General features: G+C 43.8%; 3 protein-coding genes across 6 annotated transcripts; 1 reads left to right on the top strand and 2 right to left on the bottom strand.

Moving 5' to 3' along the window:
- The first annotated feature begins 17,766 nt into the window (after positions 1-17,766).
- On the top strand, positions 17,767-32,317 carry csf1b (colony stimulating factor 1b (macrophage)). 4 transcript variants are annotated; one of them, XM_034207611.1, is made up of 9 exons: positions 17,767-17,986; positions 20,389-20,502; positions 20,606-20,668; positions 20,795-20,965; positions 21,136-21,337; positions 21,415-21,551; positions 31,826-31,869; positions 31,961-31,995; positions 32,154-32,317. In XM_034207611.1, the coding sequence occupies exons 1-8, from the start codon at positions 17,945-17,947 to the stop codon at positions 31,992-31,994; spliced, it is 807 nt and encodes a 268-aa protein (XP_034063502.1). In that variant the 5' UTR covers positions 17,767-17,944; the 3' UTR covers position 31,995; positions 32,154-32,317. The 4 variants fall into 4 exon arrangements, with proteins under 4 accessions (XP_034063502.1, XP_034063501.1, XP_034063500.1 ...); XM_034207610.1 differs by having other exon boundaries at positions 32,150-32,317; XM_034207609.1 differs by having other exon boundaries at positions 31,958-31,995.
- Positions 32,318-35,083: 2,766 nt separating this feature from the next.
- On the bottom strand, positions 35,084-37,622 carry fmodb (fibromodulin b). The gene is made up of 2 exons (XM_034207606.1): positions 36,728-37,622; positions 35,084-35,696 (listed from the first exon to the last, which is right to left on the bottom strand). Exons 1-2 carry the CDS (start codon positions 37,614-37,616, stop codon positions 35,545-35,547), a joined length of 1,041 nt encoding a protein of 346 aa, XP_034063497.1. The 5' UTR covers positions 37,617-37,622; the 3' UTR covers positions 35,084-35,544.
- A 4,419-nt stretch (positions 37,623-42,041) lies between these two features.
- On the bottom strand, positions 42,042-49,359 carry LOC117540774 (MAP kinase-activated protein kinase 2-like). The gene is made up of 10 exons (XM_034207614.1): positions 48,891-49,359; positions 45,915-46,054; positions 44,723-44,787; positions 44,450-44,529; positions 44,144-44,270; positions 43,431-43,506; positions 43,043-43,167; positions 42,642-42,727; positions 42,457-42,537; positions 42,042-42,182 (listed from the first exon to the last, which is right to left on the bottom strand). Exons 1-10 carry the CDS (start codon positions 49,116-49,118, stop codon positions 42,042-42,044), a joined length of 1,149 nt encoding a protein of 382 aa, XP_034063505.1. The 5' UTR covers positions 49,119-49,359.
- Between the last annotated feature and the right edge of the window lie 22,441 nt (positions 49,360-71,800).

Here is a 71,800-nt window from a genome sequence, read left to right as displayed (position 1 = left end):
ACCTGGGTTCCCCAATACGAGCCCTTTAGGACACAGTCACGCAGATAAGAATAAAAGGATGGACAGGGACGCGGCCTCAAGTTCAAATGTTTACAAACGTTATTATATAAAATAATCAAGTAAAAGTTCCAGTAATATAAAATGCAGATTAAAACTTATTCAGCTTTCCCAGTCGACACACCTAAGTCCCACGATTGAAGGCTGGCTCTGACAAGGAGAGAATAACTAGAATAATTACAATATCACACATATAGTGATAGTTTAATAGTTAAAAAGTGATTCTTCTGGGCAACTGCTGAGGGTTTCCCCCAAACCACAATATTCACCACGTGTATCTGTATTCGATCAACACTCACTGCAAATCACCCATATCTGCATGCAAAAGTGCCCAGCAAACCACATGCTCCACTCCACAGTATGGCCAGGACCGTCACTGAAGAAGTATAAGCACAGAGACAGTATTAGACCTTGTGGGACAGGGTGGGTCGTTACAAGGAGGGTGTGCTGTAGCTTTAAAGATTTAAATCACTAGTTTGTACATAATACAACAAACTAGTCAATAAGCAAGACATAGAAGGTAGGCAAAACGGTAGCAAACTAATCCTAAAATAAATGGAGAAAGGAGATTAGAAATTGTATAAAGATTTATATGAATGTCCTTCAATGTACATTCAATTAATCTCCTACCTCTGATGCAAACGCATTCACTCAATTATCACCTCATTGGACACCTCCGCAACGGTGATTCTCTACACAGTCTCTGCTGGGGCTGTCAAGAAGCCTGGCGTTTACAGGCCACATGTTAACAATTTAGTGGTACACTGAATGTTACAAGTCCTAACAGCAGCTTCACATAGCTCGTATAGGGGGAATACACGCCTATCAGTCAGACAACGATAACTGGGACAAGAACACTCGTAATAGTCACAGCTGATTTGGGTGAGGAGTGAGTGGGCATTTAAAGTGTGGCGGGAGATGCTGAACTACGTACAGCTGCGCGTTTTCCTTATATGGAAGGGCCAGCTGACTAAAGAAGGGGGGGTGTGTCTTAAAGGGCCAGTGGCGGCCCAGCCACGTGAAGAAATGATCTGACAGCTAATCCAGAAAACAGTAGCGCCGGCTACAATCTGCCCCCAATTTGTTGTATTGGCGACCCGCCGATATCACCCAGTACTATAACAGGCTGATTAGTTCCAGAGTCTAAATATGCAGCTACCATACCACTAAAAACCAGGGACCCGAGAGGTTACAGCCCCAGGTAGCCTAACCTCTGCTACCTCAGGCAGGCGATGAGGGTTCGAGTGTTGACCCGCTGTTTTTCCGAGCTGTTCTCCTTGGGGGCTCTGTCCCGCTTCCTGAAGCCACTGCGAGGGATGAGTTTAGAGGAGAACTATTAGAAGTGGCTGGTTGTTTATCTGGAGCGGTCTTGATTCTTCACCAAAGGACCTGGTCACCACAAAGAGACCATCACCCGCTTCTTCCTCAAGCGTGTCCCTGCCCATAGCCACGTGGTCCTCACTCTCAGTGGGGGCATTACTGGGGTCCTCTCTTGCAGATCCTTGAGGGCAAAGATTAGGAGGTACAGGTTTGATCATACATCGATGGAGGTGTTTCACTTTGTGGGGGGATCTTCCAAGGGGGGTCACGGAATATGTGGAGCCCCCAGCACTGGGGGCCTTGATCACCACATGGATGACTGGGCTCCACCGGTCCTGGATTTTGACTCTTCCTCTTCTGCTGTGGTCTCTCACGTAGACCAGCTGTTTTTCCTGCAGGTCCGCTGGCATTAGCTCCAGCGTCTTGGCATTCCTTGCGAGAGTTTGCAGCTTTCTCCATTCTCCAACGTGCCCCGTCGTAGGCCACCTGTAGTCGTTTTTGATGCTCCCTGGACCCAGGTTTCACTCTTCTATGGGAAGGTTCTGGAACTCTTCCCAGGAGGAAGTCAACAGGTAAATGAGGCTCCTGTCCAAACATAAGGTAGTAAGGGGACTCACCGGTAGATTGGTGGATGGTGGTGTTGTCTGCAAACGTAACCTGAGGCAAGTATCTAGACCAATTCTGCTTCCTTTCAATTGGGAGTGTACGGAGTAAATCATGGAGAGTCCGGTTGAACCGCTCACACTGCCCGTTACCCTGGGGGTGGTATGGTGTAGTCCGGGTTTTTGTAGTAGAGTTCACATAGCTGTTGAATAAGGGCACTCTCAAAATTCCTACCCTGGTCAGAGTGAAGACGAGCGGGCACTCCAAACTTGTAAAACCACTCTGTCACCAGAACATGTGCGACTGTTGAGGCACGTTGGTCCTTCGTTGCTACAGCCTGGGTGAACTTCGAAAACACGTCAGTCATTACAAGGACATTTTCTTTGCCCTCTTGCAAGGGTTCAAGGAGAGTAAAGTCAATTGCCAATATCTGATTGGGTTTGGAGGCCAGGAGGTGGCCCATGGGTGCTTTGGTGTATGGTTGAGTTACCTTGGCAAGTGTACAGCGCTCACACTGCTGGCACCACTCTTTGATGTCTCTGTGCATGTGGGGCCAGTAACATCTTTGTCGTACAAGATCTGTTGTCCTCTCCATCCCCTGGTGGCCATGACCCTGGTGTAGCTGCTGCAGAACCTCACTCTTCAGACATCCTGGAAGGAGTAGTTGGTAGAAGTCCTCTCCTCCATCTGGCCTCTGGGTACGGCGATACAGCAGTCCATCCATCTGGGTGATCCTTTCCTATTGCCGACACAGCTCCAGGACCTGGGGAGAGAGGGCGGCTCTGTCTGCCCTGTCTGGGCGCTTGTGGCTTTCCCAGTACTGTAAAAACATCCCTATAACTGGGTCAGCCATCTGAAGAGCAGCCAACTCAGTGCCTGAATGTGATGGAAGGGCAGAAATGGCAGCTTGGATTACCAGATTATGGGCCTCTGAGCTGCAAGGTTTCTGCAAGGCCTTGGGAATTAATGTCCCTGATAGGGGCAGCTCTATGACCTCCTGGGGTGGCACAGGGTGCCTTCTTGAGAGTGCATCAGTTGGCCCTGCGTGACCTATACCGAAGGGTGAAATCAAAGTCTGCCAACGCCGCGGCCCAGCGCTGTTCAGTAGCCCCTAACTTTGCCGTATTCAGGTGGCTGAGGGGGTTATTATCAGTCCAGACAATGCATTTTTGGCCCTGCAGGTAGTCCCGGAATTTCTCTGTCATGGCCCACTTTAATGCCAAGAACTCAAGCTTCATGGAACTGTAGTTGGACATGTTTCTTTCTGTGGGTTTCAACCCACGACTGGCATAAGCTACAGGTCTCACTTTTCCGTCCTGCTCCTGCGAGAGAACTGCTCCTAGACCGCCATAACTTGCATCAATTTCCAAAATGAATGGAAGGGAAAAGTTTGCATAAGCCAGGACAGGTGCACTCACCAACTTTGCTCTGAGATCCTGGAAACTCCTGTCACTCTCTTCAGTCCAACTGTCCCCCAGAGGTTGCTGCTGCTTCCGGCTGTGGGTCCGTTGAGCTTCTGCAACTAATCGGTGAAGTGGGGCAGCAAGCTTGGCAAATCCCTCCACAAAGCGCCTGTAGTAACTAGCAAAGCCCAGAAAGGATCGTAACTCAGTAGTAGTAGACACAGTAGTGGGGCAGTTCCAGTTTGCCACTGCAGAGATCTTATCCGGATCTGTAGACACACCATCAGCAGAGATGACATGGCCGAGGTACTTTACCTCTTTTTGGAAGAATGCACACTTGCTCAGCTTCACTTTCAAGCCCTCTTGCTGCAGCTTGTTCAACACAGCTCCCAAACGGTCCAGCTGTTCATCCACTGTGGAAGAGAAGACGACAACATCATCCAAATACAACAGTAGGGATTGACAGTGCTGGGCCCCGAACATCCGCTCCATCAGTCTCTGAAAGGTGCTAGGTGCGTTACAAAGGCCAAATGGCATTCTATTGAATTCAAACAAGCCAAATGGTGTGCAAACAGCAGTTTTCAGTTTGTCTTTTTCTGCCACAGGCACCTGATGGTATCCACTTGCCAAATCCAGGGTTGTGAACCACTTTGCTCCTGAGAGTGCATCAAGCGATTCCTCGATCCTCGGCAATGGGAAGGCATCCCGGCGCGTCTTGCTATTCAGCTGCCGGTAGTCGACACACAGGCGGATACTGCCATCTTTCTTCCCAACGATGATGATTGGAGAAGCGTAGGGGCTGCTACTCTCTCGGATCACCTGGCTGTCTAACAACTGTCTGTGTGTGCCTTTACTGCCTCATACTCTGAGGGGGGTACTCTCCTATATCGCTGACGGACTGGTACCTCGTCTAGGAGGGGTATCTCATGGGTAATTAGGTCAGAGCACCCCAAATCACCATCATGTGTGGCAAACACTGTCTCATACTGCCTCAATAATGACCGGGCTTTGACCTGATCTGCAGGAGGGAGTACTGACAAGTCTACAGCTGAGATGGGGTCTACAAAGAGGGCCTGTGAGCCAACCTGAGAAGATATGGTAGCCGTGACCTGCGTCATGGGGGGAACAGACACCTCAGTGATTCCTTTTGGTAAACTCACAATTTCAGCAGGGCTCAACGTACCAACGGGGGTGCGGGGGTGAAGGGTAGCATCAGTAGCACTTACATTTACCACTGGAATATAGGCTGTCCCTCTCACTACTGTGACCATGGCTGGAGACACTAGCACACCTGCAGGGAGATGGCTTTTAGCAGTGAGTGGCTCAAAAAGACCGGCACCAGTGGCAGCGAACCCACCCTGGGGACATGTGGTGGCAACTATCTTCACTGTACCAGCAGGAATGCACACTGGTCTCCGCCCCCTTACCCTGACCATGCCAATTGTAGGGGTGTTTGTCTCTACTTGATGACACTGCTGGAAGGCTTTACGCCAAGGGGAGGAAGGTTGATGAACAAAATGGAGGTCAAACAGGGCAGCACCATGCTTTTGAAAGAGCTCATTGTAGCATTATTTGATCACATTCATACCTAGAATACCTGGCACCTTAGGCTGGGGTAAATGTTCGGGGGGGTCCTTAACGACCAGAATTCCCCGACTAGGGACCACTTTGCCCAAAACTTCTACATCAGTCTCTAAGTAACCAACATAAGGTATTTCGATGCCATTTGCTGCATGGAGTTCAAGCCAATGACAGGAGTTGAGACCTCCCTGAAAATGCTGGGCAAAGAAACTCTAAGTGATAGTGGTTACCATTGAGCCGGTGTCGAGTAAACAATTAATCTCCACACCGCCCAGGCCAACAGTTACAGTTGGGCAGGACCCTAACAACTTTGAGACAGCGATGTCATCCTCACGTTAGTTAGCATTACAGCCGGCTTAGCCTTGTCATTTTTATTAGCCTTAACATGAAGTAACATTAAGTAACCCAAAATGTTAAATAGTAAGAGTAGTAGTCATATTTCGTGAACCCTTTGAAGAGTACTGTCACACCGATGTGATCATTCTATAATACACAATTTAAGCCAGGGGGAGAAATGCTAACGCTACATTAGCATCGGCGATCTTTTCTACTTCATGCTATCTGCACAAATGGTTGACATTAAACATTAAAAATATCAGGCAGTTTAGAGAGAATCAAAGGCAGGCAGGCAGGCAGCTTTGCATGACATTCTTCTGGACGTGTTTCATTGTGGTGATAGTGAGGGTAGTCAATCCCTTTTTTGACATCTTGGTGAAGTGTGTTGTGCGAGACCAGAGATGTATTTCATTGTGCGTTTCACACAAAAAAATGTGTTACTTCACAGTTTTACGACACATTTATTTTTTTTGACTTGCAAAATTATCTTTTAAATCGACAAACATCATATGTGTAATTCGTGGCACAATTCAAACGGGATCGAAAGATAATCTTTCTCTCTCCATTGACTTCAATACATCATTTTTCCGAAATAAGGTCCCATGGAGGTCCACCGGAAGGGGAGGGACTTCGCCACTCTATAGCATGGATGTATAATAAGAACTGGATACAGCCAGAGCCATATAATAGTAGAGTTACGACAACGGAAGTCCAAAAACGGTTATCGTCACGTGGTTCATGTAGAAGAGGATCGTTCCCCGGAAGTTCATGGCGGGCAATGTGAATGCATTGATAACAGGAGATAGAACTACGATTTTTGGTAATTATTAGTGAATAAAGGTTTTGATTTGCAATATTTATACAACAAATCGATATGTGTATGTATTTACATCAATATGTTTTAAAAAATAAAATAGAATTTGCTAATATTAAGTGATAATATTAGGATTAGTGTGAACAACTAGTTACATGTTAGGCTAACAGTGCCTTGGTTAAAGAGCCTGTTGCTGTTTATTTATAGCTTTGAATTCTTTAAAACCAATATTATCTTCTTAAACTTGTATGGTAGTCAGGAGCATCACTTTCTAATGTTTATTGATATATTTAGAGGGAGGGGATCTAAAGTAATGCTTTAAAATTCAGATAATCCCATGGTAATTGAGGACACAAGTTATCTAAATGACTAATGTCATCTTTATGGCTTTCAGAAAGGACAGGAGACCGACAGGTGACTATCAAAGGACTAGCAGCAGCAGCATGATGATGATGTTAAATGTGTTGTTTTAGGAACATCCATTGCAAATACATGGAATTCAATAAACATTGAATAGCATATCATGCAGTTTGTCTGTGCCTTTTCCTCCTTGTTGTCCTGGTTTGCTGTGCTGCCTCCTAGTCGCCACCATGGTTTGCTGTGCTGCCTCCTAGTCGCCACCATGGTTTGCTGTGCTGCCTGGGGATGCTCCAATCACTCAGAGAAAGGAGTATGAATGTACAGCTTCCCCACTGACACAGAGCGGAGGAAGCAGGAGCAATTTCACGACCAACAGCTAAAAAATATGTGATTTATATACAAACACTGCATTTGCACTTTTTCACAAAACAAAAACCACACCATTGGGAAAGCTTAATGTTTTGTTTAATACAAAAAACAGGGAAAGGCTTGAAAAACACTGAGAGTTGAGACTCAGGGTGCAGGGTGAGGGTCTCAGTGCAGGTATTCAGGCTCCATTGAATCCCCCTCTGGTTCTTGTGCTGAAAGAGGGATAAACAGACAGGAGAAAGGGTTATACACACCTATATAGCACACCTATTGGATGGGAAATTGCCTTGGGGAGATAAGGTGTGGTCTTTGTTCCCAACTGAAGTTATGGAACTTTATTATTTGTGAGTTTAACAAAGTATGACACATGGCATCAGTAACAGATGTGATATGAATTTCTATAAAGTTGTCTCACATTCTTGGTCATATTGTATATACAGTATGTAATGAGTATAACATGTCCAGTAAGTATAAAGTGTTTCCTAATACTGTGTATTCAACCACTATGGAATATGTATGTGGGCAGACAAAACTGAGTTGTTCTGTGTGTGAAGTAACCTCAAGTCACTCTGCAGGCACATTTTGATGCAGACCAGTTTGTCAAGACAAAAAAGGGCAAGACTAGGCTGAGAGCAGAGGCTATACCCACCATCTTCGTGCATCGCCCTGTGGTCAAAAAGAGAAGGACCCCTGCACCACGATTCACCCCGGGACCTGTATCTACAAAGCCCATAGCTCATGATCACAGCGATAGTGTGAAAGGTGACACAGGTATAATAAGTATGAACTCTTAGTAACAAAAGTAATATTTCTTATTTTTAAGTGGTATAATATTTTAAATGTTCGAACATTTACAGTGCCATGTCTTCTACTTACATTAGTCTCAAAGATTGAGGGAAGAAGGGAAGGGATCACTGCCCTCCACCTGCCAGAGGAGCGCAAACAACAAAAACAAGCAAGGTGTCCCGTCATGTACCTGGAAGTTTGGGTTGGAAAAATGGAGTAAGAGAGGGACTTGAAAAACCTTGGTGGCTGTCTACTCATGTTGTTACAGTTGTCTTGGTTACAGCTCTCAAGTTTTTTTTTGTGCCATTTCCACATTTTTAGAAAATATGAAAAAATTGAAGTGAAATCAACCTCTTCTCTGGAGAACAAACTTCGATTTCTCTGTCTTGTGAGTTTGCAGTCTTGCAGTTTTGCTCCTCCACCTGTAACATCACTGTTAGGTTACTAACAAGATTACTTATATAATACAGTGATATAATACATGTTTAGTATGCTTACTTATATAAAACAGTAGTATTAAACTTACCTTGTGTGTTCACTCTCACTTAAGTTCCTCTCCCTTTGCCATCAATCCAAAATCAGCTGAGCTGAAACATTATACAGACAGGTAATAATCAACATAATCACAAGGACACAATATGGCTCTGCTAAAAACACTCACTCTTACACGCACCAAAGTTATATTTATCTAATATTTAACTCCCTCCACCCCCGCATACAATCCCGTTTAGAAGCCCCTCTTCTCTAATTCAACAACGTTGGACCAAATAGACATTAAGAGAACGGAATTTACAATTAAAAGGCTGTTCAACGTGTGTTGCTAACTTGCTTCGGTATCCTAGCTTGATCTGTTATCTGTAAACGTTCCCTAAATCTACTAATTTAGGGATAATCCACTGACATCCTTTAATACACATGTTCAATTGAATCAGATGTACTGATAATATCCGCAATATAAATCTTTAAACTTCTTCTTACCTATAAAAGTCCGTCACGAACGGTCTATTATGCTGCAACTCTACAGCTCTGCTAGCCTTGGCGCTAACTTCCGGGGAACGATTGAGAGGCTCCACGATCCGCCATTGCTGTAAAAAAGTGGTCCATTGGAGTGAACGGAGATGTCATAACTCTTCTATTATATGGCTCTGGATACAGCGTGGGAGGCGGGGCCTCATTCATTCCTATGAGAGCTGCTCATTAGCGCATGATGATAAAATGGCCCAACTTTTGAGAGAGTGAAACGTCACAGATTACCCAGCATGCCTGAGAAGTACCCGTATGTGCACTCATAGAGCATGAGTAACTTTAACCAAAATGCTCGTTCACATCAAGCACGTCAATTTGCGTACACGTAACAGCACCGCACGTTCATGACAGCATGGTAATGGATTGTTGTTATCATGGATTTGATATGAACGAGGCGGCAGTTAGCGGCTAGCTAGTAATGATGCTAATGTACACATCAATCGTTATGTACTTATATTACGCTGTAACAGGATCTAGTGATATCCAACAGAGCTTCATTTAGCATGAAATAATTATTGCACTGTGTATATATATATATATATATATATATTTATATATAGCCTATTTATATACTGTAGTGCCGTGAAAAGAGAGTCGGAGGCGGTGTATTAAGAATGGAGTTCCAATCTTTATTATCCATTACTTCAGAGAGGTTAACACATGCACTGCTCTGCCATGATGAGCTAGCAGGAATGGCAGCTAAAGCTACAGGTGTTCCCCACTAAAGGGTCCGTGTGGCAACACACTAAGCAAGGTGAATTATGTCCAATAACGTGTCACCACACAAGCCCCCCCAGAATTCACACATAAACAAAATCAGCATGGCGGGGAGGAACGACACGCCGACCCCCACGACTCCTGAGCACGGGAGTCGGAAAAGTGACTCCCGCCTGTGCGGCCCCCGGAAGGGGAGGGACCGGGACAACAGGTCTTAAATCCGTGACAGGGGACGAGGCCGGGGGGCGGCCCCGTCGCGGAGGTCGAGCCAGCACCACAGGCTGGTCCAAGTCCAGGTGAGCAGCCTTCACCCGGTCCACCGAGACGTGCTCGGCCTTGCCACCCAGGTCGACCACCAGGTGCTTGTCCCCGTGCTCCAAGACCCGGAAAGGCCCATCATAAGGGGGCTGCAGGGGGCCTCTGTGCGCATCGTGCCGGATGAACACGTGCTCCGCCGAGCGGAGCTCTGCGGGAACCTGGGACACCTGAGTACCGTGCTGAGTAGTAGGGATCGGAACAAAGGCCTCAGCGGCGTCACGCAGGAAAGCCCGCTGGGCCGACGCCGACCAGGGAGCCGATGCATTTGGGAGGAAATCCCCCGGAACTCTCAGCGGCTGACCGTAGACCATCTCCGCTGTAGAACACTGCAGATCTTCCTTAGGTGCGGTCCTCAGGCCCAGCATCACCCAGGGCAGCTTGTCGACCCAGTTACCGTCCGTAAGGCCGGCCTTGAGGGCCGCCTTCATGGAGCGATGAAAGCGCTCGCAGAGACCGTTAGCCTGAGGGTGGTAAGCGGTAGTCCTGTGCAGCTTAACCCCCAAACCGCCTGCCACAGCGTTCCAGAGCTCGGACGTGAACTGAGAGCCCCTGTCTGAGGAAATGTCTGACGGGGTGCCAAAACGACACACCCACGTTGCAATGAAGGCCCGGGCAACGTCTGCGGCTGATGTCGAAACGAGCGGAACCGCCTCCGGCCAACGGGTCGTCCTGTCCACCATGGTGAGGAGGTAGGAAAACCCCTGAGAGGAAGGCAACGGACCAACCAGGTCAATGTTGACGTGATCAAACCTCCTCTCAGGCACCAGGAAACGCTCCAACGGGGCCTTCGTGTGGCGGTGCACCTTAGCGCGTTGACAAGCCACGCACTCCCTGGCCCAAGTCCTCACGTCCCTTTTCAGTCCTTGCCAAACGAACTTCGCCGCTACCAAACGGACCGAAGGTTTAACGCCGGGGTGTGACAGGCCGTGCACAGCCTCGAACACAGGACGCCTCCAGCTGGCAGGCACGACAGGCCGCGCCAGGCCCGTAGAGACGTCACACAGGAGAGTAATGCCCGCGTCGCCGAACACCACGTCCTCCAAGCGCAGCCCCGCGCTCTCCACCTTCAGGGCCTGGACGCCGGGATCTGTGACCTGGTCTGCCGCCATGCGAGTATAGTCCAGGCCCAACTGGACGGCACCGATGACGACCCTGGAGAGGCAATCAGCAACCAGGTTCGACTTGCCAGCCACGTGCTTAATGTCCGTAGTGAACTCCGATATGTAGGACAGCTGCCGCTGCTGACGTGCCGACCAAGGCTCCGCCACTTTTGACATGGCAAAGGTGAGCGGCTTGTGGTCGACAAACGCCGTAAATTCACGGCCTTCCAGCATGAAACGGAAGTGCCGCACGGCCAAATAAAGTCCGAGGAGCTCCCGGTCAAAGGCGCTGTATTTGCGTTCTCTAGGCGTCAGCTGGCGGCTGAAAAAGGCGAGCGGCTGCCAAGCGCCCTCCACCCACTGCTCGTGCACTGCGCCGACCGCGTAGTCTGACGCGTCCGTGGTGATGGAGATGGGAGCCGTAGATGATGGGTGTGCCAGCAAAGCCGCCTGAGCCAACGCGGTCTTGACCTCAGCAAAAGCGCCGTCCGCCTCTGCTGTCCAGTCGATCTCCTGGACGGGGGTCTTGCCTTTCAACGCTTCATACAGCGGCCGCATGATGTGTGCGGCCCGGGCGATGAAACGGTGGTAGAAAGTCACCATCCCCAGAAACTCACGGAGCGACCGGGCTGTGAGCGGGCGAGGAAACGCCGCAACAGCCTCCACCTTCGCTGGCAGAGGTGTCGCACCGCCCTTGGTGACGCGGTGCCCCAGGAAATCGATGTCCGACACCCCGAACTGGCACTTTGCAGGATTGATGATTAATCCGTGTTCGTTGAGCCGTGTGAAAAGGGCTCGGAGGTGGGACAGGTGCTCCTGCACTGAAGCGCTGGCGACGAGTATGTCGTTGAGGTAAACAAACACAAACGGCAGGTCCCGCAGCACCGAATCCATCAGGCGCTGGAACGTCTGAGCGGCATTCTTGAGTCCAAAAGGCATCCGCAGGAACTCAAAAAGTCCAAAAGGAATTATCACTGCTGTCTTGGGAATGTCCAGGGGGTGCATGGGCACCTGGTGGTATCCACGCACCAGGTCCACCTTGGAAAACACCCCCGTACCGGCCAGATGCGCCGAAAAGTCCTGAATGTGCGGCACCGGATAGCGGTCAGGCGTAGTGGCGTCGTTGAGTCGGCGGTAATCCCCGCACGGGCGGAACCCGCCGTTCGATTTGGGAACGACGTGCAGGGGGGAAGCCCAAGGACTGTCGGAGCGGCGGACAATGCCCAGGCGCTCCATGGTTGCGAACTCCGCCCTCGCTACAGCCAGCTTAGAAGGGTTCAACCGCCGGGCCCTGGCGTAGACAGGAGGCCCCCCGGTAGTGACGTGGTGTTCCACGCCATGCTTAGTGGTAAGCGCAGAGAAGGTGGGTAGCGACAGGTCTGGAAACTCGGCCAACAGTCTGAGAAACGTGTCTGCACCTGACAGCGAGCCTGACAGCCCGTCGTACGCTGCGCTGCCAAGTGTGCACACGAGGGAAGAAAACGTTAAGGCATCAACCAAACGCCTATTCTTAACGTCCACTAAGAGTCCATGAGCACACAAAAAATCCGCTCCGAGGAGGGGAAAAGAAATGTCCGCTGTCACAAAATCCCAGCTGAAACGCTGTCCTCCGATGCACAAACACATAGGCCTCACGCCGTACGTGCGAATGGGACTGCCGTTAGCCGTCGTCAATCGCGGTCCGTGCCCCCCACGGGCGACGTCTTCACTCGACGCTGGAACTACGCTCCGTTGAGCGCCCGTGTCACACAGAAACAGGCTCCCCGAAACGCTGTCGCTGACGAAGAGGAGCCTGCACGTGCCGCCGACGCTCAGAGCCACTACTGAGCGCCGGCCCCTCCGTTTCCCGGGGGTTTGTAGCTGCACGGAGCGATGCATCTCTTCGCCCTTGTCCCGAAACGTGCGTGGTAAACGCACTCTCCGGTGTCTCCACGCCGGCTAGCCACAGCCGTGTCCGGCCTCCGCCACGCTTTCTTGACTGCCGGTGGGCCGCTGAGCGTCGCGGCTAACGTCTCTGCCCCGGGCTGTTGCGTAGCCAGGAAAAAACGATCCGCTTCCTCAGCCAAAGCACGGGGCTCCGTGACAGGCGTGTTGGCCAGCGCCGTCTGTACCCGGGGAGGCAAGTGACGCAGGAAAATCTCCGTGAATAAAATACGGGGATCTTCCCCCCCTAGCAGATTTAGCATTTTCTCCATTAGCTGGGATGGCTTGCTGTCTCCTAGGCCTTGAATGTCAAGTATCTGGCGGGCCCTCTCCTTAGCAGATAAGCTAAATGTCTTAAGGAGAAGGGCCTTAATCGCCTCATATTTGCCATGATGTGGGGGGGGCTGCGATGAATCCCACCAACCTGGATGACGTGGAGCTCCCCAGCGCTGCTACCACATGGTAGTATTTTAGGTCCCCGTCACGGACCTGTCGGCAGGCGAAATGTGCCTCCACGTGTGCGAACCATGCCTCCGCGGTGTGCTCCCAGAATTCCGGCAGCTTTATGAAAACATCGCGCTCAGCCATGTTCGTTAATTTTCCGGAAACTTTCTCGGAAAAGTCAGGGTCACCAGTGTAGTGCCGTGAAAAGAGAGTCGGAGGCGGTGTATTAAGAATGGAGTTCCAATCTTTATTATCCATTACTTCAGAGAGGTTAACACATGCACTGCTCTGCCATGATGAGCTAGCAGGAATGGCAGCTAAAGCTACAGGTGTTCCCCACTAAAGGGTCCGTGTGGCAACACACTAAGCAAGATGAATTATGTCCAATAACGTGTCACCACAATACAGTGCAATAAGCTTCTTAGTGCAATACGAAGCTACAGGGATGTTAATAATGTCGGTAATATTAACTTTATTTAATACAACATTTACGGTACAAGATGTAATCATACAGCCCATGTAGTATGATAATGAATTACAGCAAACATGTGCACTATATCCATTATTACAGCTCCGTGGGATGGCAGTAAGACGATATGGATCCGTTCTTATCCATGGGTAAAGATAAACGCAACTCACATTGGTTTCTCATACAGCATCTCTGTAAACTACGTGTATTCACTGAATTTCACTCTCTGCCTTTAACGGCTCGTTGTAGCTCCAATAGCTCCAGCCCCACCCTCCCTGTGAGCACAGTGTGCTCTGATTGGTCGGGACACGTAACATGAACGTGCCGGGCGGCGCGGTCCCGTGGGTTAGATGCGCGTTCATAATGCAAAGGGAAATAACTCTCAGAATAACGTTATTAGCACATTTTTACAACTTGAGGAACGAATGTTTTTAATAAGGGCTATACAAGTGTTCATACTGGGTAGTTTATTTAGTTTTTAAAAAATTATCCAACGAGTTACAGACCACTCTTTCCCCATGTAAGTCAATGGGAAAAAGTGTTTCCGGGCCTGGCAACCAAACGGAAGTGTAGTACCGCCGTTTGGCCAGCACGAATATTTTCATCTGAGTCCGGTGCACTTCCTGGGGGCTTGCTCTATAGGCATGCCAACTTGATGCTCTGCTCACGGATGATCATAAACAACTGCCTGTTAGGCCCCAAGCCTGTTTTTCAGGTTTCAGGCTCGAAAATGACATTCCCAGAACAAATGACCATATCTTCCCTTCTAAAAGGGTTAAATTAATAATCTTTTTTCTCAAAGTAATGATAAACCTGTGAGTTGGATGTAGAAAAGTCAGAATCAATATAGATGTTTTTTATTTAAAAAAAAAATCAGATTGAACATGGTAAAAAACTGTAAATTATAGTGTCCGTCCAAAAGATATGTTGTACTTATAGTGAAAACTAACCTTGGATGATGGGTTAGTAGACTAAAAGCTTTAGGAATCCAAAGTACAACATATAAGAAGTACCCTGTATCAAGATTGATGCAAAACAAGTGATATTTGACCTTTTTAGACAGATTTAGCAAAGAAAACCTCTTCTGGGGCCATTTGGGTGGATTTTCCATATCTCTGGCCCCACTTGTTCGATTTTGACATGTGACATCTCTTTCTGACCGTTAGAGCCAATAGAATCGAAGGGAAATCGTCCCGCACACACTCATGTTAAATAAAATGGTGGCCTCTCTGCGCATGCTAGCTTGCAGGACAGGGGAGAAATATCGCTGCTCTGATATCAAGCAACGGAAAAGCTGTTTTATTGCTTATGGATTATCAGAACATTTCAAAGGGGACGCAGTCACATTGGATTAACCTATGTATTAACTACACCATCGTTTTTTTAAATCGTTTTAATGCCATTAAAGACCAGTTTAGACCAGACAAAGACGAAGGTAAGCCATGTTAGCGTTGTGGGCTACCTAGCGCCACTTGTTTTGATGTACGTTTTTCTTGATAACGTCACGAGTTTGTATCTTTCAGTGTTGAGGTGGGCACCGTTAGATTCTGTGTCTCCTTGCGATCATAAAATATGTGTTGGATGTGCACCTAGGATCAGTAATAAGGGAGCTAGGAGTGATTATCGGTGCAGTAATAGGTTAGCATTTTTCGCTCAGGGGTAATTTAGATGCTTCTTATGAGACTTGTGTTTTGTTTTGGTAAAAATAGTTTGTATCGTCAGTTAGCTGAGATTATTCCCGTTAATCTGGTATAACACATTAATAGGTTCTTAAATAGTAAGATCCCCTGAGACACAGTGTTGTGAAAAGAAAAACTAAAATACCCGCCGGCGGGGACCTTCGGGCTTAACATGATGACCTTGTATGTGTGTATATTTTGTTTTTCTTTGTGGGGTCTGCCCACAAAAAACAGTTTTAAGTCCTGAGAAAGTCAAAATAAGACGGTGTGTAAAACTAGACTGCCCAGCCAAAAAAAAGTAACCACTTTGATTTAACTAGGCCAGGTAAGGGCTATCCACTGGATAATAACTGCAGCGATGTATATGTTTTAGCTGAATACACGTTTTTTTAACCCTAACGGCCCGTCCACACAGCAGCGTGCGTTGACGCTTGGCGGTGGGCGTGTCTGAAGCTTGGGGATTTTTTGCGAGCAACGCGACCAACAACCAATCACATGAATCTCCCGCCCCCGACATACAAAGCAATAGCAATGTTAAAACGAAGTAAACTGGATATAAAATCGCCAAACAGGCGAAAACCTACCAGTTTCACCCACTGTCTCTGCCACCTCCCTCCATGCCTCGCTCCTCCGGTTTGTATCCCGGTAGATGAACAGAGACTGATCATACAGCACCGGGTGATTCACTACCGCTATAATGAATTTTCCCTCCATTTTTTGGAATATGAGGAAATGACCTGCGTAGTCTCTCCCAGCATACACGTGGTTTGATTGGCTAGCGCTTGTACTGGCAGATTTGCATAAACGGGATTTCATTGGCTGACGCCTCCGTCGAGGCATCAAAAGTTGAACATTGCTCAACTTTTTAAGCCAGCAACGCAAGCAACGCTCCACGTCGCTTCCCAAAATGCAGTTCGGCTAAAAGTGACGTTACCCCATTCAAAGTGAATGGGCAGAAGCGTTGGAAGCTTCAACGCACGCCGCTGTGTGGACGGGCCGTAACTGATGTAAAGTCAAGGTTGTAACTGTTTGCCGTAGTCGTGGGGTGCTGAACTGTTCTTTTGAATCTTTTGAATTTTGATAGATGATAGTAATTACTTGTCTTTCAAATTTGAAGGAGGATGAGCAAGCATCTTGAGGAACATTCATCATTAACTCCTCCAAAAAAAGAAATATATATATATTCAATAATAAATGAATATGTGAATCATAGCAGTGATTGACAGCTGATAGGAATAATATGATTGTTAATATTATCATATTCATTCAGACAAACATCGATGAGACAAGTTAATTAATGTACTTATTGCAGCAGTCTGCATAGATTTGGTACCCCTGCTGGTCTAATGGCCTGTCCACACAGCGGCGTGCGTTGAAGCTTCAACAAAAAGTTGAGCAATGTTCAACTTTTGAAGCTTCGACAGAAGCATTAGCCAATCAAATCATATGCCAGTACAAGCTCTAGCCAATCAAACTGCGTGCTTGTGTGTCCGGGGCGGGAGATTCATGTGATTGGTTGTTGGTCGAGTTTCAGACACGCCCGCCGGCAAGCTTCAACGCACGCCACCGTGTGGACGCTGCGTAAGAGTGAAACAAGCTCATCCAGTTAAAATTCATTAAATTATGTCTGCCACCATATATATTTATATTTAAGGCTTTACTGATGTGCCACAATAATGTCACCTAATGTTATTGAGTTAAAATATCAATATTGTGCTTTCCAAGTTAACATTGATTGATATGACTGGGATTAAATCAGCATATACTTCTGCCAGGGGATGCCACCCCTCAAAATCTCCTGCCACCCTCTTGCCACCCCATGAATATTTTAAGCGATTTAAAAACAAACAATAACATCTTAAAATGAACTCTAAAATGGACAGGAAGCCAGTGGAGGGAAGCCAGAATAGGTGTGATGTGTTCATGCTTGTGTGTTCCTGTAAGCAGCCAAGCCGCAGTGTTTTATAACAGCTGCAGGTGTGCCAGCGAGGACTTGTTTAGGCCGGCATAAAGTTCATTACAGTAATCTAGACGAGTAGAAACAAAGGCATGAATAACACGCTCAAAGTCTAAAAAGGATAAAACCGGTTTAATTTTGGACAGGAGCCTCAAGTGATAAAGTAACAAGTAACTACATCTGTCAGATAAATGCAGTGAATCCACTAGATCAAAACGGTTATTCTGAGAGTGCATATGTGAACCAGTGTTTTAAATGCAAATTGCCTTCAAGAGACAGAGTTTCTAGAATGAAGAACAGATGTTATCACACTTCAAGCTCCCAAAAACGGTGTGGGCTCATGCTGCAAGAAAAATACATTATCCATCAACCTACAACCCAGAAACCAACTGACCATGAAACAACTTCAGCCCAGGATCCTGTATTTTGTCGAACAGAGGAGAGGTGGGAGGTCTTTAAAACGGCTGTATGTCAACTGCAACAGTTAGTCTCGTTTTGAACTCACCCTAGGAGGAGCACATCAGGCGATGCCTTTAAGAACATCGCCACATGACGAAGTGTCAAGTTTACTTTACAGCAAATTATTTTCTCTGGAGTGGAACTGAATATATGAAAAGGATCTCTTTGCTTCAATGTGTGTGACAGAGGAGTCTGGTGTTTTCCATTGTCAAACACGTACCAGATGACCATCCTTGTGTCAACCCTGATTCAGAGCAAAGTTAAGGTAGGTGAGAACCTTTCTATAATCACTGCAGCATATTATTCATGCACAGTCAATGCAGGGAGAGAATAGCGCAGGCTTGTGCATGTCTGTGAATTAAGTTTTTGCTTTATTTACTGATCTACATACAATAATAATCATGAACAGCATAGATAAAGCAAATCATGTGACAGGTGACATTTCCATCATGTGGTCCTGCATTTACTTCATACCAATCACATTAATAGTTTTATTAGATTACATTGATTTAATTATCATTAACCATCAATAGGGTTTCCAATAACAGACAAAGATTGGCATGATAGTCCTTCAGTTTAAAACATAGCATCTTATTTTCCTGCGAGAATCACTATTTTGTGTTCTTTCAGATGCCACTTTACCAGATTATTTTTCATTGGCTGTAATAGTATAAAACCATAACGGCACACAATGTATTTTGCTTTCCTTTGAGTCCTGGCAATGGATTGAATTGCATGCACGCTCAGTTCATTTTGTATTCGTAGCAAACTATAACATAAAATCACAAAACGTCATCATCGCAGAAACTATTAAATGTTTATGTTGAATCATTTACACATCTAAACAAAAGTGTACGGTTCAGCATTATATAAGTAACCAACAAAAAAAAGAATGAAAGGGAAACCTATCGTCTCTTGTAGCCTTTAAAGAATTGTCTTTTGTTTCCTAATACGTCGCAGAAGTTGATCAAACAACATATAAAAGTTGTTTAATTTAGTGCTCCCCTGGCATCTGTCCTGACTGTTTATTGCAGAAGCTACACTAAAGCGATTCAGAGAGATTATTATCAAGGAATATCTTTTGTTGCAGACATTTTGCCAACGGTGTGAGAAACGTTTTCTTGTCACCATGCTTGGTATGCTCAGTAAAATAATTAAATCCATCTGGAGACCATTTTACTGGTCGAGCTGCCAAAAAGTGCTTGGTAGCAGGCACCCTCAGCTCCAGGAGAAGTGTGCTGCTAAGCATCCAAGAGTAGAGGGCACTGTTTGACCATAACTGAAACTTATCTAACACAGACTACCTTTCAGGTCACTCACAGTTAAACATCACCGTTAGCGTTACAATGAAGAGGCGCTGCTCGTATTGCCGAAACCTAACCCAAGTTCAGGCGTGGAAAGAAAGTGTTGTTGTTACTGTAACTGAGCAGCTTTTCTTTTGCACTTTCCACATTGTTAAGTACATTTTGGATTGAAAGGCAGGCATTGCTTGGATGCTCACTGTTTAAGTGTTTTGGCACCACTAGGGGTCAATTCAATTTAGGTTTGCTTGTAAAATCATTTACAAGACAGCTGTTTGAGAAAAGCAATCATCATGGTTTGGGAGGGAAACTGAATCAGAGAGAGACTACCATGTGCAGTGCACTCATATTGAAATGGTTAAGGTCAGGATGTCTCATTGGCTCTAATTGCCATGTTTGAACTGTTGGTTGAGAACATTCCTCCTTTTTCAATGTCAGCATGCATAATCTACTTGACAAATGTTTGTTGAGTAATTTTCATTTGAATGTATATACTTTCCAGCTGAGTGAATTTCAAAGTGTGTGTCAGCCAACCCCTCAAAGGGAAGATAGTATGTGATTGACATTAATGGCGCGTTTCCACTGCAGCGGGTAGCTCGCTTTAAGCGTGCCGAGCCGTGCGGGGCCCGTTTTTGGTTGCGTTTCCACTTGGCCTAGTTTTGGCCCGGGGCTACTTTTTCACCTTTTTTCTGGCCCGACTAAATCGTGGTTCTAGGACCAGGAACAACCAGGCTGAGTCGGGCTGAGTATGCTAAACTAGAGAGAGAATCGCTGGCAAGGGGGCTACAACTACAACAAGATGAACATATTTGACCGTGAATTAATTGTAATACACGTTTCAAAATGATGCCGAAGTAACAACATACTGATACCGGTTAGTAAAAACCATGAATTAATGCTTTGACAAGTCTGCAGACAAACGGCAGGCGAAAAACCCTTTTAAAATGCGTGTTTTCTAAATGTAGCTTGGCTAAGCTAACGTTATATATGCTCCGGCCGTCCACACTCACAACAACGGCCTATACAGACATAAATAAACCAGCGACTGTATTCGCCATGACACAGGCAGTCTGTGGTTTGTACTTGTTTAACTTTTGTCAAGTTTCTGAACAGATATGAAGAGCTGTGAGCTCCGAGTGCTAAGAGCTAACGGCTGTGTTGTTTTTCTGGGGCTCTCATTGAAGATGACGTCACGGCTCCGCCTACACTGCGTTACTATAGTAACTGCCCCAGTTCCTAAACTGTAATGGAAACACAGCATTAAAGTGAGCCGGGCCTAATAAGGCCTAACCAAACCGAGCGAGGCCGAGCGAGGCCTGCAGTGGAAACGCGCCATAAGATAATTAATTGGTTGTCTTGGTTGCAGGTAAAGTGTCTGTGTGTACTGATCTTCCTGAGCTTCCCTCTGACTATGGCTGAAGTCCCTGGTCCATGCAGACACTCGATTACGAGGGAACACCTGCTGACAGTCAGGCATCTGGTAGGTGTTTAAAACTATGAGAAACACATTGGTTGAACCAGCATCAGAAACAATGTGGCTCTACTTGAACTGGGCTGAGATCTACCTGTTTTTGTTCCTGCAGATGGATAACCAGTTGAGAAGTGGATGCACAATATCCTACACATTCATAGAACAGAGAAGTTTGGTAAGGTAACATTTGTTTTATGGCACTGTTTTCCTTCCAATTCCTGTGATTCACCTTTCAACTATCCAACTTTTCCATTAAAATTCATGTTCATGTTTATTACCTCGTTTTTCTGATTTCCCACAGAGTAAATGTTGCTTTGTAAAAGCTGCTTTACCCTGGATCTTTGAGCTCCTCACCACCCACTTCAAATACAGTAGGGGTTCAGTCAATGATGGCTATGTTCAGTCCCTGAGAGCGCTCATCCTCAACATCTACTCTCAGAAATGTGTGCCTCAGATTAATGAGGAGATTGAGGTGAGTGTGTGTTCCTGTGTGTGCACCCTGTTTAGGACTGAAGGGTTAGATGTTCTATAATATAAAACATGTAGAAGATATATGTGATGTGAGAAACTGCCCAGCGCCAGGAGATAAATCTGCAATACTTGTAAAAACATTTAAAGTATTTTTCTCGGTATGTGCCGCAGGATAAGCCAGAGAGTTTTGAGATGCTCTACAGAGGGTCTACTTCAGAGGCTCTGCAGAAGGCTGCAGAGGTGCTGTCTGTTTATTGGGAACTGGTGACAACGAGCGATGCACCAGTAGACTGGAGATGCCAGCATGAATACACAGAAATGTTTGACTCTACCACAACGCTATACACAGAGTCACCTACAGAATATTTTACAGGTGGGAATCTCTTCTGCTAACATGCTGTGATGAATGATGAGGAGGTGAGATCATAAAATACATGTCTTTTTCTACAGAAAGTTATGGTAGGATCTCGGTGAAGGCCTCACCGAGAAGAGCAGACAAAGACCTGTACAAGCTTGGCTTCATCATCGTCTCTATCTGCGGAGGACTGCTGTTCATACTCACTCTCTATTGTCTCATCACCAAAAAGGTACCAGCCCTTCTGTTTTGATTGATTTCTAAATTGTGCATTTCCTGATTTAATGTACCATGCATTCTGATCATATTGCTTTAAAGAGGCCTTGGCAGTCTGCCTGTGCCCTCTTGGCACTCCCTCTTGCAGAAGTACCAATTCTCCCTCACAGAAAATACTGAGCATAACAACAAATGGTAGAGACTGGACCAACTGGTGATAGCAGAAGTCTTATTTGCACAAAAGTCTGCAAAAGCAATTGAATGCATTCATTTATTGTTGTCTTATTTTGGACAATATGGCACCATTAGCTTGTATATCCTATTGTTTTATTTCATCAGTGTTTTTAACGGGCTGAGGCTCAGATTCTACGTGTACGTCTTCATTAAGCAGGTACATACTTTAGTATTAAAACAATTCTAAATCCTTTGACAAAATGAATACTACAACACCCACAATGATTGTATGCCCTACCAAAATCAGGAACACACACAAAAGCTCAGCAGCCATTAAATGAAACGGACAAGCTGCAGGTAAATCCTGGTGGAAAAGCGATCCCTGGAAAGCAATAATATGTTTATAAGCCTGTTTGTGGGTTAAACATAAGAAAAAATCAGAAACATCTCTTTGTCAACGTGGCATTCTTTATAGAAGTGTCTATAAAGTCTGGGGTATTCTTCGTCAACGCTAAACAAGGTCCTAACCAACCAAAACGTCGTCAAATCTTTGGGAAATCTGGGAATAATCTTGTCTTTACCATCTGAGCCGTCCCCTCGCTGGTAAAAAACTAAGTATAACAAAGTGGAGGCTTGACTCACTCAGATATCAGAATCACTCTTTCATGCTCTTTCTGTCACGATCTGTCTTTATGTTGTTTTGTCTTGTCTTGTTTCATGTTTTATGTTGAAAGGTCTTCACTTCTTGTCTTGCCTGTTTCTGTCTGCGTTGTGTCTTGTTTAAATCTGTCTGTGGTTCCCGGTCGTTAGTTTCCCTGGTGTGTCTAATTTACCCGATTGTGTTCACCTGGTGTCCCTGTGTTTTCTCCTCCCTCCTCACCTGTGTCTTGTTTGTGTGATTAGTCTTGTGTGTATTTAAGTTCTGGTTTTCTGTCTGTCTTTGTCGGTTCGTCTTGTGTCATGACTAGTTCGTCGGTGAGTGTTCTGTTTTGTCTTTGTTTAGCACCTAGCCTTGAAATAAAGGAATTCTCACTTTGATCTGCATTTGGGTCCTACCTGCTTCACACACCATGACAGAACGAACCGACCACAAAATGGACCCAGCAGATGATCCATGGGAGGTTGAATTACAGCATTTAACCTTCTATCTGGCTTGCTGCTTCGATTGGTGGAAGGGAGCGTCCAGTGTTCGGCAGAAGAGGGCCGCTCTGGTAGAGGCGCACCGGTTGGCAGCAGAGAAACTATGTTTTGTGGAGTTCTTACCTGACTGGATTTTGGACTTCCTTGAAACATGTGATTCCCGGCCTGCTAGCCCCAGGCATGCTAACTCCATGTTCCCCAATTCCCAACCTGGCACCATACGCCTTGGTGGGTTCCGCCTGAAGTCAACCCGTGCTTCTGCCCCAGTTCCTGCTCCTGTCCAGGAGTTGTATTCCGGAACTCGTCTGGCTTATGGAGGTCCACGGAATATTCAGGAGGCTGCTAAGAGGAGTCGTCGCAAGGCCAGGCTAGCAGCCCGAGCCCCAGCAGCCATGGTTCCGGCTCCAGTACAGGCCCCAACAGCCATGGTTCCGGCTCCAGTACAGGCCCCAACAGCCATGGTTCCGGCTCCAGTGCCGGACCCAGCAGCCATGCCTCCATGCTCCAGTACCGGCCCACGCAGCTTTGCGTCCATACTGGATTACCTGGCTTACACAGCCAGGGTCCAGGCTTCCGCGCCGGACCCAGCAGCCATGATTCTGGCTTCAATTCCGGCTCCAGAGCCGGCCCATTCAGCCATGTTTCCGGCTCCAGAACCGGACCTTACAGCCATGTTTCCGGCTCCAGAACCGGACCTTACAGCCATGTTTCCGGCTCCAGAACCGAACCTTACAGCCATGATTCTGGCTTCAATTCCGGCCCCCGCAGCCATGGTTCCGGCCCTAGCAGCCATGGTTCCGGCTTCAGTACCGGCCCCGGAAGCCATGGGCTCGACTCCAGTTTCGGCTACAGGGCTGGCTCCCCAGCCGACGCCAGCTCCCCGAGTCTTGTCGGCGTATAGGCCGACTCCAGCACCTCGTCTTCTGCTGGCTCCCCAGCCGACGCCAGCTCCCCGAGTCTTGTCGGCGTACCGGCCGACTCCAGTACCTCGTCTCCTGCTGGCTCCCCAGCCGACGCCAGCTCCCCGAGTCTTGTCGGTGTACCAGCCGACTCCAGCACCTCGTCTCCTGCTGGCTCCCCAGACGACGCCAGCTCCCCGTGTCCTGTCGGCGTACCGACCGACACAAGTTCCCTCTCAAGTCCCCTCTCCAGTTCCTACCCGAGTCCCCTCTCCAGTTCCTACCCGAGTCCCCTCTCCAATTCCTACCCAAGTCCCCTCTCCAGTCCCCTCTCGAGTTCCCTCTCGGGTCCCCTCTCGAGTTCCCTCTCGGGTCCCCTCTCGAGTTCCCTCTCAGGTCCCCTCTCCAGTCTCCTCTCAAATCCCTTCTCGAGTCCCCTCTCAAGTCTCCTCTCAGGTCCCCTCTCGAGTCCCTACCAGAGTCCCCTCTCGAGTCCCCTCTCGAGTTCCCTCCTCTAGTCCCTCCTTTAGTCCCCTCTCTAGTCCCTCCTCGAGTCCCCTCTCTAGTTCCCCTCGCGAGTCCCCTCTCGAGTTCCCTTCTCTAGTTCCTCCTCTAGTCCCTCCTCTAGTTCCCCTCTCGAGTCTCCTCTCGAGTCCCCTCTCGAGTTCCCCCTTGGTTCCCCTCTCAAGTCTCCTCTCGAGTCTCCTCTCGAGTCCCCTCTCGAGTCACGTCTCGAGTTCCCCCTTGGTTCCCCTCTCGAGTCTCCTCTCGAGTCCCCTCTCGAGTCACGTCTCGAGTTCCCCCTTGGTTCCCCTCTCGAGTCTCCTCTCGAGTCCCCTCTCGAGTCACGTCTCAAGTCCCTACCCAATGTCCTGGTCCGTTGGAGGTTCCGCTGGGGGTCCTGCCAACTCCATGTCCTGTCCCGTTGGAGGCCCCGTCGACTACTCCTCTGCCGGGGGTCCTACCAATCGTATGTCTGTCCCGTTGGAGGTCCCGCCGTCTACTCTCCTGCCGGGGGTCCTGCCAGCTCCTTGTCCTGTCTCGTTGGAGGTCCCGCCAACTACTCTCCTGCCGGGGCTCCTGCCAACCCTTTGTCCTGTCTCGTTGGAGGTCCTGCCGTCTACTCTCCTGCCGGGGGTCCTGCCAACCCTTTGTCCTGTGCCGTTGGAGGCCCCGCCGACTACTCTCCTGCCGGGGGTCCTGCCAACCCTTTGTCCTGTCCCCTTGGAGGTCCCGCCGTCTACTCTCCTGCCAGCTCCTTGTCCTGTCTCGTTGGAGGTCCCACCGACTACTCTCCTGCCGGGGGTCCTGCCAACCCTTTGTCCTGTGCTGTTGGAGGCCCCGCCGACTACTCTCCTGCCGGGGGTCCTGCCAACCCTTTGTCCTGTCTCATTGGAGGTCCCGCCGTCTACTCTCCTGCCGGGGGTCCTGCCAATCCTATGTCCTGTGCCGTTGGAGGCCCCGCCGACTGCTCTCCTGCCGGGGGTCCTGCAAATCCTGTGTCCTGGTCCTCTTCCGTGGGGGATCCTGCCGAGGCCTGTCCCACCAGCTCCGACACCGGGTTCTGCCCGGCCTCCGGCACTGTCCCGTCAGCGCCTTCCTGCCCGGCCTCCGGAGCTGTCTGGTCTTCGCCCTCTGAGAGCCCGGCCCTCTGAGAGCCCGGCCCTCTGAGAGCCCGGCCCTCTGAGAGCCCGGCCCTCTGAGAGCCGCAGTCTTCGCCCTCGAGCCCGGCCCCCTGAGAGCCGCGGTCTTCGCCCTCGAGCCCGGCCCCCTGACTCTTCCTGCCGCGGTCCTCGCCCTCGGGCCCGGCCCCCTGACTCTTCCGGCCGCGGTTCTCGCCCTCATGCTCGGCCCCCTGACTCTTCCTGCCGCTGCCTTCGCCCTCATGCTCGGCCGCCCGAGTCCCCCACCTTAGACTCTGCCTTGCCCCCGGGCCGTCCGCCCGAATGCCCCTTTTTGAACTCTGCCTTGCCCCCGGGCCGTCCGCCCGAGATCCCTTCCTGGTCCTCTGCTGTGCCTCTGGGCGGTCAGCTCAGTCCCGTCCTCCTGACCCCCTCCACCCACCCTGGTGGTCTAGTGATACGTCCCTCCTCCGGACCCCCTCCACCCACCCTGCTTGAGGTTTTGGACTTTTGTGGGTTTTTTTTGGGACGTCTGGGATCCGTCCCTTGAGGAGGGGGTACTGTCACGAGCTGTCTTTATGTTGTCTTATCTTGTCTTGTTTTATGTTGAAAGGTCTTCACTTCCTGTCTTGCCTGTTTCTGTCTGCGTTGTGTCTTGTTTAAATCTGTCTGTGGTTCCCGGTCGTTAGTTTCCCTGGTGTGTCTAATTTACCCGATTGTGTTCACCTGGTGTCCCTGTGTTTTCTCCTCCCTCCTCACCTGTGTCTTGTTTCTGTGATTAGTCTTGTGTGTATTTAAGTTCTGGTTTTTCTGTCTGTCTGTCGGTTCGTCTTGTGTCATGACTAGTTCGGCGGTGAGTGTTCTGTTTTGTCTTTGTTTAGCACCTAGCCCTGAAATAAAGGAATTCTCACTTTGATCTGCATTTGGGTCCTACCTGCTTCACACACCGTGACACTTTCTCCTATATGCAATTATTCGTCGTCGTCAGTTGAATATTTCAGCAATTGCAATTCAGTAAAAGCCCTTAAACAGTACCAGCTAGATTGAAGTGCTTGTGAAAAGTGCAGTGTTTTTATCGACATTCCGGGATTGGTTTTCTTTTGAAATTAGCAAGAAGTATTTGGTAAAGGTAGACAGAGTTGCTCTATGTTTGTGTTCTTTTTACTTTGGAAAGTTAGATGAGCTACATTTGACTTCACATCCTTCATTTCCATTTTATTGATCTTTGTGGTCGAGAATTTGGACTCTACATCTCATCCAGATATATATTTAGTAAACATTTGGCAACCAAGTGAAGTGCTTTGGGACTAACTCTGATTCTTAGTCCATAGAACTGATATTGCAGGAATATTGCCGATACCTAAAATGCATGTGATGAATACGTTGGTATGTGGGACATAACTTTAGTACTTGCTATTCGAACTACAGTATGTCTTTTAAACATGTATTGTATACCTGTGGTGTTTATTTTTATTTTATTATCTTTGCTTTGTAATGCCTGTTGTAAAACTCCATTATATAATGTGTTTTTACTGTATTTATTCCTAAAAGTCTTTTAATTTGTTTTGTAAAGCACTTTGAATTGTCGCGTACAGAAAAGTGCTATATAAATAAACTTGCCTTGCCTTGCAAGAACACGCACAATTTAGTTTAGTCCAAAGTTAAATTACATTACACCAGAACTGAGGGAAGCATACATCAGGGACTCTCAGAATGAAATCACATTAGAGCTTCACAGTGGTGAGTTAATGGAAAACAAATGACTCCATTTTTAGTCAGAAGCTTGTTTCTCAAACATGGGTTTTGATTATAGCTGAAATCCTACACATCTAGATCTTTAGGAAGCATTGAAACACTAAGCAGTATTCGATAGACATACAACTTAATGTGCACCACGTAGGCCTGCATTATGGGACATTGGTGAAATGCTTTGTTTTGGACACCAAAGACCACAGAAAATGCTGCAGTTGATTCATTCAAATAAGGAAGGGGGAAGAGATATTCCCATCGTGAACTGATCCTTTTGTCCAGAGTGCAATCCAATTAATCCTTGAATTGCCAGGCTTGAAAGACCAGGAAGGGTTGACTGTCATTTGAAGAATGTATTGCCAATATCCTTATTTAAGTGACTTCAATTAAGTGGCATATTACAGGCGGCAGAGAATGAGGGATGCCGCAGTGTATAAACATTCACAGAGAGTGATTGCAATAAAGTGCTGATGTATTATTATTATTATTATTATTTACTGCTAGTAAATACTGCTATTATTTTTTGTCTTATTTCTTGTCTGAGCTGCTTTTTGTTTTCACGGAGTCGGTACATGCCAACTTCCTAAACTTTAAGCACTGCCCCCACTCTGACTTTAATTAACATCATCTGTGTGCTCAATGAGAATATGTGACAACAGATGGATGCAATGGCTTACACATGAGGAAGTTGATAACATTGGAAATGACAGATCACTATGCCACAGATACATTTATGTCAAGATTGTGAGTGAAACTTGCAGTTTCTTACATGTTCCAGTTGCTGTATTTGTTTTCCAAAGGTCAAATTAGGACAGATGCTCGTAAACTTGTTTTAATGGTGTCTTACATGCAGCTATAGTGTTAAGATTCTCAGAATTAACTGTGTAATTATTTTCGTTTGCCGATGGCCATCTGTGTTTTCCAAGAATATGTGCTAGTCGTCCATTAAGTGGAACTAATGAGTGCTAAAGCAGATGTTCAGATGAGGCTGTATTGTAAATGTGGACACAACATGAGCTTTGTGAGAAAGTTTATCAGTGAAACTTGGCTGTGAATTGTAAACCTTCTATGATACATGCTAGCCCTGTCCACCTCCACACCTTCAGGCAATGTGGGAGTGTTCAAATCGAAGCTTTACTGGAAGCAAGCCTATAGCTGCAGGAATATCCACACAGGAGCCAAACATATGGCATGTTTTAACACTTGGAGACTAACAAAGCGTATATTTTAAAACACCTGGAATTGTCATCACTATTTCGTCAAGGATCGTCATGAAAGTGACCCATGCCATGACCCACTTTGGTTTAGCACCCCACCGTTTGATATAAGGAACTATGTATATTTGCTTTGCCTACAGGCAGGGCCGCCCCTCCCTACAGGCCGATCATGCAGACTGCACCTTGCGTAGGGGGCCTCAACTGAGCCGAAAATGTGGCGCAACTATGGCTTATACACAACACATCGCGCAGAAAACCCTGAAGAATTATCACTGCACCCGCCTGAGGAATGTTCTGATTATGGGAGACCTACGAGACACATGGAGGAGTCTCCACTGCCCGTCACCCCCCCCCCCCCCCCCCCCCCCCCTGTCAACGCCTTTGAGGATACTCCGTTCACCCTTTCACCCTCGCCCACCCTCCTGGAGTTCGTTGAACACATGAAGGAGATACAGAGGGTTGGCACTGATTCCTTCCTGGAGTTCAATAACCAAACTAAGGCGATACGCAGGGCTGGCAGCATGTCCTTTACCCCCGCTCCTCAACGACGGCCACCAAAATCACCGCAGAGACGCGCACCATCTCCCCCGTCTTCATCACCGTGCCTACGTCAACCACCTCCCCCCCCCTGGCAGCATGTCCTCTACCCCCGCACCATCTCCCCCGTCTCCATCACCGTGCCTACGTCAACCACCTCCCCTCCCTTCAAGAAAGCATCTGCAGTCTCTGAAGCCTGATAAGGATGTGTGTGTACAAAATGCAACAAACTCTTACTGATATGTGCTGGGTCCAGGCTCAAGGGCGTATGGCACTCTCAACTCTTTCCTGGACATGCCGGGGCCCTGCCTGCCTATAGCTTTGCCGATATCTGTGTTGATAGGTAATAGATTAAGAGCGGTGAATCATCTTTGATACAGGAAGCGCTCAAACGTTTGTGTGAGTTTATCTAATTTAGCAGTGATTCCATGTCAGCCACAGCTTGTTGCAAAAAACATGACTGATAGTGTGTTTAACAAACTTACAGTAAACTAGCTTTATTAAATGTCAGGTCTTTGGCAGGAAAAACATTTTTAATCAATGATTTTATCACTGAGCACAATCTCGATTTTATGTTTTTAACAGAAACTTGGATTGAACAAAATAACAGTGCAGCTGTTCTTATCGAATCAACCCCTCCCAACTTTAGTTTTATGAGTCAGGAAAGAATGCATAAGAAAGGGGGTGGAGTTGCTACTCTGTTCAATGATTCCCTTCAATGCAGGAAGACATCTTATGGGAACTTTGATTCTTTTGAATATGTGGCCCTTCAGCTGAAATGCTCCTCTCGAGCTCTGTTCCTAAATATCTATAGACCACCCAAATACTGTGCAAGCTTTTTTGATGACTTTACTGAACTGCTGTCTATAGTGTGTATTGACTTTTACCGTCTAGTCATTGTTGGTGATTTGAACATCCATGTTGACAACCCCCAGGACAGAGGGGCTAAAGAACTGTTTTGTGTTCTTGATAGCTATGGACTGACTCAGCATGTGACGGAGCCCACGCACAATAAGGGGCAAACTCTGGACTTAATTATCTCAAAGGGTCTGAATATCTCTAAGGTTGTGGTGACTGATGTTGCACTCTCTGACCATTCCTGTGTTTTCTTTGAGAGCTATATTTCTGTTCACAAAAATGTTCAAAAAGAGGTAACCACAAAGCGATATTTAACTGAAAATACTAGGGAAATGTTTACTCAGAATTTTTCTTCCACACTTGCCCCTGCTAACATCTCAGTAAATGAGCTAGTAGATCATTTTAATTCAAAATGTTTACATTTTATAGATGCCATTGCTCCAACTAAGGTAAAGGAAGTGTCTGGCAAGAAAATATCTCCATGGAGAAAGGCCATGAGCGTGAAAACAGAAAAAAGAGAATGTCGAAAAGCTGAACGCAGGTGGCGAAAAACAAATCTCCAGGTTCACTTTGAAATCTATAAAGAGAGACTTGGCCTTTATAATTTGGAATTGAAAAACGCACGACAATCGTTCTTCTCTGACATCATTACCAAAAACAACGCACGTGCCTTGTTTGCTACCGTCGACAGACTAACTAACCCCCCAGTATCAGTACTACTCTCACCTAAAGAATATATCTAGGATTAAAAGACTAATGTCACAGCAGGATTTGGAAAAACTTGTCCATGCTTTTATCTTCAGTAGACTCGACTACTGCAATGGTGTCTTCACAGGTCTCACTAAAAAATCTATTAGGAAGCTGCAGCTGATTCAGAACGCCGCTGCTCGAGTCCTCACTAACATTAAGAAAGTGGATCACATCACTCCTGTTCTGAAGTCTTTACACTGGCTTCCTGTGTGTCAAAGAATAGATTTCAAAATACTGCTGCTGGTTTATAAAGCTTTGAATGGTTTAGGCCCAAAATACATTTCTGATATCCTGCTAAATTATGAACCATCCAGATCTCTCAGGTCTTCAGGGACTGGTCAGCTTTCTGTCCCCAGAGTCAGACATGGTAAAGCAGCGTTCAGTTATTATGCTCCAAATATCTGGAACAAACTCCCAGAAACCTGCAGGTCCGCTGCAACTCTGACTACTTTTAAATCCAGGCTGAAGACTTTTCTTTTTGTCGCTGCTTTTAATTGAACTATTCATATCTTAGACTGCACTGTAACTTTTATCCATGTATTTTTCTTTTAATGTTTATCCATGTATTTTTTCTTTTAATGTTTATTTTATTAGCTTTTCTTTTTAATGACTGATTTTAAATGCCATTTTCTTAATGTCTTTCATTTTTTGTAAAGCACTTTGAATTGCCTTGTGTTGAAAAGTGCTATATAAATAAACTTGCCTTGCCTTGCCTATGCGGCGCAATTAGTGTGGCGCGGCACGGTTTCGCCGCTGCGAGGCTTCACTAGCACCCCGTCCCTGTCAACGCTCGCGGAACAGAGGGCCTCATCATAGAACTTTGCGTGGGGCCTCATGTTGGCCAAGGACGGCCCTGTGTAGGGGGTTAAGCAAACATCTCCTTGCCAAGAATTTGAAGTGATGCTCAAAACTTATTTTGACTGTGAAACACTCAGCTACTGTACATTTGAAAGCTGGTGATAAAACAATGTTAGTTTACACCGTTAAGGAGATGCGATCCTGTGTAGCAGCTTTGAATTACAGCAGTGGATTTCAATAATAACACGTTTCCACCCACGGTGGTAAAATAATATTGAATAACCCATGGAAATGGTTTTACATCACACAGAACAACCTTTCACTGCCCTGTCATTTTATGTATAATATTGTTTTATATTCTCTTAATCATTTTGACCCATTACTCTATCAATCACTTGCATCACACTGAACTAAGGAGTATTGTTTGCAAATGGTTAACCTATTTCAATATAAAACAAATGTTACTCTGTGAATGGCTCTAAAGTAACTCATCATTTGTCCTTGAAATTGGAATTATTTAATAAAGTATTTTCTTTCCCGAAACAGAGAACTCACAACCCTCACAGATCAAGATCGTATACAAATTCAAGGTAAGAACACAATTAACATTGGAATTAAAACTCATCTGTCTTTTTTTTGCACTAATCCTTATGCATTCCTTTGTCATCTGGATTGAAGCAGAGACCATCAGGACATAGAGATGGAGCAACAATAATGTGAGTATCACCTACCTCAAAGGGTTTCTGAGAGTTAAACGGCGGGAGCTGGATCATGATTAACGTCTTACACAAATGCCTGTGTCAGCCACAGTTTTAAATATTACTGCAGTGCACATCCATCTTTTTCATTCTTATTTTACTCTTTCCACAGGCAGCAAAGAACACATCGCTGCAGCTGCAGAAGGAGCACTCGTGAAGCTGCACATTTCATCCGTCTGAACACTTTTTAATATCAGTAAATGTATCATGCTCACTTATTTGTTTATGTGTTAAGTATTTGCAGATATCTTTTCACTAAAAAAGTTTTATTTTTACACTAGTTATATGTTGAATATTGTGTATTGTATCATTTGCTACAACTTAACCAACTGTTTGTATTGTTGTTTTCCAAATATATACAAATTATTTATTAGTTTGACAATACAATCACAATATTGATAATAAAGGTTCCATCAATACAAAATACAAAATATAATGCTCTCACTTGTTGTAGCTAAAAGTGCATTCATATAGGAGCACCAGGAAATCAATTGTTAAGTGTGATATTGGCCGATACTGAGTTTGACTCGCTTTATGGGGAGTCAAACATGTTTTTATCAAAGTCAAAGGGTCTTGCCAGTGCTATGTGTAGTTCGCCTCATTATCAGCCTACATTGTTGTTCAACACACAGTCCTTCCAACTTATAAAACTTGTGGCCAAAGATAACAAAACAGTATGGTTTCAACAAGTCCTCTGGAGAATATTCTGTTAATGATCAAACACAGACATAGAGCTGTTGTTACTGGCAGAGAGGTTGGGATACAATATCAATAGATACACACCAGTCGCTGCTGCAGCTACACAGGAAATGTCTTCACTGCACAGGGCGTGACAGCAGGAGTTGGTGGGAATAATGTGCTACTATCCATTACTCATATGCATGCATGACATTTTATCAATACTGCATGGTAGTGGCACATGGTTAATACAGAGAAAGATTGTGAGATGGACCGAAAGAAAAACACTGCTATAACATTTTGTACAATGTTCAACTGTGTTGCAATACAACCCAGTCTCACGGCATTTCGTGTTCACCAACACGATTTTTAATCTATTGATTCGTGTTCACCAACACGATTTGCCCCTTTTTTTCGTGTTGCATAGCACGATTTTAAAAGCAATGTATTTCTACTGCCTGCAGCACGTCTTTTTCTCTGGTCGGGTCGAGGAAGACCGGAAGCTGTGTGGTTCATAAAAACATGTTCTTACTCAATATCAAGCCACAGTTATTGCTTTTATTTGAAATCGTATAATTTTGGACTTTTGTTGCTGTCTGTGAGGAAAATAAATGGGGCTCAGAGCCTCAGGATACTGAAATCTGTATTTTTTAAATCTTTTTTTCCTTCTAATTTGTTATTCTTTTCAAAATAACACACTGTTATTTACTCACCAATAACACACAATTATCCTTGCTTTTATTTATTGGTTTAATTCCATAATCTCGTTTTTTTTTGGCGTCCGTCAGGAACTGAATTTCAAAATAAAAATAATAATAATGTTATTTTGAAAAGAATATCGAATTAGAAGGAAAAAAATATTTAAAAATACAGATTTCCGTATTCTGAGGCTCTGAGCCCCATTTATTTTCCTCACAGACGGCAACAAAAGTCCGAAATTATACGATTTCAAATAAAAGCAATAACTGTGTCTTGATATTGAGTAAGAACATGTTTTTATGAACCACACAGCTTCCGGTCTTCCTCGACCCGACCGGAGAAAAAGACGTGCTGCAGGCAGTAGAAATACATTGCTTTTAAAATCGTGCTGTGCAACACGCAAAAAAGGGGCAAATCGTGTTGGTGAACACGAATCAATAGATTAAAAATCGTGTTGGTGAACACGAAATGCCGTGAGACTGGGTTGTGCAATATGGTCATGCCAATAAAGACATTTCAGATAGAAAGAAACACATGGAGAGAGAGAGGGAGAGAGGGCAGTGCATGTACATTCCCTCCTGTAGTCATGGCTTTCACTCATGTTTACTCAAAGATGGTCCTGCCTGTTTTATAATCATGAATTGCATAACGTCTGAGTTCGCAATGAAATGTATTCGTCTCGGAGAGGACCACACCAGTAAAAGATTCCCATGTGTACTGGTCGGTATTTTTTGTTTTGGAAGAATCTGTGTAGGAAGGAAAAAACAACACAGTTCTACCCCACAGCCGCTGCAAAACCCTCTACAGCCAGCAATATATCATCATCCATAACGCACTTCATTTCACAGGCTACCGCTTATCAGTGTGTCCAACTTAATCCAGCAGTAATCCATTCTTCATCACGAGACTTTTCCCCATGACAAAACAAGGAAAATATTTCTATAATTCAATTTAGTGCCTTTCTGAAGAGTATTAAAGGCAGCTGTGCAAGATGAAAAGGAAAGTTTTCTTCAACAATACATGAACTGCCTTGGACCAGTTAAAGTTGTCAAAAGAGCTGCCGCCCTTTTTCTCTCCCCCAATCTCTTTGCTTCTTTTACGTTTCAAATGAGCGGAAACATAACTTTTTACAGCTACAAATACATCACAGTTAAGGGCACAAAAAACTCTGAAGACATATTTGTTTTCCTAAGATTTAATAATAAGTATAAAGTGGTCGATAACAAGATACAATTAAATTACACGCAAATTATATGATTCATAACTTTCTTGCTAAGTGGATACAAACTGAATTGCATCAAATGCTCATGTTGTAAATCCCGACATTAGCTAGAGTTGGCTCGGAAGTTACCACCCAAAAGATATTTTTAAAAGCGAGTGTTTAGGTAACCAAAACAGCTTAAATAACCCAACAGCATAGGATGCAGCTATTATAGAAACATACATAATTGTCTTTTGATAATTCAGAGGCTCATTGTAGGAGTAATACACATGTTTAACCTGTAGACATAAACACGTTACACAAATTGTAATGTTGATAATGAAAATATCGAAATAGACGAACAGTAGAAAACAGACTCAAACTGTTTACTAAAGGCATTGTCATTTTAATTAGTAAATGTGACCTTGCCAAATAACGTTATTAATTATGACAATCTTGGCTGCCTAATCTACAGTTTTATCACCTTGTGCCACATGGTGGAGGCAAAGGTCAAAACTGAATCACTAGCTGATGACAGGATGCTTTATACTGGTGATATGTTTCCAGACAACAAGCAGAACCTCCATGGTTATTATGATGATCTTATTATTTTTGCCAGAATACCGGATCTGATAATATAACAGTGTGAGGAGAGGAATATCAGTCATCTGGCCTTTGGATATGTTGTATTTGTGATACATATGCCTGTCATCTGGATAGGTGATTATACAGCTCTGGTATTTCCCGTTGACTAATACTGGAATTGTGTTAAGGGTTTATGATTGTGAAAACAGCTTTTATAACACTGCATTGTCTTAAATACGTTTTGACGCTGAATAAAGTGACAGATGAAGAGAGATTGGAGGGGGATAACAGATGAAGTAAGACATCGGATGAGTTAAGAGATATCAGAGAGAGCGCAGGAAGAGCTAAACCTCAATAAAGCCAACGTGCCGCAAACAGTAGGCCGCCTCGGCAGGAATGTCTTTGGCACTGATCTCATTGGCATCCAATCGCAGCATTCTCAGACTGGAGAAGTTTGTCATGTTGATGGTATTGCAGAAACTGCTCAGGGAGAACTCTGAAAGACACATGAGAGAAATATGAAGGAAGGCTGCATGTTCTGGCTGTCATGTGAGAATTCCAGGCAGGAACCAGGATGTTCACATCAAAACACCGCCAAACTAAACAGAGTTCTGCTGTGCTGTATTTCCTACATGGGATTTTAAGTATGTCTTTATAAGAAGGGCTGAGATACTGTATTTCTCACAATCCATATTAAAGCTATACTCTTGTTTGATTAAACTCAGTGATGACTATTTTTTTAATTATTGGGAGTTTTTGCTCCATATGTGAGTGGGTTTGCAATGAAAAATGTGTTTAAGGAAAAACTCGATGAGAAGGCAGCATTAAAAAGTGTGTTTCTGTCATCTAATGGTTGAAAATGTTCTGATTTGTTGCAGTCTCAGTCCCCAGCCCAGAAGTGATGTAAGATGTTACATCATGTTTCGGCTTGGCGACAGAAAATACATAAAGCTTTAGGAGGTTGAACTGCCATATTACAGATAAATGTTACAGTGGAAACAAGACTACTATAAACAATATGGGTGAACAGGTGCATGACTAAACTTCACTTTAAATCAGTAAGAGCAACAAGAGTGCATTGAGTCATTGGGCTCACTAAACTTTCTATAAATCACGCTTTCAAACTGTCCTCCTACATTCAAGCTTTTAATGATTTGTGAAGCGAGTGTATTGTAAAGTGCTCGGCTCAGAACTGAGTGAGTGACAGAGTGTGTATCCTGCTCTGCCAACCAACCCAATTAAACAACGAGTTAAGTAGTTTCTCGTGTACAACATTTGTAATGAGGTGTAATGGTCTGGAAAACTGTATACATTACGTACATCAGCGCAGCACTTTTAATAATCATTCAAATGTACTTTTAAGAAAGTTAAGACTAGTTTCATCGTAAAAATCATTAAAAAGGAATGTGTAGTTATTACTAACATGTTGTACAAATTGCATTACAGTTTTTTTTTTCTTCCAATGGGACTATGTTTAGGATAACTTATTTACTTGTATTTAATATGTCTCAGTTAGTGTGTCCATACCTTTAATCTCGTTGGCTTGTAGATAAAGGTTCTCCAGGTTTCTACTAACAACAGGGATCTTCTCTAGTTTATTGAAAGAAAGGTCAAGCTCAACCAGCGTGCTGACATTGAAGACATTGGATGGAAGTCCTTTATCAGTCAGCTTGTTATGAGCCAAGCGGACAAACTGCAGTCTGGGATTCATGGTGAGAAAGCCTGCCGGCACACTCTGTATTTTATTAAAATCCAGGTAGAGCTGCTGCAGCCGCTCTGGGAGGTGGTCTGGGATTTTACTCAGCTTGTTTTTCTTCATATCCAGCAATGTCAGAACCTTTAGTCCCTTCAACATACCTCCAACATCCTCTATGACATTTGCTTGGAGCTCAAGGGTGGCGAGGTTAGCCATCCCCTCAAATGAGTTGGAGGGGATCTTTGAGATCTTGTTGTGACCAAGTCGCAGGTCTGTGATGGAGTTTGGCAAGTTTGGAGGCACACGTGTGAGCTCATTGTGATCCAAGAGGAGCCGGTCCAGGTGCTTGAGCTTGCTGAATACGTTCTTGCCGATCTTGTCTGAGTCTAGCTGGTTTTGAAACAGCACGACCCAGATCAAGCTGGTAGCATTGTCAAAAACCCCGTCTTTGATGCCTGTGATCTTGTTCCGGTGCAGGTAGACATACTTAATGTGTGAGGGAACGTATGGAACATGCTGGAGGTTGCGGTTTTGACAGAACATAGCAGTGGGGAAGGTTGAGGGGCAGTCACATTCCAGTGGGCAGTCGACATCCACGGCCTGCCAGGCGGCATGCCTCCGGCGCCCTCGCAGATAGGACAGCCACTTGAACTGGCTGTAATTCTGGCTGATGCTTTGATCCACTATTCCTAGAATAAGGAGAAGCACCAATGTCTGCATGATCACTGTAAGAAAACCAAGAATAAAAAATATGTAAAATTGATATAAAGTCAACTTTAGGATATTTCTTAATCCCAAAAACACTGATAATAGGAGATGTTTTGTAGCTATTACTGAATTATGCTTGTTCAACCATCCGAGACACGGCAGGCAAAAACATCGTTTTTCAAGTACTGGTCAATTTTGAGATTTTGTGCTATTTTGATTCCATAACATGTTTTCTTTCAGGCTTTTGGAAGGAAAACGTACAAAATACACATTTAAGTGTTTATTTTACTATAGTTTGTCTATTTGCGTCTGTAGATTTCTCCTAAATTCACCAAAAGTTAGCATTCTAACGTAACATAAAGTACCGCGACCGCTGTGTGCACCATGTCAACAGAGGTATCGCTGGAAAGCTGTGTCTCTCCTGCACAATCTCATCGGATCCAAATATGGTCATTTCCTTTGTATCAACAACCAATCGTGAAAGCACAAAGGGGTCTTAAACCAAGAAACGAAATCTCATTGGCTGGTGTCAATTTCTGACAACGTGATTCGTTCAGATGCGTCACGTGGTGTGCTAAAACACTTCCTGGTTAGCTTTCCGCTAGAAATTGAAATCTCAAAATGGCAAAAGAACGGCGAAAAAAACGTTCACAGAGAAGACGACAACAATTGTCACTTGCACGAAGCAAGGTTATACAACAAATAAATGACCCCGAACAAGAAATACCTTCACGGAGTGCGTCGATGCGCAAGCTATCATCCAAAGAACAGGAGGGTTTAGCTAGCGCCTCACTGCAATCTTTAAAGGTCGTTTTCTCAAAATGATTTGTTTCTCCTACTCTGAGTTCGAAATTTCAACTTCAGTAGCACGTAGAGACACCAAACCTTCCAGTTATACTCCTATCAATATTATGAAGGCTTTTACAGAAGGGTTTGTTCATATATAATTCATAGCCTGAATTATACAACATTGTATACCTAAAAACATCGCGAAAATTGATATTTTAGGGCTGTTGACAGTATTTTCTGATTTGTGGAGTGATAAAAAGAGATATCCAATATCCCTTCTGTAAAAGCCTTAGATACTAATATGACTACAAAATGAAACAAGAATTTTGAATCTGGCTTTATCCAAAGTTCAGATTTCGATTCCTGAAATGTGTTAAAATATGTGCATATTTAATGAGATAATGGATAATTTGCATATTTAAACATGCTATTTCAGAAACTTGTAATACAAAAGACAATTGCCTTATTGTAAGTAATTAACTGGAGAAATGTCTAGCTGATACCTTTAAGTTAAAAAAAAGTACCCTATTCACCTGGAGTGTCTCGCCTTAAGATCCACTTCTCTTGGCTCTAATCTTTAAATGTAAGTAAGTTCAGTATACTTACCACTTGGTTGATCAGAGAGGATGTCTCCTTTCTTGCTTGCGCGTCTGTGTTTTCCTCAGACTGAGTGAAATATGTTGTTAGTAAAGACTAACTATCTCCCCTTTCTATGTAGCTGCAGCCCCAGTCACACACTCTCATTAGAGGCCATCATATATCACCTCCAGCCATGTCAATATTAATCCCATCTGGGAAGTGGGGCAAACATCTGCTTTTTTACAGCTTTGTTTACCTTTAGTGTGTCATGCCTTATCATTAGCACTACCACTTGAAAGCTGGCTTGCTGTGAAGTGTACTCGTATAAAGGTTATGGAGAGAGTAGGGGGTTATACTATAGATTTTTTTAGAAACAAGGGTCTAGACGCTGTAATTAATGGTGTGTTTCAATTTAAATGAAACAATAGAGCTTTGTTAAAGTTTATAATCCAATTCTTACATTGTAGAAGGCCTTTGTCAATAATTCACTGTATGTTTCAACATGAAAACAAGTTTGACAAACCCTGTTATTTGTCCACAATAATTCTCCTTAAACATGTTTTTCATTTTTCGGTGTCTTTCTTCTGACTGTTTCAGGTACTCACCCATTTCATCAATTACAGTGTTCAAACTCTGGAGAAAGTTAACATGTGTTTGTGCTTGCGCCTGCAGGCAGGTTTCCCATTACCAGATTGTCATGAATGAATGGGCCTCGCCATTCACCCCTTCCATCAGAGCAGGAAAATTGGAGGCAGAGATGCAAGGATTACGTTTCTCTTACCCAATGTGCCTTCCAGGCTTTTCTGAAGAAGTTCAAGATGAAGGGTTTGTTTGAATAAAAGTTGTTCAGCATGTAAAGACTTCAATCACAAAACATTTCATGAGAGGATAGGGGACCTAAGGATACACATGGGACCCCTTTATACAAAATACTTAGCAGGTTTTTAGTCAAATCACATTATTTGGCCGACAACCACCTTTTAATGAGAACATAAAAATATTTAAATCCTCCCAATCTATTACATGAACCTCTATTAAAGAAGTGTTGCATGTGTTCTGAACTGTGCTAGGATTAATTATAAATGAAAGTTCTTCCTCACAAATATATCAAAATTAGCAGTATTTGGTAGGGGAAACAAAAAGTTTCCAGGAAAAACAATGTTCCTTTGAAATCTGATGTTGGATTTCTCATTCATCCCCCTGTAATCCACATTGTAAATACATTGATAATTTGTATCAGGCAAGACTGCTTCGTTTGCTGTGTGTGTTATTCTCCGAATGTGCCACAACGACAGTCTGAATTAAAACAGGATGCAAAAAACGATTAAATAAATATTGTCTTGTAATTAAAGCAAGATGTTTGATGCAATACACTCTGTCTGGGCGTCATTCATGAATTTATCCAACTTCAGCCAGAAAATCCAACATAGCCACAATAATATGACAGCATGCACTACTAAACAATCATCTCTGAGGTGTTCTGCTGTTGTGCGCTTTACCATAAGGTAAAACATTTGGCTATTTTCTTGTCATGATTGATTTTACTGTAATGTAATGTTTTAAAACATGCTACTTAAAACATATGTGTCTATGTTCTGCTTGTGAATTCTTTAAATGGTTGAGTTTTAAGTATCGTATGTACATGAAACCAATATTAAGGACAATATTGGATCTCAACATCATTTGGTCCATTTGCCATTCATTTTCAATTTCATTTTCTTAGATAGATTACAAAATTTTGAGCAATAACATCCTGGCTCTACATAATTCTTGACACGCTATTGGATAGACTGCCATAACATTTGCTTTGTGTTCATTGGAACAAAATGTCACGATTAGATTGCCAACTAATTGTCAAATGTCTCAATAGACATTTCTAACCGTTTGTTTTTCATTCTGCTTCACTTTAAATGGAACACTAATTGAATGCAATTGTGAGTTGTGTTAATATGCTAGCGAGATCAATTCAGTTTTTGACATGCTAACGTAGAAAAGGTTACCAATCAAACAACACACAAAACCATAGAGAACTTCAAGAGATTTAATCTAGAGTAAAACACAGACATTATAATATTGATGAGCAACATTTTACACAGTAAATCTCATCAAACTCTAAAGTTTCCTCCATTTTTCCTGCGCCTCACACAACAAACCTCATGCAACAGTTTTTACATTACTGCTTTGGAGAAAATGATACAAAATAATCCGTTGGCATCACAGTATTGTCAATCAAAAGCAATCATCACGGTGATAGCAGGACTGATTATTTGTACATATGGTATACGTTTAAGATACCGCACAACCACAATCTGGCAAAAACTGTGCTTTATCGTGGAAAGGAGAAACGCTTCCAACATCCCATCAGTATACAAAACAAAAGTTGTGGTTTCTTGTAACAACCATTCAATTGACAAATATGAAGGACAGCCAAACTATCTCAAACAAGACCCTCAAGACAGAAATTCTTGAGAAACAGAAAATAAACCAAAAGAGTTATGCCAAACAAAGCTCACTAAAATATGTACATCAAAAATATAAAAACTGTCCTAATATACAACACGTTAGACACACAGTAGAGTTGTGTTTCCTCTAAGGAGAGGTGTAATTTATAGCCCTTAGTGTACAGTGTACACAAACAATACTTTCAGTGTATACTGTAGAAAGAGTTCAAAAGTTCTTTAGCACATTCGACAAAGGGCCAAGAGGCCTTATAGTTTCAAGATCAAATCACTGAGGAGAGAATTTAATCTGCTTGAACAATACTGTGAAGTTATTACAGCCACTTGGCAATGAACTCCTAAAGCTCTCATTCAAAGCTTTTCCACTCTTACTAAATCATATGCATGAGTGTGTGTGTGTGTGTGTGTGTGTGTGTGTGTGTGTGTGTGTGTGTGTGTGTGTGTGTGTGTGTGTGTGTGTGTGTGTGTGTGTGTGTGTGTGTGTGTGTGTGTGTGTGTGTGTGTGTGTGTGTGTGTGTGTGTGTGTGTGTGTGTGTGTGTGTGTGTGTGTGTGTGTGTGTGTGTGTGTGTGTGTGTGTGTGTGTGTGTGTGTGTGTGTGTGTGTGTGTCACTAGCCTGGAGGTTGTGTGGGTGGTTTTTTACTTTTCTTTCTTCTTTTCAAGAGTAGAGGATTAGTCGAGTCTTCTATGGTTTTGATTTTAATTTGATCATAGTCCACTCTCATCGTTTGCAGGGCATTTGTCATTTCCTCCTAATAATAACAATAAAATGATAACTTTATCAAACACAATCAACATGAAACAGTATGCACAATACGCACATACAGTTAGAAGTTAATATTGTATGGATTTCTCTGTGCAGGGTAAACAATCACGTATGTGTAAAGATATATGTTTTTCTAGCATGACATATTTTAAAATGAGCTTCACCACCTCGTGATTTTCAAAAACAAACAAAGAATCAACAGCATTTTCTGTTTATCTAAAGAAGCATCAACTTCTCACATGAATTACACAAACACTTACCTTAACCTTCTCCCAGACATCTTGCTCCTCATGCAGCACGCGGCTGGTGTGGAGAGGCGTTAGTGGGACCTCCACTGACTGCTGTATTAGTGAGAGAATATGGATTAGTGTCCACCAAAGGTTACAAACATCTCTAAAAAGCAGTTGTTGCTCAAAAAGTTTCAAGCCCTTAGTGAGCTGCTTACATTAATCCAGGGATGATTTATGAACTCGGTGATGTTCATTCTCTGGGTTGGCTCAGTTTTCAGTAAGTGGCAAATTAGCTGTTTGGCTGAAACATAAAATCATCATCAAATTGTATAATATTTGTGGCAATCATACAATAACTGCAATAATGTGGGACTGTTGTTCCAAATGTCTTATATTTAATTATAATGACATTTACATGAAAGTTATATAAAAAGACAATGGCTCTGTAGCAAACAGTTCATAGAAATCCAGAACAATTTTGAGGAAATCAATCTGGTATGTCCTCCCAGGAGAAACACTTATATCAAGTCGATGAGGGAAGGAGTAATTTAGAAAATAGAAAATAGAAATGTGTAGTCAGATAACACCACCTTCTCAATTTCCAACAAGCCCTCACCTTCATCAGACACATCGCTCCATTCTGGTTTGGGGAAATCGTATTTTCCAGTACGGATCCGTCTTTTCATTCCTGGGGATATTGCCAGACCGTGATGTGAGAAGAAGGGAGGGTAACCACAAAGTCTGTGTGTAAAACAGAAAAAAAGCATGATGATAGATTCAATAACAATTTGGTTCATATAGAACAAAATCATAACAGAAGTCATGTCAGGGCATTTTCCCTAAAGCAGGTTTAGATTTAACTCTATATAAATTATACGGTATGTTATCAAGAACATGGGTTATATAATACAAAAAAAACAAGAACTTAGACAAGCTTCAAAGAGAACAATATGTCATTGCAAGAAAGTAAAACCGCTAAAGACACATCACACAGATAGACTTACAGAATATACATAATGACACCCAGAGACCACATGTCACAGGATCTGTCATATTTCTCTGGACCCAGAACCTCTGGAGCTGCCACAGTGTGAAGAGAAATTATTCAAATTGAGGGATTCACTTCTGTTAACATTAAATCTGTTAATAAAAAACAGATGACTGCAAAAATAACCGGTCCTTAAAGTGGTGTATAAAGGATTTTCCATCAAAGCTAGATTCTACACTATTCAAACCGCTAAATCCCCTCAAGGAAACTACTTGAAATTTGAAAAAATGCACAATGCTGTTATGTTTACCCAAACAAATGTAAATGCAGATTATATTCAAGTGTGTATAATCTTTTCCAAACTTCTGGATTTAAAAATAATAACTGGTACCTTGTTTCTTTTTAAATGGGGCAAAAATGTTATTATTCGAAGTCTGGTTATTAAGTAAAGAATTGACATGAAACAAGAAATATGTTTACATTGTAGTTTAAGAAGTATGTCCAGGACATGTCAAGCTGTTCCACAAAAATGTGATGATTTTGCCAACACAGTTCTTCGTGTTGATTTAGGGCTATCACTGACATCAGGAGGTCTAGTTTCTTAGGAACTCGCATCATTCAATGAACATTGATCATTAAAAAAAAGAAATTCCCAGCTATAACTTTCAGTTTTCTCCGCATGCTACAAATGTCTAGTGTATCTTCCCAACGTCCAATGTGGTGTCTCACCAACATAGTAGGGTGTAAAACATGGTGTTGCCAGAGAGTTTAAGGTGGTGATTTCTTTGGCAAACCCAAAATCTGTCAGCTTGAGGAAGGCGTCTGGCCTTTTGGAGGTGTACAGCAGGTTCTCTGGCTGAAAGAGACAGCAACAGCAATCAACTGCTGGATAATATACTTCACATCACTTGTTATCAACCACAGGGAAACAAATGAATAAACATGAAATTAAAACGAACCACTGTAACTACTAAATGTTCCCTAAAAGCAATCCACTGTTGGAAGTTGTGTCTCAAATATACAGGGAGAAATTACCTTGATGTCTCTGTGTGCAATGTTGATGAAATGCAGGAAATGTATGGCTTCTCCTATACTCTTCATGATGTCAGAGGCCTCTGAGTAAAAAGAAAGTGTTGAGAAAAAAAAATAGACACAATAGAGGTCAAACAGAGAGCTGCCGATTAAATCATACATTCAGATGTATACTTGTGCTTACCAACAGTAATCACAAGTAAAAAACAAATCAACCAGGATTTAAATCTTAAAGATTGTAACTTTACTTTGATTGAAATATAATAATCCCTTTACCTCTTTCTGTAAATGCATGATTCCCTCTGTCCTGGATATGACTAAACAATTCACCTCCATCCATACTAAAAACAAAAACAACAAAATGGATAGAAGAACAGTATGAGCCTAAAATCCTTAGGGCATGGTATGTATTTTACTACTCACCCAAGATGGTGACCTGCAACCTGCAGAGGAGCATCAATCATTGTTAAGCAAATTGAAAATGTGTATGCTTTTGTGGTTATCAATCTAAGAGGACTTTATAAATCCTTCAGTCTGAACATGCTTTATGTTGGGAGTGTGTGCTTTCGGTTTCGAGAGGTTAAAATGTCACGTTAACAACATAAATTCAAAGTTGTACCACGAACCAAACTATTCACCTCTTGAATATAACTTGAATGTGTTGACCCAAAACTGTTGTTTTTTTGTTATTTGTTTTCTATTATAATTATTTCTATGCATTTATGTATTCTGTTCAAAACGTACTGTCAACATTATAAATGAGGGCAAGCTGTCAGAGAAATGTCAGTAAAAAGCTCTTGACTAAAATCAGAAGCAGCTGTAAACATTACACACTTGTGATCCCTTAACTGTGCATCATCAGTCACTTTTGTTGTTCATGGTGAGGATTTAACTTATCCCATCCAGCTTTGAAAACACTTTTAAAATTATATTATAACATTAGAGGTAGATTAGACTAACACCTGCCTTATTGTATTCTAGACAAAGCAGCCTCTGTCTGCTTTTTATTACTTTGTTCCCTAAAGTCTTCTGGAAACTCACCTCAGTGGGTGTAAATGAACCAAGCTGGCTCCTCCTCAGTGAAATAATACAAGCCAACTGCCAGGAGCCCAAAGACGTCCAAGAAAGGAAATCTACTTTTGTCAACATGGTTAATCATTTGATAAAGACCACACATTCATTTCTGGCTTTAATTGTATGTTTCTCTGTGTGTGAAGCTTTTCCACTCTTACTAAATCATATGCATGAGTGTGTGTGTGAGTGTGTTTGTGTGTGTGTGTGTGTGTGTGTGTGTGTGTGTGTGTGTGTGTGTGTGTGTGTGTGTGTGTGTGTGTGTGTGTGTGTGTGTGTGTGTGTGTGTGTGTGTGTGTGTGTGTGTGTGTGTGTGTGTGTGTGTGTGTGTGTGTGTGTGCGTGCGTGCATGCGTGCATGTGTATGTATGTATGTATGTGTGTGCAGAAGAACGCACCATTCCATCACGATGAGGAGGCACTTCCTGCCATGGTAGAGATTCTCGTAAACATCTATGATGGGTACAATGTGGCAACAAGTTGACACCCTCCAGTGGAGCTCCACTTCCCGTCTGGCCTCAGGACAATCCTGCAGCATCTGAAACACACAGAGCAGAGGAATGAACAAACATATGTTAGTTTTAAGTGTAGTCATGTGACCCAGTTCTAGTTCAAACTGGTCCATATTTGTGTTATGTTTTTAGGCAACGCTAAACAACATTCCTTGTAGATGTTTTAAAACAATTATGGGGCTCAGGCACTTTAACCGTCAAGGTACATTTGACCACAGGAAGGCTTGGCCTTAGTTGCAAATAGAGCTGCTTTGTTGATTACCATTTTACATATTGACAGATCATTAATCAGCCACCACTTAATAATCAACTTCTTATTGTTGAAGCTTTTCTATTTTTAAATGATGGTAAATACAAAAGGTTGGCAAAAAAAGGCGTTTGAAGGACGTTGCACTCATCAATGAGACATTGATATATATGGAGAAATGTATCTGCAGATTTTTCTATGAAAATAATAAAAAGCTATAACTCTTTCAGCCTCGTGTTTTCCTTTAAACTCTGTTGTTGTGGGTTAGGGAGCACACAAGGTTCTTAGCAAACCATTGTTAGAAGATAATTTATGATACACATTTCTTTCATTTATAAGATTCATATTACATGTTACATTTAATAGGCAACTTTTTATAATAGGTTAAACTTATACATTGACTAGAGCTATCTATAATACATACAGAGATGTTTCCACGGATGTGAGCAAGGTTGTGATTTTGGATGTAGAACAGTCTGAATAATGTTTTTATAAATATATTATCATAGGTGTGTGGATTTCCATGTGCCAACTTCTGTTATATTTCACTACAAACATTTGGAAGATATCAGATTTACAGTCTTCTTTCTCAGACTTGGGGAAAGGCCCTCAAAATATGATTTACTTTTGGCGGGATTAGTTTGTCTTTCACACTGCATATCATAGATAAAATATTTTCTGATTTCCGACATATACTGCTTTCACAAGACTTTTTCAACAGGGTGCACCTGTGGAAAATGATAATTTAAAAAATCCTATTGCATGTAATATTTACTGGAAAATTAACTACATATTATGCTGTGGACACTGGCACCCTCATCTGTCTACTTTAAGTCAAATGCCACTACATTTAGAAAAAGTCTTTTTTTAAAAACCTAGCTCTCTAGCAAGAAATCAAATCTGAAGAATGCAAATACGAAGGCACAGTAACAAAGAAATGTGAGATGGGACATACTGTATGCTTCTCATCAAAAAGTTAGTAACTGAAGACTACACAAATGTGTCTCTGCAAATAATAACAACATACTTTTATAAAACAGACAAAGGTCTATGATGATATTAATCATTTGCTAGTTTTTCCGTTCTGTTTACCCATCTCAAAACTCCTTCACTTAATGTAAGCTGAGTGCGTGTTATCTGCATGACACCTCGTCCTGCTGTCCCAGTGGCATAATCTCTCAGCCATCTCAGGCCTCGTGCATGTGGCTACTTTTAGACACAGGCATGTTCCCCTCTCTCTTTCTGGCTGGCAGCATTTGGATAGCAAAAGTCAACACTCCCCTTTCAAAAACAGGCACCTCTAAATGGTAGGCCAGAGGCCCTAGCTGCTGAGTTATATATAATTTCCAATCTGTTGGACAGAAATTAGAAGCTCACCAAACCGAATACTTTGTACAAACTCCTAAAAGGACCTGTTGCCACGAGAAAATAAATCTATAACTCACATGTGATGCCATCATCGACCTCACCTCTTGAACTCTGACTGAAAATAATGCCTGTCATTTAACATGCACAAATCACAGGTACTCTATAGTTAGATATGCATCACACATGCCTTAGAAGCTTCACATTGATCCAGATGACTGCAGTTGGGTAACGTGTAATCATCTCTCCCTGCTAGCTGAAACTAAGATTACAAATAGAAAAAAACTGTCCTGAGGTGAAAAAAAGAGGATACTCTTTAAAATATTTAAAGGGAGGCGTCTGTTGATGTTGAACTCGCTACTTGACACGTCCTGGGCTCACCCTTGGCTGCAATATCTCTGAAAATGTGTCAAGGTGGACATACAATCTTATTGCACGATAGTCATCTTTGGCCAGTTTTTGATTCACACAAATCAATCATGAAAGCTTTCAGAGGCCTTTCAAGTGTTTACCCAAAGGGATCATATAAGAACCAATAACCTCTTGGGCTTCATTGTGTTTGATATTTTTGGCAAATATTAGACAATGATATGTTGACCGTTGAGGCTCTGCATATACTATTTAATAATAATAATAATATATATATATATATATATATATATATATATATATAATGTCATATGCCTGTAGGCCTATGTCTCTTATTAATAAACTAATCGAATTTAAACTGGAACAAGAGACAGCCCAGTAACAAATGGAAATGTTGGGTACATCTAAATCAAATTAATCAAATTAAAAATGCTGTTTTATATTCAAGACTATAAAATATATTAAAAAATGAAAAGTTGAAACAGCTTTAAGACGCTGCCTTTAAGCAATGTTTACACTCAGAAGGTTATAAATCCATGCACAAAACATAAACATATTTCGAAACACATTCAACTTCGCAGTAAATATGGTCATAGTCCTGAGAGCTATACAAAAACATCTATCAGAATAAATTCAAACCAATCTTTCTCCATTATCCAATATTATAAATCAATCACACATTGCTACAGTCTAGTAGATAATACAGATAATATGCTCTGCTATGGTAACTATGTAATAGTACAAAAGTGAGAAAAAAATCCCCATAAACAATTATTTAACATTAGGCCAATAGACTTATTATGTGTATTTAATAACCATGATTTGGCTAACAGATTATAATATGTATTAGTACGATTAAAAAAACAGTAGGCTATTTTTACCTTCAGTGCATACTTTTCTCCACTCTCTTTGTGAAATATTTCCAACACCTTGCCATTTATCCCCATCCCGAGCACCTGACTTGTAACATTGTAATCGACTGTAATTACATTCCTTTTGATTTGAAGAGGGTTGTTTAGAGTATTCACAAAACAGTGAGGTGGGAAAGGAGCAGATTTTAGATTAGGCTGCTGTTGGATCGGCACAGCCGGCTGGATCTGACTCGACATGTTAACTATCGGCGACACATACAAACAGGTGCGTCTCCCGTCCTCTCACTGAAGGTAGCAGCTTGTTTACTATCTGAGCGACAGTTGTAACACCGAGCTCATGTTGTTCTTCTTTGATATCAGCACACCGCTAGCCGGGATAGCTAGACAGCAAACAAGTCCTCCTGAAGTAGCGACGACGAGTGTCCAATAAGTCAACTTTCAACTGAGATTTTTTGACAGACAGCCAGTTAAAACCGTGCTTAATAAACAAAATTGCTTAATTTGTCAAGGGGTAAACAAATGACAAAACTTCCGGACTGAAATGGTGAATCTCTCTCAGGGGCGTGCCTGGGGAAAGGAGAGTAAGGGGCACAACCCTCACTACCACCCTACTGCCACTCAAATCCTACATTATGATTGGCTGATGCCCATTATAGAGGGGGGCTACTAAGACAGCAGTTATAGCATTTATTTTCTGATAAATAAGATGTTCCAGTTACCAAAAATCAATCAATAATGAAAAAATAAAATCTGAAGGCTGTCATTTTGACAAATCAGAAATATAGGGGCGAGTTACCAAAACGTGTCTTGCTTTTCCCAGCACATCTCCTCTCCTCACTGTGAGGAGCAGCAGTGCTGTAAATGCCTCCTCTTGATCACTTCACTACAGGCCCGGTTCTAGGGGGGTGCATAAGGTTGCATTGCACCCTCAGTTGAGTCGTTATGCACCCTCATTTGAAAAACGAAAAGTAAAAAAAAAAAATAAGTGAAAAAAAAATATCTAAAGTGAAAAATATTACATATATAATACCAATAATAATAATTGTAGTAATAATAATAATAATAATAAGAAGAAGAATATAGTCAATGATGGACATCAGAAAAGGGTTAAAACAACCAGCTCTTATTGCCAGCAGTAACACTGCATCTACTGCAGGTAATAACAGTTCAGATCATGGGGACATTACGTTACCCGCGGCCACTGTCGAGTACCCAACTCGCCTGTACAGTGGGGTAAGGCGCTAATTTTGCAGCTCATGGTTTAAAAACAGAGATAGGCTGGAATATTCATGTAAAAAATATGCCATCTTCTGCTGTCTACCAGAGTACCAACCGCTGTCTCCTGGTACTCATCTGAGTAACTCACTCACTAAAAATGAAATACTATATGACAGTAAAACAAGAATACAGTTTAAAAGGGGAGTGATTTCTAAAATATCCATAAAGAAAAAGTACATCTGTTTACAGTTCTGTTTCATATGGGTGTTGAGATGTATCCATAGATCTCTTCATTTTGCTCTCAAAGTGCACCAGATTGATGCTTTTAACTTAAATATTTAAAAACAAATCTTCCCGGGGGAGCATGCCCCCGGACCCCCCTAGAGGAGGTGAGGACCCCCCTAGAGGGTGTTAGGTTCACTCCCCACTTATAAAAATAGCAATTTACCCCTGCACCCTCTCTAATCTCAGATGCACCCTGAGTCATTTTGTTCTGGAAGCGGGCCTGCTTCACTGAGAAAAATGCTCCCTGACTTCATTAGTTGAAGCACTAACGGCTAATTGGCAGCAGAGCTTCGAGGATTCAGCCATCAAAATAAAATCAATTTTTTTTTAATTGCCTGTTTATGCACAATTGAAGCAGTTCCAGGCATGCAGAGGAAATACTTGAGCTGTGATGATATTAGCATCATATCTATCCTATGAAAACCAATTGAGTATACATATAATTGTGTGTATGCGAGAAAGTCCTGGTTGGCTTAACAGCTTCCCAATCAGATGATGGATTTTCTATAGATCCTTTCACATTCAAGATACAGTATGTTCCACTTTATTATTTGTCCAAGTGAATATGACATCAGTTCACATAAAGTTGTCGTGAACCAAAGCTGCATCCTAGGAACTAAATGTAATTGAAGCGTTGTAAAGGCATATGATGGAATAGCTCCTTTAACAACCATCCCCCCCCCCCTTAAATGCCATTGGCTTCACATCCTAATGGTCTTCTCGGCTCCATAATCTTGGATGTTGAAAATGTCCCAGGTCTCAATGACTTTTGCCGCAAAAGTCTCTATCAAAATGTTAACACCAGTGTCCAATTCTGAAACCTTCCTTCTGATATTGCTCTTTGAGACAGGGATTGTCTGTGTGTAAACCTCTTTGAGAGCTCCACAAACTGTAAACCATACAATTTGGGCCCCACCAGTTCTGTCAGGATTCGAACAGCCTTTTCTTGGCCCATGTGTCACAAAATATTGGTCTTGGTGCCTGTCATGGAACACAAATAAGAGTGTATTAGCAGTTAGAAGGCAGCTTTTATTTTTGAAATGTACTTTGAAAGAGATGGCACTTCCTTTGTGGCTATGACCACTTCCTTAAGTTCCAGGAAGTCCTTTTACACATGGACACTAATGCAAGCATGTAATGGGAGCACTCGCTGCAGAATCCCCATCCATCCTTCGTTCTAAGCCCAAAACGTGGCATTATCAGTAAGTCAAGTTACTAATTATTATCTTAGCTACAAGTGTTTGATATTATTTGTGGTAATATATTTTTGTAGTAAGGATAATTATTATTTTTGTAAGAACTTGTTGCTGTGTTATAGTGTGTTACGTAATGCTGTGTAATGTTGCATTGCATATTTACCTGCAATAACCTGTTCTTGTAAAAAGTACATTTATTCTGTAAATGTTAAGAACATATAATTGTTTTATATGTACTTATGGAGAAATGTATTTTGTTTCAGTTTCACACTTCTTACCATTAAAATCCCTGCCAAATACAACACCTGCCTGTTACTTGGAGGAATGATGCTGAGGAGAGTTTAGCTGGCTGTTAAGTTTCAATATCCACATGTTGAAAACGAGAACAGTACAGTGAAATGATACCTACATTACAGAAGAACTGGATCTAGATGTGGATTTATGTCAGTATGATGCTTGCTGCATATCCAAGGTCATACAGCCCAGAAACATGCTTACAACTAGTTATTGTAATTCAACATCATGGAGGATGAGTTGACATCAACATCGGACAAGGAAAGTCTTAAAACACGTTCTCATGTATCCCACAGTAGTAAATCCGCCCAACAGCAACAAGTGTTAGCATGGCAGCTACTAAGGCACGTGCGGAAGCTAATGCAGCTCAGGCTAGGGCAGCCTTTTCACAACGAGAAATGGAAATAAAAATTGAGAAGGCTCGTATCGAAGCGAGATTGGATGCTCTTCACCATGAGAAAGAAGCAGAGTCAGCACTCGCTAAAGCACTGGTCATGGAAGCTGCTGCTGCTGAGTTAGGCTCCTGAAGTAGTGTGGAAGAGATAGAGTCCTTGACTTCTCAGATAAGTTCACATCAGAAAGTCACTGAATATATAGCTCAACACACAACTATAAATGTTAACCCAACAGTCAAGCATGAGTCTGACTCACGTCGTCTAGATCAACAGTCTGACCCACGTCAACAGGGACTACAGTCTGACTCACGTCTTCTAGAGCAGCAGTCTGATTCACGTCAACAGGGACTACAGTCTGACTCACATCATATGGGGCTACAGTCTGACACACGTTCTCTAGAGCATAAGTTCAGCCCGTATCAGGTTCATCATGAGCATCCTGACGCAAACCCTTTCAGCAGAGAGCATCTTGGCTTACAGCAAAGCAACCAACAGCATTCTAAATTACACCACCAGGACCAACATCAGGGCAGCTTTTATGGAGACCAGCATCAGACTGTCACACCATTTCATGATAATGAACAAGCTCTCAATCAAAACCGCTCATATTCTCATTATTACCCAGATCAAAGAAAATAAATGTCAGAATTTGCCAAATGTCTAGCCAAAAGTGAGCTGGTGCTAGGCGGATTGACAACATTTGATGATCAGCCGGAAAATTACCTCGGGTGGAAGTCAACGTTCAACAGCTCTGTGGAGGGTCTGGATCTTTCTGCTCATGAACAAATTGACTTACTCATAAAATGGTTGGGGCCAGAGTCAAGCAAACAAGCACGTCGACTCAAATCAGTCAATGTCTGACACCCATTGGTCAGCCTCAAAATGATTTGGTCAAGGCTGGAGGAAAGTTACGGCTCACCTGAAGCCATCGAGAGTGCTCTGTTTTCTAAAATAGAAAACTTTCCAAGGATGTCTAATAAAGAGAACCACAAGCTCTGTGAGCTTGGTGACCTGCTCTTTGAACTAGAAGCAGCCAAAGAGGATGGATACCTACCTGGCTTGACATTCTTGGACACAGCAAGAGGTGTGGGTCCTATTGTAGACAAGCTGCCTTTTCATCTGCAGGAAAAGTGGATGTCTATACAGTAGGTTCCAGATACAAAGAAGAACATGGAGTAGCTTTTCCACCTTTCTCCATTTTTTCTCAGTTCATACAACGTGATGCCAAGGCTAGGAACGACCCCAGCTTCAATACCACAGTCTCTACTACACCTTTGATAAAGGAAAGACCAGTAGGAAAGCCCATCAGCAAATACCCTGTCACAGTGCATAAAACCAGTGTGTCCATCGAAACTGCCAACAATGCAGAGACATCATCAGAAGATCCTGGAAAAAGATGCCCCATACACAAGAAACCTCACGCACTTGGGAAATGCAAGAGTTTCAGAGCCATGCTTCTTGAGGATAGGAAGAAATTACTCAAAGAAAAGGGCATATGTTTTCGCTGTTGTGCCTCAACTTCTCATCAGGTCAAGAACTGTGAAATAGTGGTAAAATGTGCAGAGTGTGTAAGTGAGAGACATTTAACAGCACTTCATCCAGGTCGTGCTCCACACCTACCAAAGCCATCAGGTCCCTATAAAGAACATGGCGGGGAGCAGGTAACTTCCTTTGCGCACTTATCTAACCAAGCCGCACAACCAATGTGCACAAAAGTCTGTGAAGACAGTTTCAGTGGAAAGTCATGTTCTAAGATATGTCTGGTAAATGTATACCCATGTGATCGTCGTGAAGAAAGAGAATTTATGCCATTTTGGATGACCAAAGTAATGTCTCATTAGCCAGGACGGAATTATTTGATGTATTTAACGTTCAGGGAATGCCAGCACCATATGTCTTAAGAACCTGCACAGGGGTTGTTGATGTATCCGGTAAAAGAGCTCAAGGGTTCATTGTGGAGTCACTCGACAGAAAGACAAGCATCCCTCTCCCAACTCTTATAGAGTGCAATCAGGTGCCGAACAATAGAGAAGAAATTCCTACTCCTGAAGCCGCATATCACCACAGCCACATGCGGGCCACAGCTAATGAACTACCAGCACTTGATGACAATGCAGATATCCTGTTACTCCTGGGACGAGACATTCTACGAGTCCACAAAGTCCGGAAACAGTTTAATGGTCCTTATGATGCTCCGTATGCACAAAAACTGGATCTTGGATGGGTCATTGTAGGTGGTGTGTGCCTTGGTGGTGCACACAAGAAAATGGAGGTCAGCACTCTGAAAACCTGTATCCTTGAGAATGGTCGACCAAGCCATTTGACACCCTGTGAGAGTCAGAATCAAGGAGAACTTCAACCTGGGCTGCCCACAGGTCACTACAGACTGGTCTCATATGCTAAAACCAAATAATCGTGAAGCAGAGGAACGTTTCGGCCAGACTGTCTTCCAGAGAACTGAGAACGACAATTACCTTGCACCTTCAATTGAAGACCTGGCTTTCCTACAGATAATGGAAACGGGATTTGTCAAGGATACTTCACACAGTTGGGTGGCACCTTTGCCCTTTCGTGAGCCAAGAATACGTCTTCCGAATAACAGACAGGCAGCTCACCAACGTCTCATGTCTCTGCGACGTACCTTGGAAAAGAAACCCACTATGAAGAGCCACTATACCGGATTCATGCAAAAAATCCTGAATAACAAGCACGCTGAATTGGCACCACCACTGGAAGCAGACAAGGAATGTTGGTATCTCCCCACCTTTGGCGTGTACCATCCTCAGAAACCTGAACAGATTCGGGTAGTTTTTGACTCCAGTGCGCAGTTTGAGGGAGTGTCTCTTAACGATGTGCTGCTCTCTGGGCCTGATCTCAATAATGGGCTGTTGGGGGTCCTCCTGAGGTTCAGAAAAGACCCGATCGCTGTCACCGCTGATATACAGCAGATGTTTTAATTGCTTCATTGTACAGGAGGACAACAGAGATTTATTGCGGTTCTTGTGGTATCGTGACAACAACCTCGATAATGAAGTGGTGGAGTATCGCATGAGGGTCCATGTATTTGGAAACAGCCCTTCCCCAGCAGTTGCTACTTATGGGCTGAGAAAGGCAGCACAAGAGGGAGAGAAAGACTTCGGAAGCGACGTTCGTCATTTCGTAGAAAGAGACTTCTATGTAGATGATGCCCTGAGGTCTTTCCCCACAAAAGAAGAAGCCATTGACATACTGCGAAAGACTGCATTGCATCTAATAGTGCGGATGTCATGAATGCCTTCCCCACGGAGGATCGAGCCAAAGACATCAAGCACCTAGATCTTTCGGTTGATGACCTACCAGTAAAGCGCAGCCTTGGAGTGAGCTGGAATATGAAGTCGGACACATTAACATTTCAAGTTCCAAAATGCCAGAAGCCCTTTACACGCGTGGTGTACTTTCCACAATAAACAGTTTGTTTGACCCCCTTGGACTTCTTGCTCCGGTAACAATACAGGGAAGACTTATCCTAAGAGAGCTAACATCTGAAAACACAGAGTGGGATACACCCCTCCCTGAAAGTAAGTACACAGCATGAAGGAGATAGCAGGACTCGCTACAGGAGCTGAAAATGTTGGATGTGCCTCAAACTTATGCTTCATTCCCTCTTTCAAAGGCCAAAACAACCGAACTTTGCATATTTTCAGATGGCTCATGCAAAGCAATTGCCGCAGTCGCTTACTTGAAGGTGACAGATGAAGAAGGTCACATTGAGGTTGGTTTTGTCCTCAGCAAGGCCAAACTTGCACCTTCATCAGAACCAACTATTCCCAGACTAGAACTCTGTGCAGCAGTACTGGCAGTAGAGGTTGCAGAGTTTGTCAAAGAAGAAATAGGGCAGAAGCTGGACAAAGTGACATTCTATACTGATAGCAAAGTTGTCTTAGGATATATCTGCAATGACTCACGAAGGTTCTATGTGTATGTGCACAACAGGGTGCAACGTATAAGACAAGCAACTTGCCCAAGTCAGTGGAAGTATGTTGCCACTGACAACAATCCTGCAGATCATGGGACACGGTCTGTTTCTGCAGGTCAGTGTATTCTGAGGAGATTAAATGTATTCGGAAAGGGCAGGCTCTTCCTTCAAACAGTCCCCTACAGAAGCGTCATCCAATGATTGATGAGGAAGGGCAGCTACGAGTAGGAGGTCGAATAATCCATTCTAATTTAGGAATAGATGAGATCCATCCTCTCCTTATCCCAGGAAATCATCATATTGGTAGGTTGCTCATCAGCCATCATCATGAAAAGGTGAGACATCAAGGGAGGCATTTCACAGAAGGAGCTTTCCTTCTGTGGTTTATGGATAGTGGGAGCAAAGAAAAACATCAACAGCTTGATCCATAAATGTGTAATCTGTAGGAAGCTACGTGGGAGACTGGAACAACAACAGATGTCGGACTTGCCTGCAGAGCGCCTACAATAAGAACCACCATTCTCTTTAGTGGGGCTGGATGTCTTTGGACCTTGGGAAGTTGTCTCCCGGAGAACAAGAGGCGGCAGTGCCAATAGCAAGAGATGGGCAGTATTGTTCACTTGTATGTCCACAAGAGCTATCCACATCGAGATAATTGAGTCAATGACTGCTTCAAGCATGATAAACGCACTATGTAGATTTTTCTCAATTAAAGGACCGTCAAAGCAGCTACGGTCAGATTGTGGCACAAACTTCATCGGTGCATTAAAAGAGTTGTTGCTTCTACCTAACAGTCCTGGGGAAACCACAATCGAAAACTATCTCCTGACTCAAAAATGCACCTGGGTTTTCAACCCACCACATGCATCCAACATGGGAGGCGCTTGGGAGCGCATGATAGGGGTTGCTAGGCGCATCCTGGATTCAATGCTACTTCAACAAGGGAAGTCCATGCTCTCTCATGAGGTCTTATGTACATTAATGGCCGAAGTAACAGCCATTATCAACTCCAGGCCACTGATACCGGTGTCCTCAGACCCTGAAGCTCCACTGATCTTAACCCCGTCAATGCTTTTAACACAAAATATTGGCATACCTGCGGTTCCTTCAGGGGAGTTCTCTGAAACTAACTTGTTCAGACATCAGTGGAAGCGAGTTCAAGTCTTGGTAGACATTTTCTGGACGAGATGGCGGAAAGAGTATTTAAGTACACTTCAGACGAGGCAGAAATGGCACTGCAAGAAACCACATCTAAAAGAAGGGGACATACTGTAGTGATGTTGAAAGACAAGCAGGCACGTCGGAGTGAATGGCCCATGGGACGGATAACAAAAACCCTTCCGAGCTCAGATGGAGTAGTAAGGAAAGTGGAAGTAAAAGTGTCTTCTCACCAACCTAAAAAGACATATACAAGGCCTATCTCGGACCTTGTGCTTCTCCTGGCTTCTGAGGAGTAACAGGAAAGAGAAGAGAGGAAGTAGCTAAATGTGGCATCATTAATGACGCCAGACGGGGAGTGTCATGGAACACAAATAAGAATATGTTAGCAGTTAGAAGGCAGCTTTTATTTTGAAATGTACTTTGAAAGAGATGGCACTTCCTTTGTGGCTATGACCACTTTCTTAAGTTCCAGGAAGTCCTTTTACACATGGACACTAATGCAATAAGCATGTAATGGGAGCACTCACTGCAGAATCCCCATCCATCCTTCGTTCTAAGCCCAAAACGTTGCATTATTAGTAAGTCAAGTTACTAATTATTATCTTAGCTACAAGTGTTTGATATTATTTGTGGTAATATATTTTTGTAGTAAGGATAATTATTATTTTTGTAAGAACTTGTTGCTGTGTTATAGTGTGTTACGTAATGCTGTGTAATGTTGCATTGCATATTTATCTGCAATAACCTCTTCTTGTAAAAAGTACATTTATTCTGTAAATGTTAAGAACATATCATTGTTTTATGTGTACTTATGGAGAAATGTATTTTGTTTCAGTTTCACACTTCTTACCATTAAAATCCCTGCCAAATACAACACCTGCCTGTTACTTGGAGGAATGATGCTGAGGAGAGTTTAGCTGGCTGTTAAGTTTCAATATCCACACGTTGAAAACGAGAACAGTACAGTGCCCTTTAAATGCAGCTTCTTAATAAAACAGTTAATACAAAAGCTTGCTGTATACCCCAGAATCCAAGAAGGCAGAGCTGTGCAGCATCTTATCTTATTTTTGAGGTTTCAATTGTACTGGCACACAATGGAAAGGTTATAGTCATGGTCTCTGGCAACCTTTAAACCACATGCCTTTATAGAGATAAGTACACTAACTGGTGCTTTCTGTGGTTTATTTGTTTTTGTTTCAAGATAGTCCGGTGTTTTAGATTACATTCGTCACAGGTCAGATGACTTCTGCATTCCTTGCTCATGTGGCCAGCCTTCAAGCATCCAAAACAAATTCCTTACATGTTCTCCTTTTGATAAATGTCAATCAGATTTAAGTGCCAGCATATTGGATATGACTCCTTTCAATAGAGGCTTGATTATGAGGACAACTTCTTAGCTGTTATGGGCTGCTTTTGCATCTTGTGTGCCCTTGGCTTAGGAGCTACCGTATGGTTAGTGCAAATATTGTTGCAAATCAGCCTCATTAGATGTCACTCCTGATTGGGTCAGAAAAAAACATCAAATAGTGAATGAGGCAATTTGGTGCTACAGAAAATTCTCAATATCTGGGAATGTGGCCCTGTGTGTTGTTCTTGTATCTCGCAAGCTTTAGACGCCCAACTTTCCCACATGCTGCCATCACAGCTATGGCATCTTCTTGGTTATGGCTCTGGTGACAACCTGTAATTGTTGGTAATGTATCTTCCAAAATGTCCCATAATGATTTTGGTGGGTATTTCATCATCCTGAAAGTGAAACATTGAGGGGACGGTGCATAAGCATTTTGTGAATTTATATTTATATTGTGCTTATAGGTAATCATTTTCACACGTTATTGTGACCAGAAAGATTTACATATTTCACTCAGTAAAAACGGGTAATTAGCGGATAATTGATGCAGCACCCTCTTTAGGAACAGTGCAAATTCTGGTAACACTTTACAATAAGGTACACAAAATGTGCTTAGTTACTGCTTAGTTACTGAGGAACTACTAGATAGTTAATGGTTAGTTAATGAGTAGTTCCTCAGTGACTGCGATTGAGGAACTGATGGTTAGTTACTGGTAAACAGACTGGGGGTACTGTATTAACGAATCATTCGTTAATGGTTAGTTCCTCAGTGAACTTATGGTTAGTTACTGGTAAACAGACTGGGGGGTACTGTATTAACGAATCATTCGTTAATGGTTACTTAATGAGTAGTTCCTCAGTGACTGCGATGGATGGTTAGTTAGTTACTGGTAAACAGACTGGGGTACTGTATTAATGAATCATTCGTTAATGGTTACTTAATGAGGAGTTCCTGAGTGAACTAATGCTTAGTTACTGGTAAACAGACTGGGGTACTGTATTAATGAATCATTCGTTAATGGTTACTTAATGAGGAGTTCCTGAGTGAACTAATGCTTAGTTACTGGTAAACAGACTGGGGTACTGTATTAATGAATCATTCGTTAATGGTTACTTTATGAGGAGTTCCTGGGAGACTTTGATTGAAGCAATGGTCCGCTGCAGCAGGGCACATTTAAACCTGCCATCTTCGGCTGGCTTGGGTCCCACCCTGGATCAACTGGTGGAGGTGGATCCGATTTACCTTACCATTACTTAGGCCGTTTGGGTATGGTAAACTCAAGGAACGCAAACAAAAACAGTAGTTACCCATTACCTAATGATTACCTTACCGTTACTAAAACAGTAGTTACCCATTAAGTAATGCTTACTTAACCATTCGTTAAGCAGTGTGTGTGTCCTCAAGTAAAGTAATGCATGAAAAACAGTAGTTACCCATTACCTAATGTCTACTTAACCATTCGTTAAGCATTGTGTGTCCCCTCAAGTAAAGTAATGTATCAAAAACAGTAGTTACCCATTACCTAATGTCTACTTAACCATTCGTTAAGCAGTGTGTGTCCCCTCAAGTAAAGTAATGCATCAAAAACAGTAGTTACCTAATGCCTACTTAACCATTCGTTAAGCATTGTGTGTCCCCTCAAGTAAAGTAATGCATCAAAAACAGTAGTTACCCATTACCTAATGTCTACTTAACCATTTGTTAAGCAGTGTGTGTCCCCTCAAGTAAAGTAATGCATCAAAAACAGTAGTTACCCATTACCTAATGCCTACTTAACCATTCGTTAAGCAGTAAACAAATAAACAAACCCTGTGCACTCAAGTTTACATTTTTATTTAAACAACAATCCAAAGGACACTAATAATGAAAACAAGGTTGCATCAGAACTTGCAAAAGTGGCGTATGTCATGCAGCAATCTGCCTAAGGGACCATCTTTGTGTTCATTTGCCAGCCAATGTGTCCACTCGATCAAAGCAAGATGACTCTTCAGAGTCTTCACTGTGCGGTTTCCTCGCAGTCTCCAGACCTGTGACTTGTACGTTGACCAAGCCCGCTCAATGTTTTGGGTGTGGGCTCCTGTGTCTGGGTTCACAAATGACCGGCTGTGGTTCACAGAGAAATGGACAAAGCCACTTTCTGCGATTGCAGTGGTGTATGCCCTCCACATGTCCGTTATCACCGTGGTCCCTTGGCGAACGTATTTTGTGACCAGAGGAATTAAGTGGCGCCGTGATCTTTGTTTCACCAGCCTCAGGATAGGTCTTCTCCTTTTTCCTCTGATGCCCAGCATTCCAAAGACCCATTTTCTCCTCCTCCACGTAGGACCGAATCTTCCCCTACCATACTGTAATAAAGCAGTGAAAAAGGACAACACAGTTATATAAAAATAAACATCAGGAATTTCAATTGATAAACAAAGTGAAATGTGTTTATTTGCTTTCTTTTACAATTTAAAAATATTCACTTCCTTTCTCAAAAAAGAAGAGAAACAAATTAAAATGTAGTGGTACAAACAGAAAAGGCTGTTTAATTTTATTAAGTTAAAGTTTGCTTATTTTGCTGCAAGAAACATGAAAATGTAAGATAGATATTGTAATTAGATGATATATAAATAAGATTATGCACTTTTAAAATGTTAGTAATAAAAAGTAAGAATAAGGATTTATTTCCTTAAAGGTGGGGTAGGTCATTTTGGAGAAACCAGCTTCGAGATCGCTAGAATTTGAAAATACACAACCGGAGAAAATCTGCCCCTTCCTCACAGAGCCCCTCCTCCAACACACACGAACGCGCACATGACCAATGAGGGCACGAGATAAGTTTGTGCCCCGATGGAAGGCTGACAGGCAGGTAGGCCATCCAATCCGTTTAGCCGGATTGGATGTACTTTTTACAGTATTACGGCTTCTACAGAGGACATTTTTTTTAATTTATTGTCAAAGCACTTAAGATATTCATTGCTATCGGGATGTTAAGAGCATTCCATGGAATATAACAAAAAGTGTATCTCGAGCCGGTTTCTGAAACTTACCTACCCCATCTTTAATGATCTGATTGGATGAGATAATTCTTAGCTTCTAAATTCTTTTTTTCTGTTATTTGACTGTGTATACACTGTGGAGCTGGCTCTCTCTAATGTATACTTTGTCTCGCCAGTCACAAGGGTGTGAATGACACAATTATACAATTACATTACTTTGCTCATTCATTTGTTAATCTCTGACCTTAAAATATATGTTGTTATTTCACCTTGAAAAACAAAGGTTTTAGTTTTAGTGAGGCCAAAGGCTAAGGCTCTGTAGTTTATACACACCTTCCTTTTGTGGTAGAAGTTGCTTTCGTCCAGCATGACAAATTCGTTTGGTCCTCCAAGTCTCTGCTTTCCCCTCCTTTCTCTCCTCTTGATTGCACTCTTGCAGACCTTCCTCAACTTCAGGCTAATTGTTGTTATGTTCATCGTTGTTTGAATAAAAATGTAAAACTTCAGTGGCTGTAGATCCGTCATTGTCATCAACAGTGTTTGTTTGTTTGTTAAACTGCTTAACTAATGGTGAGGTAATCATTAGGTAATGGGTAACTACTGTTTTTGATGCATTACTTTACTTGAGGGGACACACAATGCTTAACGAATGGTTAAGTAGGCATTAAGTAATGGGTAACTACTGTTTTTGATGCATTACTTTACTTGAGGGGACACACAATGCTTAACGAATGGTTAAGTAGGCATTAGGTAATGGGTAACTACTGTTTTTCATGCATTACTTTACTTGAGGGGACACACACTGCTTAACGAATGGTAAGGTAAGCATTACTTAATGGGTAACTACTGTTTTAGTAACGGTAAGGTAATCATTAGGTAATGGGTAACTACTGTTTTTGTTTGCGTTCCTTGAGTTTACCATACCCAAACGGCCTAAGTAATGGTAAGGTAAATCGGATCCACCTCCACCAGTTGATCCAGGGTGGGACCCAAGCCAGCCGAAGATGGCAGGTTTAAATGTGCCCTGCTGCAGCGGACCATTGCTTCAATCAAAGTCTCCCAGGAACTCCTCATAAAGTAACCATTAACGAATGATTCATTAATACAGTACCCCAGTCTGTTTACCAGTAACTAAGCATTAGTTCACTCAGGAACTCCTCATTAAGTAACCATTAACGAATGATTCATTAATACAGTACCCCAGTCTGTTTACCAGTAACTAACTAACCATCCATCGCAGTCACTGAGGAACTACTCATTAAGTAACCATTAACGAATGATTCGTTAATACAGTACCCCCCAGTCTGTTTACCAGTAACTAACCATAAGTTCACTGAGGAACTACTCATTAACTAACCATTAACGAATGATTCGTTAATACAGTACCCCCAGTCTGTTTACCAGTAACTAACCATCAGTTCCTCAATCGCAGTCACTGAGGAACTACTCATTAACTAACCATTAACTATCTAGTAGTTCCTCAGTAACTAAGCAGTAACTAAGCACATTTTGTGTACCTTATTGTAAAGTGTTACCCAAATTATGTTACAGATATGGGCATCTGTTAATGCCTGTTATATAGTGACGCCTGTTGGCGCTTTAGTAAACTGCATGCTGACACAGGCTTACACTGTGATGTACTATATCCGTAAGCGCGGGAATATACATGTGATGGAGTTGTGAGTTACGGAATAAAGCTGCAGACTGAAACATGGTGTCAGAAGCGGTCTTCTTGGACTAAAAGCTCAAGAAAACTCACGTCATGACGACAAACAGTATTCCGGCACCCGAGGGCATGCATATGTCTGGTGATATAGCAACCCAGTCTCATGGCATTTCGTGTTCACCAACACGATTTTTAATCTATTGATTCGTGTTCACCAACACGATTTTCCCCTTTTTTTCGTGTTGCACAGCACGATTTTAAAAGCAATGTATTTCTACTGGTAATGACGCTCATGGAAGCACGGCATTCGTTTGTGTCGGCTGCCCTTAAAGGCAATGTGAGCGTCCATTCTCATTGGATAACGGAGAATTGTACACCCGGAAGTAAGTATTCCCCTTACTGTCGATTGATTTTACAGTGATATCTGCACTACTCATCGACTAAAAAACATCAGATTATCCTTGTTAATTACACAACATTGATTGGTTTAAATTGTGTGCAATGCTTTTGTATTTTTCCCCTTCGATTCGGAGAAACAAATATTTTTTCGGAGTAAAGGATAGCAGAAGACACTACACTACCCAGAATCCCCAGCTATCGTTTAGGACTACACCATGTGCTCTGTTTGACAAACCCCGTGATAGTCCTCAAGCTCTGTGATTGGAGAGTGTGCTCCGAGGGTTACGCCATTCATTCCAATGGCTGGCGTCTATGTCACGTGTTCTTCAAATTTCTCCCTGCAGAAAAAAAAAAACATGGCCGAACTTCGTTTTATTCTCGGTGGAAAATGCCTATTTTAAAGTTAGTTTGGCCATTAAAATGCGTTTTGATGTCATTTGATGCGAGAAATATGAGTTGTTATTTCAGATTATGTGTGCAGTGCATGTACATGATCTTTAGTTTGCTAGTTATTACGAAGATTACTTCAGGAAGTTTTCATTGTTACCAAGGTGGTTGCTAGGGACGCTGCTATCGATATTATTTCTGTTATGTTGTGTAACTGTTTAATGGTGTTATCTTTATTGCTACCCCCTTCCCCGTCAATGTATAGTGTTGGTCCACAGCGCAAACATATTAGTTTAACAAAATCTGCATCTAAAGATAGCCTACGTTATTTCCCCCTGTGCAATTCCAGTCTCACATCTCACAGCACATCGTCATTAACAAATACCGGAAACAGACCGAAAACATTTCAAAAAAATTAAATAATCCTTTATTCCGAGTGTGCTTGCTTTTCTCTTTGGAAGTCATCACATAACGGCATTGTAATACACGGTTCGGCTGCATTAAATATTACATATCTGCCGTAGTTCTGTATTTATAGAGCCCTGATGAGAAGACTTCTAGACAAACATGAGGAACTGAAAACGTGACGTGGATCATAAATATATCAGCCATTAAACAACATCTTACATTTATTTTCACACAATACGTCTCCTTGCAGTATCAACACTAATTCGGCTGACTTTTATATTTGATCCAATTGGTAGATAGGCTGTATTTACACAATAAAGGTGCACAGCTGTTCTATTTCGTAATAGATTTCTATAATATATAATTTCTAACCCTTCGCCCTCTAAGGCTATCGCTATTGGGTTTACCCTTCTGCGCCCCCGCGCAGTACTGAAAACACTTGTAGTCCACGCCCACCCGCTAGGTGGGCCCCACCCTCGGGCCTCCTTCCGGTATAAATAGGGAGGTTGCCCGGCGATCTGCTCCCTCTTTTCTTCAGCAACCAGCAGTTTACTGAAGCACGAGAAAAGCAACATTATGAGCAATAAAGAGTGTGTCCGTATGTGCCCTTCGTGCAATACGGGCTACATTATGAGCTACGATTTGCATCCAATATGCGCAGCCTGTCTGGGGCCAGAGCACGCGGACGCGGCTCTCAGCCAGCAGGTCGCATGTCCTCACTGTGTGCGTCTTCCTTCATCCGACAGGAAGCGAAGGGCGGACGCTCTAGCTGCTGCGGGTGAGGAAGACGTCTGGGGTGGGCAGGAACTCATCCAGAACACACCACCGTGGCTCCAAAGGAGGCGGAGGAGATCGCTAAGGCGGCCAGCACGGCGCTCTCGCTGTGCGCAGCCGTGGCGGTGTCCCAGGCGAGGATTACAGCCTGGATGACACAGATCCAGCGTCACCTCTGGTTACAGCAGGCAGCGGTCACAGAGCCAGCCAGGAAGGTTTTACTGGACGCTCCGATCAGCTCGGACGGGCTGTTCGGGCCCCAGTTCCTGGCCATGGTTGATTCCATGAAGGCGGCATCGGAGCAGGCAAAAGACATCCGCCAGCACGTCGGCTGGCTCCAGCCAGCGGTGAAGCAGCAGCGACACCAGCGGCAGCAGCAGCAGCCAACCCGGCCACAGCGGCAGACGGACAGACACCAGCAGCAACAGCAGCCGAGGCGTCAGAATCGTCCGTCAGCGGCGGCCGGGGCACCGGCCCACACCTCCAGGGCACCGTCCCGCACCTACGGGCCCCCACCAGAGGGGGGTAAAAAGGGAGTGAGATACTCCCGTTCGGCGTCTGCTCCATGAGAGCCGCCGAGGAGACAGAGCGGCCTTGACGGTTTGGGAGGGAGTGTGAGGAAAATAAAAAGAAGCTTATTTTCCAACATGTTGGCTGAGTCATCAGTTTCAAATATGTTTCACATATCCCCCACTCTGGGTAAACCAGCTGCCTATGACCTATCGGTTAATAGCCAGCAGGATTCGTTACAAAAGCCTGTGCATTTTAATCTATCGATTAATAAACTGCGGAGCACAGTAACTACACCAGCTGCCTTCAATCTGGTGATTAGTAGGCAGCATGGTTCGCTGCAGGGTTCTGGTGGTTATAACTTTCGGTTATTAAACCACAGACCTCGCAGCATTCCTCTATCCGAGATACGCCACCTACACACGGTGACAATAAGCCCATGAGCGCCGTGGTAACGCCTCATGTGGTTATCACTGCACACACCTCCACCCATTCTCTGAGCGTGTACGCGCATCATGATGAAAGGCGGAGTGAATGCAACGTGTGGAGGCCTCCTCACAGCCTTCTCGCTAGGCCCACCTTGGGTTGCCTCACGGGGCCTCCGCCCCCCCACCAGGAGAGGGGGGGGTAAAAAGGGAGTGAGGTACTCCCGTTCGGCGTCTGCTCCATGAGAGCCGCCGAGGAAGCAGAGCGGCCTTGACGCTTGGGGAGGCAGTGTGAGGAAAATAAAAGAAGATTATTTCCCAACATGTTGGCTGAGTCATCAGTTTCAAATGTGTTTCACATATCCCCCACTCTGGCCGGTGAGCCAGCTGCCATGACCTATCGGTTAATAGCCAGCCGGGTTCGATACAAAAGCCTGCGCTATTTAATCTATCGATTAATAAGCTGCGGAGCACAGTAATTACACCAGCTGCCTTCAATCTGGTGATTAGTAGGCAGCAGGGTTCGCTGCAGGGATCTGATGGTTATGACTCTTCGGTTATTAAACCACAGACCTCGCGGCATTCTTCTGTCCGAGATACGCCACCTATACACGGTCATAATAAGCCCAGGAGCGCAGTGTTAACGCCTCATGTGGATATCACTGCACACACCTCCACCCATCCTCTGAGCGTGTACACGCCTCATGATGCGAGGCGGAGTGATACACAGCGTGTGGAGGCCTCCGCACAGCCCTTTCGCTCTATACCTTGGGTTGCCTCACGGGCAGCGGCGGCGAGGGCTCTGGCGTGGCTCGTCGTCATGACAACCACAACACATCTCGAGCATGTGCCCCCGCTGTCAGAGTGTTTCTCGGCGTGGCAGCGCATGTGTTTGATGGACGGATGGATGCACAGGCTGATCAGCAGAGGGTACACCCTGCAGTTCGCCTCCCCCCCACAGTTCAACGGGATACAGGTGACATGCCTAACATCCCGTGAACAGTGTCTTGCGCTCCAAGCAGAGCTACGGGAACTCCTGTTGAAAGAGGCTATTTCCAGGGTTCCCCAGGAGGAAGAAAATCAGGGGTATTACTCCCGCTATTTTCTTATCCCGAAAAAGACAGGGGGAATGAGACCCATCCTCGACCTGTCAGTTTTCAACAAGGCAATAATGAAAAGGCCTTTTCACATGCTGACGGTCAAAAAGGTGCTAGAGTGTGTTCACCAGGGAGATTGGTTCACCTCTATAGACCTAAGGATGCATACTTCCATGTACCCATCATTCCGCATCACAGGAAATTCCTGCGGTTTTCATTCCAGGGAATAGCGTACCAGTACAACCGTCTGCCGTTCGGCTATTCCCTGGCTCCTCGTACTTTTTCAAAGTGTGTAGAGACGGCGTTGCAGCCGCTACACAGAGGAGGGATGAGAGTACTATTTTTACCTGGACGACCTGCTGCTGCATGGCTCGCTCCAGGGAGGAAGCGGCTTTACAGACGGTACAACTCATATCGTATCTGTCAAAGCTGAGTTTCATGATAAATTGGGGAAAGAGCTGTCCTATTCCAGCCCAGAGTATTGTTTACCTGGGTGGAATTGAACTCAGCCCGCATGAGAGCACGACTCTCACGGCAGAGAGTGGAGTGGACACGCTGACAGCTCTCCTTCGACGTGTCACACCCCGCAGCGTGGTGACGAAAAAGCCCCCCACAGTTCAATGGGATACAGGAAACACTCCTGTCCTCCCAGAAGCTATGTCTTGCGCTCCAAATCTGAGCTGCTGGAACTCCTGTTGAAAGAGGATATTTCCAGGGTTCCTCAAAGGGAGGAAAATCAGGGGTTTTCACTCCCGTTATTTTTCTAATCCCGAAAAAGACTGGGGCAATGAGACATCCTCGATCTGTCAGTATTTCACATGCTGACGATCAAACAGGGGCTGGAATGTGTTCACCAGGACGACTGGTTCACTTCCACCTGAAGGATGCATACTTCCACGTACCCATCATCCCGAAACGCGGTTTCTCATTTCAGGGAATATCAGACCAGACAATCGTCTGCCGTTTGGATATTTCCTGGCTCCTCCCATTTTTGTGTAGAGAAGGCTGGAGCCGCTACACAGAGGAGGGATGAGAGGGTGGTTTCCTTTGGACGACCTGCTAGTTGCTGGCTCGCTCCAGGGAGGAAGTCGCTTTACAGACGGTACATCTCGTATCGCATCTGTCAAAGGGTTTCATAACAAGTTGGAAGAAGAGCTGTTCCCTTCCATCTCAGACAAACGTTATCTGGAGTGGAATTAAAAACTCAGCCAGCAGCAGAGCGCTCTCTGGCAGCGAGTGAGAAACTGACAGCTCTCCTCCGGCGTGTCACAAACCACACAGCCGTCTCCGTAACGCAGCTGCTCGGCATTAGCGTCAGCTGGTCACGGGGGGGATTCCCCTGGGTCTCCCCCACAGGGGGAGTCTCCAGAGGTGCTTCATTCACTGCAGAAGCCTGCTGTTTTAACCTATTGGTTTATAAACTGCAGAGCTCGAGGCATTCCTCTGTCCCAGATATGCCTTACACACGGTCATAATAAATCCACGAGCACTGTTATAACGCCTCGTGAGGACAGAATACACACCTCTCATCCTCTGGGCGTGTACGCGCCTCATGATGAGAGACAGAGTGGAATGCAGCGTGTGGAAACTCCCTCGCAGCTTTTTTGCTTCACGGGCAGCAGCGGCGAGGGCGTGGCACGTCACCATGACGACCATTACGGCACATCACAGAGAAGCCTCTCCCCCCAGCAGTTCCATGGGATGCAAGAAACACTCCCGTTATCCCAGGAACAGTGTTATTTCCGGCGAATTTAACCGAGGGGCTCGCAGAACGCAGCAGCCGTGCTATGCGAGGAGTATGGAGACTCAGACCGGTGTCATGCACACTGGCGCCTCAGTGGGATTTGGCTTTGGTGTTACGCGCACTAAAGAAAAACCCCATTTGAACCTGATCAGGTTCCCCTTAACTGTATTCAGCCAAAGTAGTACTGCTTTGGCTCTATCAGAGGAAAGGGTGATCTGTCTGCTCTCCCGGTGGCTCCGTCATGTCTCCGGATCCATGGAGATGCAGTTCAGCTGGTTTACGCCCTAACCCGGCTTCATGCCTATAAGGTCATCACAACTCTTTTAGGTCAAGAGTGATCACCTTGGCTGGCTTCTTCCCCCCTCCTTACAGGTCGGAGGAAGAAGAAACATCTCATCTCCTCTGCCCGGTGCGCGCGCTGTCTGCTATGTGGCGCGCACGGCGGCATTGCGCCGTTCTCAGCGCCTGTTTGTGCATTACAGAGAGCACTCGATCGGGCAACCTCTGTCTACACAACGGCTGTCACACTGGCTGTGTGAGGCTGTGTCACAGGCATATGTCTCCTCTGGGGTGGAGCCCCCGGAGAGTATCAAAGCGCACTCAACCAGAGGAATTTCCTCCTCCTCGGTGTTGCGCGGAGGAATGTCAGTGGAAGATATTTGCACGGCTGCATCTTGGTCTTCCCCCTGTTCATTTATTCAATTTTATTTGAGGGATGTCTCCCTTTCCTCTCTGACACGCCCTGTATTGGGTGTCCTGTCAGAGTGAGTGACGTCAGGGATCTAGCTGTGCGCCTCTCTCCTGCCTCGCGGCACACAGAGAGCGGCCCTTTTTCCCCTCGTAGGAGAGGGACGTTCCCCTTCCTCTGACACACTTCGTAGGGAGTGCCTGGTCAGAGTGAGTGACGTCAGGGATCCAGCTGAGAGCTCTCCTATACCTGGCTGACACGGAGAGAGCGGCTGTTCCCCCTCTAAGGACAAGGTGGGACCTTCGTCTCTACTTTCTCACAGCGGTCAGTATGTATTGTTCCCAGCCTTCACCCCGTCAGGAAAACAGGTATGTTTGCTCCAGGGACGGGGATGTGCCATTACGCATGGCACAACAGGCAGGGGGGTGTTATTAAGCAGGTATGTCTGTGCTTCTAGTGCTGGACGGACCCAGTGGGGCGCAGACTACATCATGCTTCGCCCTTAACCAGAGTTGGGTGTAACGCGTTACAAAGTAACGCGTTACTGTAATAATACTACGTTTGTCGGTAACGGAGTAGTGTAACGCGTTACTTTTATAATTTAGTAATCACACTACAGTTACTAACATTGCCCCGACACGCGTTACTTCGTTACTTTTATAAAATAATCACACTCACTGACAGACAAGAGGGGTTTCCGCCGCAGGTTTATTTACATGTAGGCCTATGTAATCTGCGCGACTTGCGAGACCACATCTCCACGTGCAGTGCTGCATAAACATGGCTGAGTCTTTTCATCTGTAAACTCCCTCAATGGGGCCGCTCGCTCTCTTTTGTTGATCGCCCTCTCACGGGTGAACAGTTCAATGTCCCGCTTCATTGTAGGAATTCTGCCATGTCTCTACCACTTTAGTTTGACCATCTCTGTTACTAAGTTATGGAATACTAAATAAATAAGTAATTAGATACCTTACCGTTATGCGCTCATAAAGAATGATAAGAATAATGCGTCTTAAACTGAATTCATTAATTAGTGTCTTGACCAGGGGCGTCGCCTGGACCTGGAAACATTCGGGGCTTAGCCCACAGTGGCGGCGCTACAGTCAAATGTTCTACTGCAAGACTCCCCACACGCACATACACAATTGCGCCATCTGGTGTCACAAACAAAAAGCTTTGTTACGGCAATGGATTGTGGGAGACTCTCATAGCACGTGAGGATCTCTTGAGGGTAAGGTGCCTGTATTATCTCAGTGGACAAAATGTATGTTTTTATTTTATAAGGACAATAACGTACTGTTGTGTTTGTTTAGTTTAATGTTAATTGTTTAATGCTCACAGTCATAGCAACATGTTTTTAGTGTGATTGGCTATTTGTTTTATATGATTTATCAACGTGATCATCAATAGCTAATCTGAGCACCAGAACCCAGCTCACGTGTCCTTTTATGCTGTCCATTGAAATGCAGGTGAGTTTTGTACACCAGTTTATTTATGTTTAATGTTTCACATTGCTCCACATGATGCCTCGACTACAAAGTCTTCCATGTTTCTACGCTTCTTCCTCTGCGTCACAGTTTCGGGAATATCAAGATCATTGCACAGGGCCTTGGTCTTGTCATAGACCTCATGTGCTTTCTCGTTACTTCGGTAACTTTTCAGTGTGTTCTCAACTGCGGTTTTGTAATCTACTGCCTGCACCAAGTCAATTGTTTCTTTCTGCAGGTATGTGTGCAGGCCCTGAGTGGTTGAGAGCAGTGTCTGGAACATGACAGCATGTAGATGGTACTGCATGTTCAAAGCTTGCTTTCCAGTCCCTTTACTAGAGGGGCTGAAAGGCTCCCTAAAGTCTTGATCAAAGCAGGGAGGTTTTTGAAATGCCCAGCGAACAAGTTGTTTGTCCCCTACCTCTAGCTGTTTCTGAAATGTTTGCAATCTCTGATGGTGGAAAGAGATGTGGAGAAGAAAGAGTAGAGACACTCCA

Source organism: Gymnodraco acuticeps, unplaced genomic scaffold (genome assembly GCF_902827175.1).
Source record: "Gymnodraco acuticeps unplaced genomic scaffold, fGymAcu1.1, whole genome shotgun sequence".
Taxonomy (NCBI): Eukaryota; Metazoa; Chordata; class Actinopteri; order Perciformes; family Bathydraconidae; genus Gymnodraco; species Gymnodraco acuticeps.
This window is presented reverse-complemented; position numbering and strand designations above follow the sequence as displayed.

Excerpts from the sequence above, each read along its gene's own strand:
- fmodb (XM_034207606.1), bottom strand. The coding sequence starts at position 37,616 with ATGCAGACATTGGTGCTTCTCCTTATTCTAGGAATAGTGGATCAAAGC. Across the intron at positions 35,697-36,727 it reads ACAAGCCAACGAGATTAAAG|AGTTCTCCCTGAGCAGTTTC; the intron begins GTATGGACACAC and ends TGTGTCTTTCAG.
- csf1b (XM_034207609.1), top strand. The coding sequence starts at position 17,945 with ATGACCATCCTTGTGTCAACCCTGATTCAGAGCAAAGTTAAG. Across the intron at positions 17,987-20,388 it reads TGATTCAGAGCAAAGTTAAG|GTAAAGTGTCTGTGTGTACT; the intron begins GTAGGTGAGAAC and ends TCTTGGTTGCAG. Across the intron at positions 20,503-20,605 it reads TGCTGACAGTCAGGCATCTG|ATGGATAACCAGTTGAGAAG; the intron begins GTAGGTGTTTAA and ends TTGTTCCTGCAG.
- LOC117540774 (XM_034207614.1), bottom strand. The coding sequence starts at position 49,118 with ATGTCGAGTCAGATCCAGCCGGCTGTGCCGATCCAACAGCAGCCTAAT. Across the intron at positions 44,788-45,914 it reads CTCCTCATCGTGATGGAATG|TATGGATGGAGGTGAATTGT; the intron begins GTGCGTTCTTCT and ends TTTTGTTTTTAG. Across the intron at positions 42,183-42,456 it reads ATGTCTGGGAGAAGGTTAAG|GAGGAAATGACAAATGCCCT; the intron begins GTAAGTGTTTGT and ends TGTTATTATTAG.